Source organism: Papilio xuthus, unplaced genomic scaffold (genome assembly GCF_000836235.2).
Source record: "Papilio xuthus unplaced genomic scaffold, Pxut_1.1 DF827777.1, whole genome shotgun sequence".
Classification (NCBI taxonomy): Eukaryota; Metazoa; Arthropoda; class Insecta; order Lepidoptera; family Papilionidae; genus Papilio; species Papilio xuthus.
Genome location: NW_013530872.1, coordinates 783,503 through 850,104, shown reverse-complemented (window position 1 = coordinate 850,104; position 66,602 = coordinate 783,503). Strand labels below are relative to the sequence as shown.

The following is a 66,602-nucleotide window of genomic DNA, read 5'->3' as shown; positions in this document are numbered from 1 at the left end:
AACTCGACATAATCCGCATAAAGAGGGTTGCGGATGTACCCAATTACTTTATAAGCGTACTTGAGGACTTTACGATTTTGTCCGCTTCTATACCTTTGTCCTTTCAAAACCTTCAAAGCAGTAGAATTGCGAAAACCAAAGACCCTAATACTTCTATTTCTACTTATGTATCTACTTAGAACAACGGTGGGTAAGGGGTTAAGCATTTGACTTGTACTTACAGGTCCTGGGTTCGAATCCATCCATGCATCCATGTACCAATGTCTTTTTCCATCTTCGATTAACATATGTACGTTTATACAACGTTTTTAAGGTGAAGGAAAACATAGTGATGCAACCTGCATGAATCTGCGTAGAAATTCAAAGATATGTGTGAAGTCAGACCACAGTCACCCCTAACTTAGGGTAGGCTCCGAGACGCTCTGTGGAGACCTATTGTGCGCTAATGATGATGATCTACTTTCACATAAGTAACGTGCTCTGACTTTCTCGGAACAAGGAATATAAAGCAATAGAACTCTTCATAGTGAGAGAGATATTAAATTTGGATTTAAATTACTTTCTCTAAAGATTCCATTCAATTTGGATGAATATTTTGTGGTTAACTTCATTATTCTGAATTGCTTTACAGATACCGAAATAATCGTATCAGGGAAAACTGAACAAAGAACGAGACGAAAATAAAATATAGATTTAACTAATGTTGTGATAGTACTTAATTTATTATATCTTAATTACTCCACAAAAGTTATTTTCTACGGACCCTTTGAAATCACAGTAATGGAAATTTTAAACTTAGATAATTAACAAAAGATGGCTATCCAGATAATGGGTTAAAATAAAGTTAAGTAGCAATAATTTATCATTTTCAATTAGTGATTAATTACTTGTGATATTTCTTGATAACCAAATGTTTTTAGGGTTCCGTACCTCATAGGAAGAAAACGGAACCCTTACAGGATCACTTTGTTGTCCGTCCATCTGTCAAGGCCCTTTTTCTCAAGAACGCGTGAAGGTATCAAGCTGGAATTTATATCAAATGTTCAGTTCTGCGGTCGCTAGTTTTAAAAAAACCTATTGAGACTCTAATGGATAAAATAGCGCCATCTATTGAAAGCATATTAAAACAAGGATTTAATTTTTTTTACAGTTTTAAGGTTAGTAGTATTAAAGTAACTAGCTGTTGCCCGCGACTCCTTCCCCGCGGATTAAAAAAAAACATAATATTTTTATTTTTTAGTAGCCTATGTGTTCTTCTAGACTATGTTCTACATGTATGCCAAATTTCATCGAGATCTGTCCAGCCGTTTTGGAGATACCCTCAAACAAACATCCATCCATCTATCTAAACATTTGCATTTTAATATTAGTAAGATTAAACTTACAAACCGACATAAATAAAAACAAACTTACATAAGCGCAGTAGACAATAGCCTCTTATGTAAAAATATCAAAAATCAAGCCTCAATTGACGGCTTTATAAAAAAAATCATTTGCATCAGAACGGCCATTCATTAAATTGATCACGGCTCACTACACTGAGCAGAATTCGATCATTAGCTAAGGGTCGTTAAGCTCCAATTACGACTCCGAGTCTCTTCTAGATGAATGGTATTAATTATTCAATGTAAACAAGAATAAATCTTAACTGCGCTCGTCTTATGTTTCATAGTGAGCGATTGAAAGCTTTAATTAGGCAAACATCAAGTTCCATTCTTCTTGATATTTGACGTTTTTGGGGTTCTGTACCTCGAAAGGAAACGGAACTCTTATAGGATCACTTGTTTAGTTATTTTGTGGGAATTGTGAGATAAGGTTAAATGATATCTTACTAAAATTAACGCGAATGTTTGGATGGAAGCATAGATGGATGGATGTTTGTTTGAAGATATCTCCGGAACGGTTGAACGGATCTTAATGAAATTTGGCACACATGTAGGACATTGTCTAGAAGAACACATAAGCTACTTATATATTTTTTTTAATTTTGCGCGGACGGAGTTGCGGGCGACAACTAGTTGTATGACAACTTTGACATATGTACAATGACAACTTATTTAAGTAATGTTTTAATTATGTTATGTCTTTTAAAAGTTTGATCGTAAATTGTTCTTTATAAATGCAACTTTAAATATATTATATTACACTAACTGAATACACATTTTCTCATTTTTAAATTCACTATAGACTTTGAGAGTATTATTCTACGAGAACTGTAATATAAAATAAAGTAAAAATATATAGTTTACGTTCTTCGCTAGGGGTAAAAGCTTGAACGTTCTTTGCATAAGAAATGTAAGTAGGTTCGCTACACGTAAAGTCGATACTAAGTGTATGTTTTACTCAATAAAGCTAAAAGTAATGTAAATTCTCGTGTCACAATTTTGCGTTTCCATACTCCTCCGAAACGGCTTTACCGATTCTCATAAAAATTTTGTGAGCATATTGATTTGGTCTGAGAATCGGTCAACATCTTCATCAACATTTTTCATCCCCCTCCCCTAAATTTTTATTTTTAAGACAAACACGCGGACGGAGTCGCGGGCGACAGCTAGTTATTTTATAAACATTAGCTTATAGTAGGCAGTAGTGGCGTTAGGTAAGGCTCGATTGGGCGACCGCCCAGGGCGTTGGACAGAATGGGTCGACACAGGCCTGTAAATTAGTCTCATGTAACCCCCAAGGTATAAAAAGGGTCGTAGAATTTGTGCACAGGACGAGTGTTGTCCGACGTGTTATCTCTCTCTTTCTCTTTGAAATAAACAGAGATAATATATTTTTGTACAGGATACCGGAAAGGCATGAAACTATCTCTTTGTGGATTATTGTATCACGAAAATTATTTTTTCATTTACTTCGAAATCGGTATGTTGTTTTTGTTTGGTTTTTTATATTTTGAATTTCATATGTGATTGTAAACATTATGGTAACTTTTACAAAAGGAGAGTAGATTTTCAAAATGTAATTTTTGACAATACTAAGAAATTCATCAAAAGACTTCCAAAGGACTTTTTTCTTCTCACTTTTGTCCTCCGACTTAGATATCTTTACATCTGATATACTTTGGCCATTAATGAAAACTTAATACCCAACTGATATATAAACACGGCTAAACACTCACGTATATTCGTCCGGTGGCGGCACCGACTAGTTTCGAGCCCATCGGGGAACCTTCATCAGGATGAGTGGTACTGGTATTATTTCGCGGACGCGGCCCGTCGCTCACTGACCAGTGAGCGACGGGCCCCCGATGGGCTCGAAACTAGTCGGTGCCGCCATTGGACGAATATACGTGAGTGTTTAGCCGTGTTTATATATCAGTTTAGTATAATGTCTCACGAAAGTTTGAATAATTTAACTTAATACCCGTTAATAATTTTTCACATAATACGATATCTTAATATGATTTCAATGTTCAGAGGAAAATCAATATTCAATGAAATTTAGAGTATTAGAATTGACCCGAGCGCTATTGTTGCAAATTATCTGTCTCTAATTGAAACCATTAGTGATTTATAGTTGATTGGAGTTAATGCATTTGTAGGATAATTAATTTAATTACCTATTGGTTATATGAACCTACACTTTTATATAATACTAGCTGTCACCCGCGACTCCGTCTGCGCGAAATTAAAAAACTTAATAAAGTAGCCTATGTGTTCTTCCAGACCAGTCTTTCCCAAAGTGGGCAATAACGCCCCCTTGTGGGCGCTGCAGGTCTCAAGTTGCGGGTTATAGTAAAAGTTTCGTTTAGAATTTTCCGTTAATATACATATATAGGTCACAATAATTAATTAATTTAATTTGAAGTTAAAGTGGTTTTTAAATATGTGAAAATATGGGGGCACTAAAAAAGTATTTATTCTCAAAGTGGGCAGGAGACAAAATAAGTTAGGAAACCACTGTTCCAGACTATGTTCTACATATGCGCCAAATTTCATTAAGATCCGTTGAGCCGTTCCGGAGATACCTTGTAAGAAATCATCCATTTATCCATCCAAACAATCGCAATTATAATATTAGTAATTTAAAATCTCTTAATCTAACTTACCTCGTCTGTCTGATAATTCAAAAACTACTAAAATGATATTTATATTGATTATATTTTTGTATTTTTATTTGACGAAAAAAATTTCAAAGATTCTTGAAAAAAAAAGGGTCATGTAATTCATTTATAACATTTAAACTTCAACTTAGGTAGGTATAAGAAATTGTTAATATTTCACAATTACTTGTTAAATTCAAGTTCTCGCTAACTTATAATTTGCTATCCATACTAATCGAAGACGTTAAGAGCTCTTGAATAAGATTCCATTAACTAATTACAAATCGCGGTATTATAATCAAAATAATTTGTTTTCAAAGTTACGTATTATTGAGTTTGAAAACAATATTCCGATTTAATAAAACAACAGCCTAAATTTATTTCCTTATTTTCACAAACATAAGCATAAAAAAAACCTTTGCATAGAAAACGACAGGTAGACAGGTTGACATTTAAGCAAGCAGAAAAAGGGTCGACGTGTGTTACTACACATTTATACCTTTATTTGAATTCCTATGGCGTTTTTATTAAGCTTTTGCTAGGTAAGTCTAACAAAGAATATACCATTTTCTACAGTGGCTTTACATCTGTACATCTTACTAATAAAAACATTCGCATAATATTAATAAGATCTTTACGTACATTTAAGTTGTACGCGGTTAGAACATGTCTGTTAATTTATCTTATTATTTTTAACAAGTTGTACTAATTAATCACCCCTAACTTAAGGGTAGGCTTCGAGCCCATCGATGGGGACGTATAGTGAGCTGATGATGTACTAATTAAGAAGGATGGACGGAACATACATATACAGTATGTCCAAAAATTCAATGATAAAGGTATTAGTGTCTAGCCAGATCGATAAGTACTCGGAGAAAAATACGAAAAAAATTCAACTTTTTTGTTTAAAAGTAACATTAAATAACTTAAACAAAAAGAGTTAGATTTTTTTTGGATTTCTCTTCATGTATAGTTATCGACCTGGCTATACACCTGGCTATATTACCGGCTTATCATGGAATTTTTGGACACGCTGTATGTACTTACTTAATATTATTTTGTTATAAGAAAATTATACAGTCTATAATACGAATTTAGTTTTCAACGTTGTTTTATCATAAATAATGTAAAAATATAGCAAAGTATAAGATATTAATAGAAAGTATATATTACGGCTATATCGTACTTCCCCGTAATAGGCCTTTTCAATGTTAATTTTGTTACGAAAAATGAAAAACATAAAACTCCGGTATATTTCTAAATTATAAAACAATATATTTACGTTGAAAATTAAATCAGGCTCTAGACTGTTTCGTTGAATATAAAGAATTTAATTAGGGGAGAAAATAATAAGTCAATTTAACTTAGCATATTTTATGTTAATTAATTCTGACATGGGACGGTTAGGGAAAATCACTTGGGTAAAGCATTCGCCCTAATACTAAGAAGGTACGAGTCTCAAATAATTGAAGCGAAAAGAAAATTATACACCAGCGAAGATAGTTAAACCCAATTTCCACTTAGCAATTGCTACTTTTTAACGCAGACTGACTCGTTCTACATTCCAACGTATTGGTAATTTAAAGCAAGGAAGTCTCTTCAGCACTTTATCTAATAAGAAACTAAGTTATAAGAATTTTGTTCCATAGGTTCCACAAAGTTGCCAGAGACTATCCTAAGTTAGACGTGACTAGGCCTTAGTCAAACACGCTAATCCAGTTTATCGTGTGTCATCTTTGTAGATCTTAGCTGATATTTACATCAAGAACTTTTCTGTGATTGTTTTTTGGATAGTTTATATCAAAAAATATGATCGCAGCCATGTTATCTAGATTCGCTTTTATAAATTAGGTATTGTACACAGCTAAGGGCTAGTTGCTAATCGTACCTTTGCGATGTCCCAGACATTGTACAGCTTCAGGGGTCTTGTTGTTATTTGAAAAGAGCTACGGACAACATATAAGTCAGACATGCTCCTTGTTTATTTTTAAAGAGTTTACTATTAACAGCCATCTACTTATTACAATGCCATAACTAACTTAATTAGTTGTTCGATTCTGAGACCAAATAATGTTACCTTTATTTTGTCAAAGTTAGTGAAAGGAAACCAACAATTAACCGAACAAATTATCATCAAAGTAACTACCAATGTTAATGGCTTAGTGTTATATCAAAAAACTTATCGGCATCCCTCTTATTCACCTTGAAATAAACGAATCAACAATATTTTTTACATACATTTAAACAGACATTTTCTATATTACAAAATCTACGTATAAAATTAAGCGAATTAATTATACTGTTTTTTAAATGAAAATACATTTAATAAAGTCAAGAGCCTAATGGGTAACAAATTCTTTATTAAGCAATACGCACGGAGAAAGGTCGGAAATGTAAGGAAAATGGGAAAAAATATGCAAATGTTTTACGTAGCGTTTACATTTATATCGATGCTATTTGTTTATATTACACAATCTTACTTCTTACTTATCTTATTATCCTACTAATATGATGGATAGATGTTTGTTTGAAGGTATCTCTAGAACGGCTGAACGGATATCGATGAAAATGACATATCTATAGGTCCATAGTCTGGAAGAACATAAAGGCTACTAATTATACGTCTAGTTTTTAATCTAAGAAAATAGATTAAATAATCTGCAGCAATACAATAAGAAATAAACATGATTGTTGCGGTCCAATAATTTCCCCTGACAATACCGGCGTCTTTGAATCAACTCAATCAGCGAAGATAAATAATCCAGCAAAGAATGAGAAAATTGCTAAAATATTGCTAAATATAATATTTGTTTGGGATAATTTTATCAAAATACTAGCTGTCGCGCACGACTCCGTCCGCGCGGAATTTAAAATAAAAACATTATTAGTAACCTATGTGTTCTTCCAGAAAATGTTCTATATGTATGCCAAATTTCACCGAGATCCGTTCAGCCGTTCTGGCGATACCTTCAAACATAAATCCAACCATCCATCTAAACATTCACATTTATAATATTAGTAAGATATTAAGTAAGAAACAAAATCATCAACCAATATTCCACAGACATAAATTCTGGATAGACATTTGACATCATTGATACCTTGAGTTTCCACTGGCGAAACACCTGTATGAAAACATTGGTTTATCTTTTTTCTTATAGATGTATTTTAATTTTCAAAACTTACATTATTTGTAACAATTTTTTCCTCTCTCTGACCTATTAATGTTTTTATCCAATCGTGGATCTATGGATATCCATCCAATGGATAGATAAAGACATTACTTATGCAAATACACGTTGCCCCTTTTGTAATGTATTAAAGAACTTCGCATTTCTATCCACGAGGGAATCACATACTTGTAGTAATAGAATAAAAAAGGGAACGTAAGTTGAAGCAATAAAATTTATCTTTCCTTTTTAAATATTAATGTAATAACTCTCGATGGAAACCATGTGTCGTAAGTTTGATGCATCAAGAAAATTTCTTTTCAACATTGACACTTAAAAAGTTTTTATCCGACTCATGGGGTATATTTTCGCTCGTTTATGTTTTTTTATGTATGTTAATTTTGGCTTCCTGTATCCGATTTTAATGAGCGTACTACCTATTCGTATTCATCCCTTGAATATCAAAGGTTGAATATCAAATGTTCTTCATAGTGTTATTTTGGTTAAGTTGCTTTCATATGACATCACACATTTAGAGAAACTTAAAAAAAATTCTTAAAAAAAGCCACAAAATCTTACAATTTTATCTCCAAAAAGAAAATATAATGTCTATTTTATATTTTTACATTACGTAAATAATTTAACAGATAAAATAAAACGGTCTATCGTTCGAAGTATTTACCCATTAGGTCAGTTTGTAATCCGATGCTACGTCGCCCCAAAGCCAGTTTATTTAAGTTCTGGGGCGGGATTGATTCAATCAAAAACGGTCCTCATTCCCTTTTGTAAAATAAATTTAAACTAAGATTTGCCATTTAAATAGACACCAATGTAAATATTAATAGAGTCAAAAGGGCTCAGTGCACTTAGAGAAAATAAGTGTACTCTGGCAAGATATAAGAAAAGGGTACATGTAGATGGTAAAAACGAAGACTATTGGAGAAGATTCTCAAACACTCCTAGAGCCTTAAAAAATATATTTTACAATTTTGATAGAAGCATTAAGTTTTACTCTTACATAAAAGAATTATATATAAATGCGAAAGTTTAGATGGATGGATGTTTGTTAGAAGGTATCTCCGGATCTACTCAACGGATTTTGATGAAATTTGGCACAGACGTAGAACATTGTCTGGTAGAACACATAGACTAATTTTTTTAATTCCACACGTACGGAGTCGAAGGCGACAACCAGTGTGATATAATTTCTTGTATTCCTGCTTTTAATTAACGAAGTAATATCAAGAAATATACATTCTTTTGCATTTGTAATGTAAGGCTATAAAGAAGAGAAAAACAATGTTATATATTCGAGGCACGAGGCCGAGAAGCCGATCTCGTGAATATTCCAAGAGCCTATAAATTTAAATGCGAAGATTTGCCGCCGTCAGTAAAGTGGGAATACAAGTCAACGCTCTAAAGAGAATGAAATTAATCGCATAGCTCGTCAACAAGATAGAATATAATACGACTTATATTATGAGTAAAATTCATAAGAATTATATCAAATAGAAATTCAAAGATATGTGTGAAGTCAACCAACCCACACTGGGTTAGCGTGGTTTATGGCCTAATTACCCTTAACTTAGGATAGGCTCCGAGCCCCTAGGTGGGGACGTATAGTGAACTGATGATGATGATATAGAGAAAATAAACAAGTAAATATTGTTGACAAAATATTAAACCTTCTTTAAACCAAAGCCAAATCAGGGTTGTCAAAGTTGCAAATAAAATGCTATTTATCAACTTTCTTTCACTTAAGAAATACGGACATTATAAATCAGTACTTATTTTTACGCCTAAAACGTAAAATAGCGAGAAGTAATGGAATAGAGTATTCAAATGAGATGTAATACTCAATTTACATGGACTGTTTTGCACTTTGCAAATTTCTATTTTAAAACATGGTTTCACTACGCCGCTTTTGTATATAGCTGCCTGTGGTACTTTTACTAACGCGGATACGAATAAATTAATAAGAAACAGCCGCGCGCGTTAGGAGGATCTCTGTTTAAAACATATTGTTATCTCTGTGTTGTTAAAGATAATGTAAGGGGTGCCTTTTGTCTCGGAAACCCACGGTAAATGTTTTAAAAGGCATCTACTTTTGTCAATCTTTAGACCTCATACTTGATTTATGTAACATTTTATATGTATTTATGTCAGAGAACATTTGACCCCTAAGAGGATATCAATCTTAACTGTAACCAGATACATAGTGGCTTGTGATTAATCGACATTCTAAAAGGAAATTCTAGTAGACGTTGAAAATAATATAACTACTCTGTCTCTGAGAATCCTTACTAAAGAATCGAAATCAGTTAAAATTAACTTAACCTTTTGTTACAAACGAGAAACTACTTTTATCAATTTTGCAACATATTACGGCCTTGAAATTGCTGATAAATATTACGTATTTCGTATAACAGACTTCGAAATCTCAATGAATGGTTACAATAAATCTTTTCCGCACAATCGGCGGCGTATCCTTCGAACACGACGTTTTTATTACTTTCCGATTAGATTTCCTCGTAAGATTCATTCTTGAAATATTGATTTATACTATTCTTTTCTTCTTTTAGTTCTTACATATCAGATAAGTAAGGTTAAGATTTTAGAATTATATTTGTGGGTTCGATTTCAAAGGGAGATAACTTTCTTACGTTTGCTAGTTAAGTGTTGTACTATCGATATGTATGTATGATTATCCTTTGCATTTTAACCTCTTATAGCTTGCACGAATTAAACGACAGTTTATTAGATCTACTTCATACATAACAATCCATAATTTCTAGTCTGATTTTTTTTTTTTTTAATTAATTTTTTTACATAGCCTTCGAATATTTATTGTTTCGTATTTAAAGCCTTTTTTCAATATTAAAAACATTTTAGCACTGTAATACAAAAAAACGGTTTAGCGAGTTCGAGAAAGTTCAGTGAGCGCGGAGTGAAATTAATTTTAGGAACAAAACGTTCCGAACAGCGTTTGTAAACTTTTTTAATCTCACGGGAACAATTAGATTTTCAGGCTATTGTTTTAGCAACGTACTTTGAATGTGATACGTCCCTATCGCGAAAACCCACTACCGAAACTTGTACAAAAACATGTCATTTCTCTTATTCTTTTTGACTAAAATAGAGATTATTCATCATGTGATGGCAAAGATTATAAACAAATTTTATTTATATTATAAATGCGAATATTTGGATGGATGTTTGTTTGAAGGTATCTCCAGAATGGCTGCACGGATCTTGCTGAAATTTGGCACAGATGTAAAACATAGCCTGAAAGAACAAATAGGGTACTAATTCAGTTTTTTTTCAATCGGACGGAGTCGCGGGCGTCAACTAGTAAAAAATAAGACACAAAATGCATTCATATTTTTATTTTCACAAGATCAAGAACATCAACAAATCTCTTAAAAATTACAATAACGAAGGTCTAAGATAACAGCTGGATCTTTAGAGCTGCGGCTTTTAATATTTACAAAGTTAAGCTCTTTGGCCTGTACAAAAAAATATACACAAAAACAATTAAAAGAAAATAGTAAAATAAAATTGCGAACCAAAATCTACGGTAACGTAATTAAAATTATTAATAAAATTTCAACAAACTATTTAAAAATAGTTAAAAAATAATACAAGATTCAGAAGTATGTGCATCTTGATAGAGAGTGCTAATATTTATAAAATATTTATATTTTCCAATACTGTGATCGGTACAATTTAAATGCTTAAAATTTACAAAACATTTCTCTCTCGATTTAAAAAAAAACTTATAAAACACAATTCAAATATAAAAACAATTTATTTTTAAATTACAAATTAATTTACAATAAACAATATAAAATAATTTACAATAATTTTTTTTATGTCAAGAATTAAAAATTTTAGAAATTAATTTCCGTTTTGCAAATCTTCAAAACGTAAATTTTCAACAAACTAACTAAATGCACTTCACTAAAATGTTTTAGACTAAACTACATCCATAAATTATCCTAAAGGAGATGTCACACGGTCGATGCGGCGTCGCAGACTTCCTTAGTAGTTTTAAAGCGTTAATACTCAGACTGTACTCAGAGTAATGTTGTGACGTCATACGTTGCCGTGACACTTGTCCTGACTTATATAGTTGTCTTTTTTTTCCAAGCGAATGAGAAAGAGACGACAATATGGTTATTTACAAGTGCTTTACGTTGCGTCACTGCGTCGTGTGGTTGTCGTAGCGTTGCGGCGCCGCACCGCCTGTGTGGCATGTCCCTAACAGACGCGTACGAAGTATATAACATTGACACGACGCCTGATCACAGACCGAAGGAATATCTTCAAAAATATATTGATCATGACATATAAATGTTTAAAACTTCACCAATATTCGACGATCTGTGAAGAAGGCCCGAAGCATATCTACATAGAGTAGGCACAGAAGGGTTCAGTACATTTGGCTTAGTGTGGGAAATCTTAGAAATATCACATCAACTAGTCACCTTCGGGATTTCCAAATAAATAATGGAATGTTGTCTATCTGCAACCACAATATTTACCTTACATTTTTATTAACATCTTTTGTAAAATAATAAATCGAAAAAACCCCTATAGGAAAGAAAAAGGGTAAGCAAACCAATTAAGGGCCAGTTACAATTAGTAACTTAATATCACGACTGCCCTGAGACAAGTCGGCGACAGGACGGCGTGGAGGCAGCTGGTCGGCCGTTGAAGCGTATCAGGACAAGCACGACCTTCAGTAATGAAGAATACGAAGAAGAAGAAGAAGACAATTATATAATAAATTATTGTAATGGACAAATATTGTAGTTACATAAAAAAATATAAATATACAAAGTGCACCCGAAGGCGTGAACAAAGCGATATTAATTACATACTACTTTATTACTAATTTACCCTAAAAATAGCGGTTGAGCTGAGATCTTGTGTACTAATATAATAATTTATTTATTTCTACGCAACTAACAAAACCTACTCAAAAAACTACGAAAAGAAAGAAACCTAAAAAGGTTATTTGAGAAATAATTCAGCTAATTTGACACCTGAAGACATCAATTTTGTAATTGTCGCTAATAGAAAAAAAAACAAAGACATTCTCTATGGTCACACAGTCATCTAAATTCACAGATAAAACAATAAATAATTACTAAAAGTTTTTCAATGTCTTCCACGTTAAAAACAAATAACTATTTTTTCTATAATTTTCGTTATATTTTTTTTGTTTACAATTTTCATTATTTTTTCATGATTGTATACAAATAAAAGTATAATTTAACTGTAGAATTTAAATACAGTGACACTTGAATAACATATTAACTCTGTTTTAACAAAGAAGAATTAAAAAGGATAGCAATATGTATTAATACCATGGTAATGTTTTACAGTTACATGGACCATAACTGTCTAATGTTCTCATCAAATTTCATGAATATTCCTATCTAAAAATTTTATACCATCCAAGTTAACATTAAGTTATATAAGTGAACAAGTACAATCGATTACTTAATTTAGTCTTTAATCGACTTTCGCGACACAGAGATTTAGAAAAAGTCGATATCTTAAATCGTTCGACGTTACGTATCGGCAAAATTTCTTGAAAATTACATACAGTAATTGATATAAAGGACAGAATTAAATTTGAACAACCACAAGAATTTAAGAAATGGTTAATGCAGGTTCATAATAAAAAAAAGGGAAAGTTTTTAAATTTCTAGTCAGAATTATTTTGATTTACGTCACATAAAATTCTATAAAAAGCATATTGTTGTGTGCGAAATTTTTTGATGTGTAACTTATTTTATCTTAACTATGTAAAACCCCAAGTATTGGTAACTATGCAAAAACCTCCAAACATTTCAGTCGTATGTTCAATATAACTATAATTCAACAATACACCAAATGTGTACACAAACATTTAACTCCTCGGAAAAATTTCACATCTAAAAGATTTCACTATCGGGTTGCCAACAAGGGCTGCCAATAATAACAAATAACCTGAAATATGTTTTTTTTTTTGCACAATTTTCTATATTTACGCAAATCTTTAAGGTGTCTCATATCTAAAAATATTCTCAATACAATTTCCTCAAGCTGTCTTACATCTGTAAAATAAAATATTGTGCGTTCTTTAATTTACATGCGTAAAACGAAAATTATCTGCTAACAATTTTCCTGATAGTAAGTAATTTGTGTAAAACATTACTCTTTTAACATTTTACTCAAAAAAAAAACATATATAAAAAATGGTACATTAAGTACAAGTTGGCAACCCTAAAGGAACGTATTAGACGATACTGCCGCATTTTCCATTAGTCAAAGACAAGTTGGGTCCGAGCTGACGGGTGAGGGTTCCATGGCCGTAGGAGACGGCGTCCAAGCCGTTATTCATGTACTGGTTATTCTGTAGCCCTATTAGCAGTTCTACCAACGCATTGGAGGCGCTTTGAGCATTGAGGAGTTCGTATATGACGCAGTTGCACTCTGGCTCCGGGGTCTTGGAGGAGGTGGAGCTGGATGTGGAGGTGGAGGTGGAGGCGGAGGTGGAGGTGTGTTGGGGTGGGGAGGCGTGCAGAGGGCAGGCCAGCTGCAGGTTGGTGGGGTACTGCACGGGGATGCCGGACAGATGGTTGGCGGCGGCGCGCGCGTAGAACACGCACCCGTGACCGTCCGCGTCCGGATAGTTGGGATTGCCGTTGTGCTGGAAATAATTGTTTCACATAAATTAAATTGCACAATATATCATTTTGATAAAAGGCTTTTACATATATTTCTGAGAATAATACGAAAAACAAAGGCTCTCAATCAATTTCAATACCCCAGTTAACCACTAGTAGACTTATCACGCTGAATCTCTAATATAGGTCTATAGTGGCCACTCTGATCACACTGACGTGACTCTGAGTGGAATGTGGCGGCAAGTAAATTTGTATTTGATATTATAAGGTGGCATACGAACTAGCGGCCACCTGAAATCGCCGAACTGGCGGAGCGACCGCTACCACTGATGCCTTGCCTATGTTCGAATAATCTATGTATTCGTATCGGAATTCTGAATGTATAAAGTAATGTAATATTTACCCATATGAGTAGCTGAGCGGCGGCGAGCTGTCCGGCGGCGGCGGCGGCGCGCAGTGCGAGGGAGCGGTCGTGCGGGGGCGGGGCGCGGGGCGGGGGCGTGGCCAGCGCGCGCACCAGCGCCCCCACGTTACCGCGCGCCGCCGCCGCACGCAGCGCCTCCCCGGACACGCTGCTCTCACCGCTACCCAGGAACGCACGACGCTCGTACTTCAAACGTATCCATCTGTCGAACGTTATATTTTTTTTAATCCTTTGGAATGCTCAAAAAATTCTTAACCAATGTCATCAAACAATAAACAAATAAATTTCCAGTTAGTATGTATTGGTTGTACCTCTCCTTGTCCTCGCGCGGCGCGTTGTGCTGGGGGCGGGCGTGTCCGCGCAGCTCCGCCTCCCACACCGCATTGGCCAGCGTGTTGCCCACACACACCATCACGCTCACGTAGCTCAAACTGATAGATTAACACAATATATATATCAACATTTTCTCATGTAACATAAAAAACTTAAGTAATTTCAAGAGTTGAAGAAAACTTGCAAGTTATTAAATAATTTTGTAAGTCATATTCATGTGAAATTCATTTATTTGTTATAAAAATTATACGAGAAATTAAACTTACGGCCATTCGTCCAGATCCAGTGAGCGCACGCGAGATATATGCGAGCCGAGGTTCCTGTGCACGCCCGAGCACTCTATACAGATCAGAATACCCAGGTTCAAACTGGCCCAGTCTGGATCTGAAATTAAAATAACCACCTTATTTTACTATTATTATAAATGCGATTTTTTGGACGGATGGATGGATGTTTTTTAGAAGGTATCACCAGATTAGATTAACAAATTAAGTTTTTTTTTAATTCCACACGGACGGACAATTCGAGAGCAACAGCTAGTAATATATACAGGTAAAGTTAAGATATATTTTTTTTATTTAAAAGGATTAGATTAAGAAGATGTACAGACCCTGTGCTCCGCAGTCACAACAGCGGTCGTTGCCGGGCACGCGGCGCACGTACTGCGTGGCGCGCACCAAGCCCGTAGAATTAGCGCCCGTCGGCAGCGGCTGCCGGGACGTCTGCGAAACGATACATCTTATTCATACAAAATTCTAGATGTATGGATGGATAGAGTTTTGTTAGAAGATATCTCCATAACAGCATATTCTAGGAGAACAAATAGGTAATTACTTCATTTTTTATCAATGCTGCACCTCAATACTATATTTACTGTTAGTTACAATCACCATAAACCATTTGAAAAAAAAACATTGCGATCCGTCCGTCAAAACAGTAGTAACGATTTGTTTCGGCAGTGGAAACCCACTTTAACATTATATTTTGGTAGGTACAGACCCGTCCTTGCAGCGAGGCTAATATCTGTGCCTCTACGGCGGCCACCCAGGCGTCCCTCTCAGCTGCAGCCGCCGCCCCCGCGCCCGCCGCGCCGCCCCCCGCGCACACCTCCCAGCGCCACCGCTTGCCGTCCAGACTCACTATTGTGAACTCGCACGATGTCGCACTCTCGCCTTCTGGAAATTGTAACAACCACTTTTACTAACATAAAGAAGAATTTGATAAATATTATTATCATTATAAATGCAAAAGTTTGGACGTGTGAACGGATGGATGGATGGATGTTTGTTATGTGTCTCCAGAATGGCTTTATGGATTTTGATGACATTTGGCATGAATGTAGAACATAGTCTGCAAGAACACATTGGCTATTATTATTTTTTTATTCCGCGCAAACGCAGGCGATAACTAGAAAATATTAATATTATGCAATGTTACATACAATTGCTTAATATTATAATAATTTACTTTTTATTATCTACACCATGGCTTAACGGAGTCCAATAAAATTCTGTAAGATGTAGAACATAGTCTGGATAAACAAATAGGAAACTTATTTCTTTTTAAAGTGCAAATGGTAATTTAAACTGTAATACTACCAATAGAACTGTTAACAGTGGTACAAAAATTTCATCTAATCATAAATAGTTACTGACCATCATCACCATCTTTCTTAACGCCACTACTCTTCATACGTCGATGTCGTTTCTTGACATGAGGCGTATCTTTGTCCGCACCATTGATGGAGCCCACTTCTACTTCTGAGGCCAGCGACTGTCTGCTGGAAGCTGGTTCCTTCAGGGTGTCAAATGCTGACAACAACGCTTTATCTGTCGCTCTGGATGGCTTCTCTTTGTAACCTATGAAATAAAAATTATATAGAGCACAATACAAGAGTTTGTTTTCAATTATTATATCATTAACTAGCAATCGTCCGCGTCTTTCTCAGCACAGAAAAAGTGTATAAAATGACGCTACGCATAAGCTACCTTTCCAATATGGTCACATCACAATCGGGCCAGCCTTACCGAGAAGAAATAACAAATGCAATTTGTGGACGGACAGACAAAAATATTAAAAATTGGTTTTGTGTAAGTAAAGCTATATGATTTGTGTCTTAGATGATACATACAAACAGTCCAATTTTTTTTATGTACATGAGTTAGAAAACATACCAAGTGACAATCCCCCAATGCTATCATGTATATCGAAGCTGGTGTATCCATTGTAGCCTGGAACAGTGGTGATGACAGACTTTGAGCCGCGGGGCTTCTGGCCCGGCACCTTCACCGTCACATACTGGAGAGATATCTCCTTGCCATTCACATCCTCCATGTAGTCCTGCAAATATGTAAGCATATATAATTCTGTTTCTTTAAAATGTGTCTGTTAATAGAAAGTTCTATGAAAACAAAGCTTTTTTTTAATTTTTCAATTCTCTAATGAAAAAATTTTAGTAGTCACCACTGTAATTTATAGTATGAATTTAGAGACTTAGTCTAGTTCAATTAAAAAAGTCCCAAAAAAAGGTAGTCTTGTCACAATTTGACTTATTAATGGTTCAATTTAATCGTCACAGAAGTTTAATAGTCTATTCCACATTACTTACATGTAAACTAGGATGATATGTGAGTCTTCCATCATCACATAATGTGACATACTTCTTCTTCCATTCCTTATTTAGTGCTTTACTGCTTTTCTTGTACAGGTAACCTTGCTTCAGAGGAATAGCTCTACCAGATCCTAACTCCCCATTCTTCAGTCTATCATCACCTTTCTTTGAAGGTGTGAATAAGTTTGATCTTCTCCGCGATTTTCTTGACGTGGTTGGAGTAGACGATGGTGTGGGAAGGTCTTTTTGATCTTTCGCGGGTTGCAGGTTGTCCAAACAGTGGGGTGCTGTGAACTTGACGTTATTGTTCTCTGTAGCAATGGAGACCAGGCCTGAGGATGACCCATGGCTGCCAAGGGAGTTGCCCCACCGGGATGAGGTGTCCGAGCCATTCGTGCTGTGGATCTCGACCACGTGGGTTGATGATATACCACTACTGTTGGATGACGCATCGAAGGAGGACGCGCCTCTGTGTAAATGATGGGATGATGCTGACAATGTGTGATGACCCCGTGGTAAAGAATCCTGGAAATAGAAATTATGCGTTTTTAAATTAACAGCTTTATTCACATTACATTATTGTTTTCAAGCAAGACAAATTTTAAGTTAAATTCACTTGAAATGTAACTTTCATTTGAAGTCTCGTTGTAATTATGACTTAAAAATGTAATTCCTGTTTAAAGACAGGAACTAGCTTGTTATCTAGAGTGAGGAAATGCCGTGTTACGTAATTTTCGGCATCACATAGGTATTCGTGTTACTTTGCTAAGTGTACAAGACTTGCCTACATTTGTCTGAAAACCTTTCAACCATGTAGGTAACTCACACTTCACAAGTTCTATTCAGATAACTCTATCTTCAATACTATAGTAACCTGTATTCTATATCAATGACAGATAAGATCTATTTCCGCAGGGAAGTGCGGCAGGGGAGGGACATCGTGATCAACCGAGCCGTATCTATAGTGACCGATTCAACGAGTCATTTCAATGCCGATTGAATGCAATTATAATGCATATATGCGGAATTATTATCAAGTAAACAAAACGTAACATGGTGTAAGGAAAATCGAGAATCGAAATTATATCCAATATACCACTCAAATAGCGAAATGTCAGAGAAAATTGTCTACCCAAGTTCGAGAACATTTTGTATTTTTAAAATAATAGTGACCAGAATTGATGTTACAGATAAATTTTTCTAACTATTTTTTTTTCTAAGTCCTAAGCAGGAATATGGAGAACTGATCGCCAATCTTCACTAGTCGGAGAGGCACCTCAAGAAGAAGAAGAAGAAGCAGCAATAGACTTTTTTATGTAATTAGCTGTCGCCCTCGACTCTGTCCGTGTGGTATTAATAAAACTTAATTAATAGCCGATGTGTTCATCCAGATTATATTCTAAATCTATGCCAAATTTTAGCAAGATCCGTTCAGCCATTCTGGACATACTTTCAACATCCATCCATCCAAACATTCGTATCTATAATGAGTCATTATTGTCACATCTGTATTTTTTTTAAACAAGTTCCCCTTGAACTAAATTCAAATAACATTGATATGTTACAAAAACACATACAATGAAAACACATGTTATCTTCAGTATATAACACCTTGGACTAATTATATATTACACTGTTTTCTTACATTCCACATATAGTTATTGCTATCTCTTTTTAACTTAAATATGTGAAAGGTGCATGAACTCAAAGTAATTTTACATTAAATGCATACAAAATTATAACATCCTGGTTGGTGATAAAAATAACAAGGAGTCACTTTCATTATCACAAACGCAATTTCCTTTAGCACCGTTTTGACACAGACTACGAATAAAGCAAAATTTATTTAAGTAAATAAATCAACTATTTAGCTTAATAGTTGCAAAGTTTGTCAAATATAATCTTGTTGTCATACTAATATTATAAATGTTTGTTTGGATGTATGGATGGACGGATGTTTGTTAGAAGTCATCAGTAGAACGGCTAATGGATTTCAATAAAATTAAATTTGGCATAGATGTAGAACATAATCTGGAAGAACACATAGTTCAGTAATAAGCTTATTTTGTTTCAGTGAGGACAGAGTCCCTGGACGGAGCTGGTGATATTATATAACAAAGAAGTATGAATTTTTTATAATATTATTACTTGTTTTTCTAGTTTTTAATGTGATTAATTTTCAATATAAATATAGCCATAATAGAAACAAGAACCTGTTTACTAGAGAATAAATTAACTTGAACCTCACATACAGGGCAGAAAATTTATTATTATAGTCATTGTTTGATATGTCATTGAGCTTTTAAGGTAGATGGAACTGTGAAATTTAGCAGAAATTATATTAGTAATAAAACATATTGCTGTCTTTATTTTTTTAAACTAAAAGAGGGAGTTGACGATATATATTACATGTGTAAAGACAGAAGAAATTCACAGTAAAGCCAGTATGTCTCCAGAGATCAACAATGTATGATGCCTTTAAGATATTTACTAATTCATAAACATACAGGCTGTAACTTTTGTTGAAAATTGACATAGTTGCTGTTCAAGTATATGACACATAAAATATGTACACCATTTAGTGTATACATCCATTAAAATATTTGACTTAAATGTGCAGGACAGAAGCAGGAACCGGCAATTCAGGTCAATTAAGTTCCTGATTCACTATGATAACAACTATGCAGAGAAACTATTCCGACATTTGTTGGAATTCACAAAAATATTTTCTGTTGAAATATGTTGTACAGCTCTGTGATAAAAAGTATTTTAATACTGTTTGTACAGGAGCACATAATCATACCTATTTAAATAGTAGCAAATATTGTTTTTGGTTACTAAATTCATTTCTTGATCCTTAAATTTTATCATGAAAATAAGGATAAAATGAAAAATTATAATGTAACAAATTATTTTTTTACTGTCCAATCTCGTATACTATAGTTAAATTAGAAGTTTTTCATTAGTTAATTAGAAAAATAATAATAGCTCACCTTGTACAAAAATGAAGAGTGATTATGGCTGGGTGAATTGGCAAGAGGCTGCGGCGTAACCGGCCTGGAGCCCGCCAGGCACTGGGAGGAGGCCGACAGCCTCGTCCCCACAATCTTCTGACACGCTAAAAACAAAAAACACTCTAAACCACGCTCATATAAATGTCCCCATTTCAAAAGCAACACAATTCAATACAATCACTATTTTTAATTCGAAACACGAACTCGAACGGTGAAATTCACGCACATTCAAATTTAGCAGATTTTCGACGGTCGCGCTCCTCAGCTCTCTGGATGTTATAGCATGAACTGCGACGCCTCAGACTCGATATCGGCGATAAGTTGGATTTAAATATGAGCGTCTTATCCATATCTCCATTCAGAAATTCAAGCTGTTATTGCAAAAAATTTAAACGCGATAGTCCACACTCCGGTTTAACGACGCGTCTATGTCAAAAATGTAAACAATAGCGCGAGTGAATAATGAACGAAAACGAACGAGACGACCGCGCCGCCGCGGTTCGGTGTTGCCACTGCGGGTACACGATTCTCCCCGCGCCGGCCGGCCGATATCATCGAGCTATCTATGCACGCACGCGAAACAATCTGTAATTGCCGGAAAGTATATCACGTAATTTAACCAGTTTGTGATGAATTAGGATAAAACTAATCAGAATTGGCTAGTTGTTGTTAATGTATAAGTACGTATGTACTGTAATAATAATTTAATTATTTACACAATAATTAAAATCTTAGATTTTTATAAAAGACATGTTTATGAATCCCAATTTTTAAAGGTGATTTATTAAATATATGTTATGTTACTTACCATCTTGAAACACCCGTTCGACATTTAAGCCGTATGTCGCGCACGTTTCGTAGTAAGAACATCTCCGCAGTTCGTTCGTCAACTTACGAGCTCGGTTATCGTCTACTACTCGTGGACTACTTTCACTTATGGCATCTGGAATGGTAAGTGATGATTTGATAGGATCGTAACATGACATACTATGAAATTAAGAATTTTTGTGTCAATAAAAACTACAAACGATGGCAATGAAACTTGTAGTCAAACTGACCTTGGGTTCCGACCAATATTAATGGAATTTCAGCTGAATTCCTATAGTGTGACATTTTATTGAAGTACGTCGAAACTGTTTTGTAACTGATTTCGTTTTCTAGACTAAATACGAAGATCACTGCGTCCACCCAGGCAGTAAACTGTAACAAATAAAGTATAACTTGATGAAAGTATTCTCAATTCCTTTATATTACAACATGTTTTAGGAAAAAAAGTTAGCGAGAATTTTCGCATAAAAAAAATTCACCCTAGTTTTGTCGCTAATAATTACGAGGGGTTGGTCTTGCAATCGTAGGGGTTTGTTAAAGAAGGGGTTACGTTACATACATCACATATGACCATTAACATTAATATTGTGTCAGAAAATTACCAAAAAAATTTCTAAAACAATTTTATCGCAAAACATCGCAAATTTTCGCAAGAATTTTCTTCTAACGAAAATAAATTAACGCAAGCAGATAGCTGACAAAGTGTATGAATAACTCAGATTCCACTTGAATGGTTGTGCGTAGGAGGGTGTCACCCTTTTATATCGAAGAACAATTGAGTATAGGAGACGCGTCACTCTGAAGAATGTTACACGTGGCGTTCTACGGAAAAACTAAAGTTTTTAAATTTTCAAGCCTCATTAATAATACAAAATTATATGTAAATGGTTATCTTCAAATTAAATAAAGTGCAGTAATTTATAAATGTACACTTTAAGTGAAGAAATGGTTATCATAAACCACAGGAAATTAAGAAAACTATTTCCTAAAGTAATACCTTTAATTAACGTAAATGATATTAAATATTGAGTTTAAATAAAGATGATATAGTAATAAGCACCTAAAATTATTATACCTAAAGCTGTATTACACTTTGAATTTATATTTTACTGGAGGATATAAGAGATATCAAGTATATTTTTAATTTTAAGATGTATTCACTAATGTGAAAAAGTTTTGTTGTTTATAATATACACTTCATATCAGATACTATTATATGATAGTTTAAAAAAATTACAAGACAGCTTTAGTAGCAAGCAGGACAATTATATTTTTTTTAGATTTTTAATATAGAGAGCAATTATAAGATCACATACATACTCTTATCGTACGTAACACAAATCTTTTGTCTATTCTTGATTCAAAAAAACATCTACTTAATTGTTCCAGTTTTTACACATCCACAATTTAACGGTTTATTATCACTACAGAAAACAAAAGGAAATTGAAATTTTATTTTATTTGACAATCATACAATGAAATTTTATATACTTACCGGTCGATATCAACATTTTACATTTATGAAATATAACAGGTCAATTATTTACATAAGTAATAACTGAAAAATATTTTAAAAATGGAAATAAAGAATAAATTATGAAGGGTAGCGTGTAGGGCAGAGCGCTAAAGGCAACTGGGCGGGCGGGCGGCTCGGCCTGATAGCGCGAAACCTTCGTTGTTTCCATTTCACTCGCACAAACTGAACATACGCTTGTGAATGAGACGGGTTTACTGTATGCATTTATTCCCGAACCTTGCAATTCAACATATACATTATGTATACTTTCACTATAAATGCACATGTAATAAACTGGTTGAATATTGGTATAACAGATAACTCCTGGAACTATACAATCGATTAACAAAGAGTTTTAACTGTTTTTGTAACTTTTGCAATTGAGCATCTACGTTATTCGTGTTTCTAAATCCCACATAAAATCCTCATCACAAATTTCACGATTAAGAAGTAAAAATTATCACATTGGGACGTTAATCTATATATTTAGATCAATGTTTAAACCGTGACCTGTTGACATTATATTGAGTTTAGCCCCATATGAAATGCCATAGCCTACGATAGTGACACTAATAACCAAAGATCGATAAAAAGATAAACTCGTATACACTCGCTTTATTAAACTATTCTTTACTGGCATTAAATCAAATAATAGCGTTACGTTATTTTAAGTCAATAAAAATTATCATTCATCTATAATTGTAATATAATTATCTGCAGCGATTTGAAAACCTTGACATAATGATAAAATAAAATTACCCAATCAATAAACTAACAATACGATAATTCCTTCAAATCTATAATCGTCCCTTACATATAAAGTATAATAAATGTTCGATATGGTACTTACTATTCTAATAACCGAATGATGTAACAAAAGTTACGAAATAAGACAGTCTTAATATCCGATGTTTATGTTTTGTTTAGTTAAGTTGTCACATACATTTTTATCTATTGCAAAAAAATAATGCAAGATATATTTCTAGCGAATCCTGATAAGATCGATGAAAATCTAAGAACTGATAGCAATTATTTATCTTCACATACGAAAGATTGTAAGGAAAAACGCAATAATTTATACATATTCTGCTGAGTCAAACGTTCAATTCATCGTTTAATCAATTAAGTTTGTTACACTTAATAATTTAATGTTTTAAAATTATTTAAGTGCTACTCATTTAGACATAGAAATAAAAATTTTATATTCTCCATATTACCTAATAGAGCTACATTATAATAGGAACGTGAAGTATTACTAAACTAGGCGAAGTGACTTCATCATTGTTCAAATCAATGGCAAAAGTTAGGAAACGAATTTTCTAGGGAATAATTGAACTGTGAAGTCTTGCGTGCAACACGTCGTAGTCTTGACATTCATCGCCGTAACAATTATTACGACCGAATATAGACACACGAGACCTAAGTAGCGAACATTTATTGTACGTTTCATCTAACCAAAGGTGTCTCCACTACAGCATTAAGAACACACAAAACAGTTCAGCACTTGCATCTTGCATGAATTTCTCAAGTGTTAAAGACCTAGATGTAAATAGAGTTATTAAATCGAAGGCTTAAAAATATAAGAACATTTAGGAATTATGCACTCACTTTTTATTTATGCATGAACATAAATTACATATCAGTTCATCTCGTAAACCAAACTAGAAAGTGTTCTATATACTACTAGCATTTTATATGCAGATATTGGATTGCAGTATGGGCAAGTGTTCAGAAAATAAAACTTTGTACTTTGGTCTACACATCTTCATTAGTAGCTGCAATTTTTTATTCTCTACTAGTGATTGCTTTGAGTTAATTTTAGTATATTAAATAGTGAAACTGTTGATCGAAGCGTACGATTTGAATAATTGCAGTAATAACTCGAGGCTGGTGTGGCCGTTGTGCAAAGGAAGCGCCCGCTGCGTGCGTGCGGCGTGCGGCGCGACGTCAGCTAGCGCGCTCTCAATTATTCCGTCATTGTTCCGCGCCATTCCTCTCGTTACCTCCTCGGAGTATTGTTCCCAAAATAAACTTTTATTTGTTCGCATATAATTTGCTAACTGTTCCGGTGCATTGTGGTATTGTTTTCTTGTTCGAAGTATTGTTTTGGCTATAGCTTGGAGATTTATTACGGAGAATTTACAAAATATTTACAGATTTACTAAACTTGATAATATTGGAATAAGTATAAATATAAAGTCAAATACCAGAGCTTTTAAAACATTTTTTTATCATCAAAAATCACTAAAAACATTAAAATCGCGTTATCACAGGCTTAGACGAAACTACTTATACCAAGTCACATTCTTTTCAACGTGTACGTCCTCACGATAGCTTGAGCACATCGACGAGAACAATTCGATACTTTTGTTGTCTGGTTATAAGTAATCGAGAACAGGTTTTCAAGCCCCCGCAAGGCTAGGGTGCGAGCCGAACAAAAGAACTCGAGTTATCTATGCTGTTACTTGTTTTGTTCACTACAGTTGTTTTTTTTTAACCAGCATGAACAGGGTTGAGAATACTACTTGAATAGGTAACTTAATACCGAAACGTGATACTTGCGACGTTAAAACAAATGTATTGTTACGACAATGGTACTTGGATACTAAGGTAAAATAACCTATATGAATGTGCGTAGTTATTTAGTTGTTTGACTTATCAATAGTTTTATTAGGATGTTGCTAACAAATCATATGTGTCTATAATAAGTTCATTGCTGACAGCATATAAAAACCGTATACAGAATCTAAATATCTATTCAGATAATATTCTTCTGACTAATAATTAAACAAAAGGAAACCATTGTAAAAAACACATTAGTTAAATAAGACAATCTAACAAATTCCTCCAGCGACGGCAGAAAATAAAACAAAGTGTGTAATTACGGTCTAATTAAAGATCCCAATTCAAATTAAATTGTCTCCAGCCGACTTAGTTGGTGAGAATGTCTAATTAATATTTGCATCGCGAATATTCCATGTTACATCATTTTAAACCTTATACCCATGTGCTTCAGTGTACACTATATTTTAAACAATATTTTTCCAAATGGTAAGGGAACTTTATGAGTTAATTTTCTTGAAAACAGCAGCCGAAGTAACAGTGTAATATTCCTAAAGTTGATAAACATGTAATGAGGAGATTTTTCCAATAATATAATACGAAAACATAAAGTGTCTGATTTACCCCAAATTAGGGAAAATTTTGAGTGAGGACACATAGACCGAATGTAATTTGAGAGCGATAATGAGTTGCAACGAATGAATGAAATTTAAATCAGAAGTCAAAATATATCCATACTCTATACATATTGACTGATAATAACACATATCAAAAACTAAAAGTAAGTAAAAATATATTTCCCGCGAGCAAGCGCTTTTTAAATTGCAACGCCGCAATGTTAAAATGTAAATATAGAATAATATTTGAAACGCAATATGTAATATAATATGTAGATTAATTATGAAATTGAATACTTTTGTAACATTTCAAGAAGGCAATTGTCAACCAAGCATTAAAGCTAGATAAGTTTTTAATAAAATAGACGAAGATTCACTTCGGTAAAATTGACAAAAAAACTTACAAGTATAGTTACGTCAACAAAATGGCGCTTACTAAATAAAAAAACAAGTGCTCAATTACTTTACAAATCCCCTAGACATCGTTTCTTACTTAAGTGGGACAAATCAGGGAAAATCCGAAATGGGAAACCCGATTTTATCGAGTTACAAACTTTTGAAGCAACTCTGTTGGGGTCGATAATGTGTTGATAGAAAGGGCGCTAGTAGAAATGAATGTCACAGAGCACATTTTGTTACCAACGTTTTAGAAATGTATATTGAAGTATTATTCATATTAAAAAAAAAGTAATTTATTAAAACTTTTAAATAATGTTTAGATGGATGGATGGATGTTTATTCGAAGGTATCTCCGTAACGGCTCAACGGATCTTTAAGAAATTGGCACAGATGTAGAACATAGTCTGCAAGAAAAAGGCTACTCATTTGTTTTTTTTAATACCGCGCGGACGGAGTCGCGGGCGACCGCTAGTGCCCGATAATTGTAGTTCGGTATAATCTCGTAAGTGGCTTTTCATACTGTATAGGTTCTTGTAAAAACCTATATATGAATATTACATTTTTTAATTAAACTCGATAAAATTGGATCAAGTGTTCTTCAATAATTCATTAATATTTTTTCAATGCAATATGATTTTCTCTTCGAAAGCCGTGTAAGATCTAATAATAAATATATGTAGGAATACTTATATTAGAAACCGGTTTAACTGAACCATTGGAATTCTTAACGTATTTATATAAACAATAAAAACTTATATACCGAGAAACTTGTTCCAAGACGTTATATTATTATTAAATATCGCTTAAATCATATTAACTATTTAATTTTAGTTATAACCTCAAAAAATAATTGTTTCGTATAACAAGATTCAAATTTCATAACGGTTGGTGGTTAGGTACAACGTAATGTTTACTTCCCGCGGTTACCTAATGTTACATAATTTTATTTTCTATGCCGGTCGAAAATACGAGACACCATAAAGTTTGGGTGGAACTGTATAAAGAATAAAATGTTATCTAAACTTTATGTTGCTACAAACAATGGTGGATATTGTTTGTTCTTTGCAATTTTGCATAAAAATTAATTGTTCATTTGACACTATTTATTAATCTGAATCAATATTTGCAAAACGCCATCGTGTGTTATTACACTGTTAGGTATTATTCAAAGAATAAACACGCTGAAGTGGCAGAAAGGTAATCATTGTTAGCTAAGAGCTTGACCGATATGATATGAAGGTAATATGGAATCAATGTAAAAATATTTGATAGATACATTATTATTTAATACTAGCTGTCGCCCGCGACTCGGTCCGTGTGATATAAAAAAAACATTAGTGTAGTGTTCCAGACTATGTACTATATATATGCCAAATTTTAGCAACATTTAGGTATACAGTCGTTCTGGAGAAACTTTCTAACATACATCCATCCATTCATCCAAATATTCGCAATAAATGTGCCTACGAATATTTTTTTATAAGAATTTGAACAAGACAAAAAAAGTTAAACTCGTTAGCAAGGAGCCGCGAATTTCATTATTTGAATTCGGAACACGATCTTCATTCGATAGATGAACTCCGCGTTCAAACTCCATTATGTGTTCAAATATTTGACCTTCACAACGCGACTTTGTAACTAAATAATACTGTACTAAAAACTTTTTAAGGTACTCAGATATAAAGGTTTATGACCATTCATCACCAAACATAAATAAATATAATAAATCCTCATACGTCATCTCAAAAAAAATCACATTTCAAAAAATAAACAATCCTCTTCATACTACTCTATGTTAGATAGGTATATCTGTCTCGCTCATATAACGAAATGCCACTAAACGGTATGAATTTCTTCTCTAATAGATATAAACAATATAAAATAAATATAAATTACTGTAATCATTTAAAATTATACAAATGATATTTAAAAAAATCAAAGAATTAATACGGAATTCATTTAGTGTTGTTCATTTGACTATTACACATGAAGCGATACATGGGCGTGACCTTTGCGTATACGAAAAAAAATAACGGCTGTCGTTTGAAAATAGAACTCAACTGAACTACATCATCTCTTATTCCTATGAATATTTAATTATTTGTTTAATGTTTGGATAATACATGTTTTTATCTTAATTGTAATTATCCTTATTGCACGATTTAATAATTTATCAGGTATTCCATTGAAATTATTATCAATTAATTAATTTAGCTAGAAAATGCGATTGGAATACCGGAAGTTGATAATTTTTTTATGGTTTTCATTTTTATGGATATTATTCAAAATTGATAATTATCTTTATTGTTGCATATACGTAATTTATATCTTTGTTTTGCTTTTAATTTTGAATGTCGTTCTAAAGAAAAAAAATTTTTTAAGAGAAATAGAATTTTTTAAAAACAATTTTTTTTTTTAATTTAATCACGATTAAATGAAAACTAAATAATATCATTTAACAATGTAAAAAGAAGAAATGATAGGTTTTTTCATTAAAAAATACAAAACAAATAAGAAATTTTAATAAAATCGTTTATCTTAATATTCAATATTACGGGACCGCGTCTGCTTTGAAATTATTCATAAATTCGTGCGCAAACCTCGAAGCTGGCAACACTTGTGCTGTTTGCGAATATTGCTACAATCCACAGATTAAAAAGTTTGCTATAAGATATTTTGTGTATTTATACATGAGAGAATTTATTACCGGAATTTGGATTGTTACTTTAAATTGTAAAATAAATACCATTCAAATTAAAATACTTATAATAAGTTTTCAAATTAAACTTCTAAGAAAATATACGTTTATACTTCCTGAAAAGTTCATGTAAACTAACCGAAAGAGTTTTACAAACTTGTCAAGTAAAGCATCAACATGTTCATAAAGGATTTATGAATTTATTAACAGAGCCAAAAGCTCCGACGCTAAAAGCTTATGTAAAAGCTTTTAAAATTTAATTTACATTTTATGTTGTACACACGCTACTAACATAATTATGTATTTACGTCTTTGATACATATGCAAAATAATAGTATATAAGCATTTAACATAATAAATATATCTGTATGTTTTTGTTTGTGGCCCAAAAATATGAATAAAATATTATATTATATAGATTCTCTATTCAATAAATACATACATACAAATAAATTGGCAACGCATATGCAATTGCGTATGTCTATGGGCAACGGTCACTTCGCTATTTCAGCGATTTCAGGTGGCCGCTCGCTCGTTTGCCACCTTATGATATATATAAAAAAAAACAAGTGTGTCTCAGTGAGCGACGGGCCGCGTCCGCGAAATAATACCAGTACCAGTCATCCTGACGAAGGGCCCCCGATGGGTTCGAAACTAGTCGGTGCCGCCACCGGACGAATATACGTGAGTGTTTAGCCGTGTTTATATATCAGTTTAGTATAATGTCTCACGAAAGTTTGAATAATTTAAGTGTGTCTTATTATAAACTAACTGTAATGACTCCGTCCGCGGGGAATTGGATGAAAAATAATTAGTAGACTATGTTTTCTTCCAGACTATGTTCTAAATCTATGCCTTCCATTGAGATCTGTTGATTTTTCTGCAGATACTTTCTTACAAATATACATCTATCCAAACAATTCGCATTTATTCGTAAATTTTTTGTAGAACTTTATATTTTCAACCAGATCTATTAGTAATAATGCAGTTCAAATAAAAATGAAAAATAGTATATTCCGAAAGTCAGCACAAAATTGATAATACATGGAGATTAGAAAAAGCAGTTACCAGGGCAGCATGGCCTGATAGAATCTTATCAGAAGTTATCAGTATCGATCCGCACGACCCGGTCAGCGTTGATACAGATCCCAGCTGAATCTAACAAACAATATATTTAGCCTATAAAAGGTATTATATAATACATAATTTTTAGTAACAACATCCATTCTTTTCAGCAATAATAATTTTAGTTAATTTAGAAAATAATGAAAATCTTACTAATCTTACTAATATTATAAATGCGAATATCCACATAGACCGATGGATGTTTGTTTGAAGGTATATCCAGAACGCATGAACGGATCTCGGTGAAATTTGGCACAGATGTAGAACATAGTCTGGAAGGACACATATGCTATTAATAAGGTTTACTTTTAATTCCGCGCGAACGGAGTCGCCGGCGGTAGTTAGTAAACCTAACATTGATTAACACCCTTAATCTAATCTAGTCATATGTTAGTTTTTTCCTAACATTTATGTAATAATCTATATATGGACAGAGGCTTTAGCTATCCTTAAAATATAGTATAGCTTTATGTGTGTTAAGACCCTTATTGTCTCATTCCACGACGCTACCATTGCAGTTCAAACAAAGCTTTGCGTTTTAAATGAAAAAAAGGAAGACTTTCCGTTTTCAATCGTCTCCTTTTAAAGGATATTACTCGCTTGTTCCACAGCAACGGCTCAAGCCTTTGTTATGCAAAGCGACAGACATACAGTGAAAACAATGAAATATACATAGTATAAAGTTTTGTAGCATAAAAAATGGTCACTAATCTTAATACTTATCAGACCAGGAGGACATAAATTCTAATAGCTCACTAGCGGCCTCTATCAATTTCAATGGACTGGTTATACGACGTAGTATTTTGTGCCAATTTGATTGTCGCCATTTTGGCGCTGATGGTAGCGGTGGTGTGAATTCGAACTAATTATGTAGATGGAATAAACTGTCACGTAACAACAAAAGGCGTGTCTAAATTGGTACGAATTAAATGCTTTAATTCCCAAGCAATCGCCGATCCATTTATAAAGATCAGTGTTTATTACCCTTATTGAATACATAAATATTCGCTTTCTAGCGACATGAAAATTATAAAAATATATTAAAGTACTTTATAATTCTATAGGTATTTAAGAGTTGATATACTTTGGAATTTTTCGTAAAAGAAAACACAGTGGAAACATGTAAATAAAAACGTAACATGACATTGTTTCACTTGGCGCCATACAGTCGGCACGCGTTAAATACATACGAAGGGTTGTTGCAAACAAATTATTTTAAATTTTAAAGTAATAGCATTAAGGTTCATATTTAAATGTTATTAGAATCATAGATCAATATCACTAAATAATAGAGGCGACAGTTGTTGAATACGTTAAGGTACTTAATTGGTATAAATTATTTTTTTGCTAAAAGGTATAGATAACGTATTTTTTTTTTTAATTTTAATTTATAAATGATAAACGCTAAACCTTTTTAAAAGGTTAAATTTAGAAAGACCTTTACGAAAGTTCAGTGGCCAGTGTCTCGACTGAAGAGGTTAAACTATGTAGATTTAAAAAGTTTTCGAATTTTATTTTATTTAAGCTCATTAAAGCGATTCAATTTTTAAATCAATAATTTGTTTTATATTTTCAAGCGTTCATTTATATAATTTAACAATAATAATAATGACAAAAATATCGTCCAATCAGAACATTGCGTTAAGTAAGTTTCGATATGTAAAAGCACAGAGAGTGCTTTAAGCTGTTTATCGTGAGTGTTAGAGTTCTTAAAGAACAGATTTCCAAACGTTTTCCCATCGTTTGGCTAATTTCTTGTTTCGCAATATTTCGTGATCGATTCTAAGCATTACTTAAAGGCAATGAAACTCTGCTATAACAAAATATTTGTCTAAACTTGCCCTACACACGATTGATGGATTGTATTCATAATTTACACGGTGCATTAAAATAATTACTTGTACAAAGATACAATCACGCTACATAGCTATAGCGTTCCCTTTCTAATGTTAGGTTTTTGTCAGTAATCGTCCGTGACGAGTGACGACTGACCGGTTAAAGAGTAACGATCTAATGGAAGCATCTTGTTAAGTTTTATACCTATACGAAGCTATCTGTACAAAACAATTAAAGGTCTACTAACTCATCATCATCAGCTCACTATACGTCCCCACCGAGGGGCTCGGAGCCTACCCTAAGTTAAGGGTGATTAGGCCATAGTCAACCACGCTACCAAGTGCGGGTTGGTTGACTTCACATATATCATTGAATTTCTTCTCAGATATGTGCAGCTTGCATCACGATGTTTTCCTTCACCGTGAGTACGTCGGATAAATGTACATATATAAATCGGAAATCGAAAAACACATTGGTACATGGCGGGATTCGAACCCAGGACCTGCAGATTGCTAGTCAAGTGCTTGACCCCTGAGTCTAAACGTCTACTAACAACAAGAAGTAAATTCAAAAATACGATGTTATTAATAGGAACACTGTGTTTTTTGAATTATTAGACATATTTAACGTTTTGTATATTACAATTGGTAGACGTCACTTGAATACTTAGTGTCCGCTTACTCATCCATCATTCTTTTAGTATAAAAGTAAAGCCTTAAAAACATTTCTAAAGTCAATGTTAAAGAGAAAAAGAAAGAGTATTTTGTGCTAAAAAAAAAAATAATATTGTAAAAGTATTTACGTTTTATATTCTTTGACGTATTGGTATGGATTCTTTGTGTATTAAATATTCTCAGTGATGCCGCAGCGAGGGTCGGCAGAGCTCATCAATATTTCACGCTATAATAAGTAGTCAAATCAGCTTCATTTCTTTACAAAGTCGTACTAACGATCAAACGTTATTAAAGTCAATATTTAAATATGAACTATGTATCCCTTTCTTACTAATTCCTACTTTTTATATTTGTAATTATTATTTTCAAATGATATTGCCCGATAATCGGGCTTATTTGTTTTATAAAATAAACTAGATTCTTTTTTAATAATTTTTTCCCAGACTTCAGAAGCATTACAGTGATATTACATTTAACAGTGGTAGAGCCCGCTTTAACATCTTCGCACGAATCGGCCCGGCTCGCCCGGTGAAATACCACAACCACACAGAAGACAGGCGTGAAGTGGAAGCAATTCCGCGATTCGCCTGATGAGTGTGCGCCACGAAGTCCTAATTTAGCCCTCTTTCCCTTCCCACCCTTTTCCTTGTAAGGAAATGATGGGAAGTGGAAGTGGACTTTCCGGATGAGAGGATGCACGGGAAAATATTTTCTTTCCGTGCATCCCCTCCTCCGTCGATTAAAGGTAGGCAACGCATATGTAATTGCGTATGTCTATGGGCAACGGTCACTTCGCTATTTCAGCGATTTCAGGTAGCCGCTCGCTCGTTTGCCATCTTATGATATAAAAATATATATAATACATATATAAATTATTATATAAATTATATTAAAATATATTAAAATATATATAAATTATTTGGATAAATTAAAAAGAGTTTAGCTAAGGTTTTCTTAGAAAGCCAAAGTTCAAAGACTCGGGCGTCACATGGTAGACGATACTACGAAGTGGTTACTTACATACTCTTTGGACGATATGAGCTTCAAATGTCATGTGACTGGCAACATAATAAATGAGTAAAAAATTTATAGAACTGCCCAAAAGATATTGGATAAGTTTGTTAAAGATAATAAATATATTCAAGTCTTTACTTTTACTAAAACTTCAAAATATAAATTGGATTTTAGTCTATTGATATTTTGATTGAAAATTAATTTATGCACATTAATTCTATTATTTTCGCATCAATCTATATTTGTAAGTTACAAAACAGAAAGTTACAATGAAAATTGAATTAAATAAAATGTGTATTAGGATATGAAAACATTTTCTCCAAAATGTAATATCCTAACGTGATATCCAGACCACCTTTATCCACGGGATTATTAAAAATTCAAAGGGCGAGATACCTTTTTTGCAGTAATGTGGGTCGTCGTGTCGCAAAGGGCTGAAAGCCTCAAAACGTGCCCTTAATAAACCTCCCTTAAGACGTGCAAAGATGCCATCCTTGGTCCTTTTTACAACCTATATGTGTCGGAATACAAAAAATATAAAGTTTTACGACTTAGCGATAAGGGTAAAAAGTAATATCGACAAAATTATAGTATTATTACGACTAAGCAACGTGTTTTTTTATAAAAAAAATATTCGTACATAGAAAATTTTAAAATAATAATTGTGGTTGTGTTTTTTAAACTACATTAAATTAATTATATAAATCGTTAGAACAATATCTGCCGCAAACAATAAGTGGTAACTTGGCCCGCCCATAAATCTACACTAAGCGACTGTTTCTGTAACTAATAAACGTTTTTGGGTGTCGCAGTAAGAACACTTCTGTTAGTAATACAAATATAGTCCAACAATAGTTTAAAAATATAATTCACGTAGTGTAAAAAACAATTATAAAAAATAAAGAAAGGTAAAAATAATCGCAATAAGCGACTGTTACATTTTTAATTTAGACATCAAAGGAGGGCACAAAATACGACGGAAATTCTTGTGAGCATTTTCCCGGGAACATGACTTAACCCTCCCGCCGCCGTCACTACCCAAACCGTCTCTACCGCCCGCCGCGGGTGACAATCACACGGTCAATTGGTTGGAAACGCGGTTACGTTTATTGCTTTTTGAAAAGATGAAATTTTAAAATAGAGTACATAAGCTTAGATTCCTAAAATCGAGAATGAAGTAAAAAGGAGTTTTAGTAAAGAACGCTTTAAAAAAAAAAGGTTTTTAAGTCTATTGCCGTATCTTTGACAAAATATAGATAACAATTTGATTTAACAGGAATTTTGGCATCAGAAACCCACGGTAAATAAGTTTCACGCTAAATATTTGAAACTCTACTATATTTTCTTAATTATATCTCAATATTACAATAAACTAATTTTAAACTAAACTCATGTAGAGTAAGAGAAATTCCCTCAATCTAACATAAATAAACTTTAAACAAGTTTGAATTTGACACAAAGTAAATATGTTTATGCAAACAGCCAACAGATGTCGATAGCTATCGTGCTTTAATTAAACATGTAATCGAACCCCGACCTCCCCATTGTAAACAACATCGACGCATTGTACACTAACTTGTGTTGCGAGAAAGTTTAGCATGGGTTTCCATTGAGAATCATTCGTAAAATAATTGCAATAAAATGGCGTAACGCTCAAGCTCTCTTTTTATACAAAATATCGATAGAAATTGTTGTAAACATGCTAGGAAATAATCCCCTAATTCCCCCAAACTTAACCTAGTCTACTGCGGAATTGGTATAAAATTAAAATAAATAACAAGAATCTTTAATAGGAACTAAATAATAGTTATAGAAATATTGGTTTTCTCAAATCTACAGTTATTTTTAACGATACATTAAAATTAACAGAGAAATTAATATTTATTAAGTTAATTTAAAAACAAAGAACAAGAGGCAAATACCAAAATTGTGGGATACGATTATTTACAAAGGAGCCATCAAAATGTCATTCACCGCTCTTTACATGTAGACGAAACACTCCATTTAAGGTTCGAAAATCCGATAAATCGCAAAAATTCTTTTACGTCTATAGTTGAATGGAAAGCACTCCAGAGGGCGACGCCTTAGCAACAGACAACGCCCGTCACGAGAAACTTTATACGTCCTTCGAACTTTACAAAATAACGTTTATTCTCTTTGTTTCAATTTTAATATCATTTTACAAGCTTTTGTATGACTTTTATGTGTGACTACAAATTGAATTACATTTCGGATTATTCGCGTATAAAGTTACTACGACAATAATTATAATTCCTATTTTTACTTTGTTTTTTGTCTCTATTTTTTCAAAGACACTGAAAGGGACGACAATATATGATAAAATGAAATTTGTATAATAACAAGAAAGAAAAGCGTCATTTGATCACTAGTTATTTTTTGCAGAGGAAAGTTTAAATACCTTGATAGTTCTGTTAAATTCCCTTTTGGCAAACTGTTTCGCGACAGATCGCATGTCGAAGCCGCGGCGGGAAACCGCAGAGGGTCTTATAGGAGTTTCCCCTTTTACAACGCAAATCGATAGGCGCATCCTACTGAAACTGTTTCCATTGAAACACGTGACGGCAATATCATATAGATAAGAGAAAAAAGCAAAAATATTTTTTTATCAAATTAAAGCTTGCTAGTTAATAAGCCATATCAGTAGTGAATCCTTAGCCTAGTTGTTTAGGATCTTAAATCCTTAAAACGTCTCTACCGAGTACACAATCAGGAGGCCCTTAGTGTAAATTACTGTTAAGTCTAAGTGTTCGTCTTTCAGCAGTTGTATTAACATTGTTTTTGTATGGAAACGATTTTTGGGTTTGTCCAGAATTTTTAAAACTTTTTTATTTTTTATATTAAGGATATACAAATAACAAACCATCTGAGATATAACTTGAAGCTCGCTAAAGTCAATTTAACGAGTTTCGGAGCACTGGAGTTCGTGAACTGGAATACTTAACAGAGAAACTTTAAAGCTATTTGTTGGGAAAGCTTTAATTTTCTCTGACCAATGTTTTTTAAATTTCGATACGTTTTTTTCACTGGTGGTTTACACTTTAGATACTAAAATATGCATGATATTTTTTGGTGTCCGTTTTAACTAAGAATTTTTAAGTAAATGAATATATAAATCTAAATCTATAAATAATTACGTTAAGGAACCCTGTTTGTAAAATATTTTACCTGCATCTCTGGTGGTCCACCTTCGTCTCTTATAAGCAGAAGATAACTGTGACCGTCGATTATTACTTCTTTTTTGAAACGACCACCTGAGAAAAAAATGTAATTGATTTATCGCGACATCTGTTTTTGGGTTTGATTTAAAATTTATAAATAGAGAAATATTTTACAGCGCCATCTTACGTCCAGTGCTGAAATAATTACACTAAGTATGTTGTGAGTAGTTACAACTTTTTATAAGAGATGGCGCTTTCTTTTCTTTTTAAAATGCTTCCAAAATTTAAAATATTTCTTTTAAATAAACTTACGGACTAACTAAAATTTTGTTTTCAAATTACAAAATCATACCTTCTGGACTTTCCTCTTGCATGTAAGCCCCAGTGAGATATCGATGTACCAGAGCTGATTTTCCGCTGTCTGGAGAACCTAACACACCCACTCGCAGCTCTGTAACACCTCTTGATGCCGTCCATTCTTGACTGTTGACAAACGAATCTGCAAAGAAGAAATATATTGATTTAGAATTATTAACAATCTATGTTCGTTTATAAAAGTAACTAGTAAACATTTTTTAATAATTTATAACAATAAACAACGCACGCCATCTCTTGGCAAAATGTACGTAATGCCACTGATGCATTCTTTAGTTAAAAAAGATAACATAGATGGCAGCAGCTGTTCAAAGTAATTACATTAGTATTCAATGAAATAAAATTAAAATTTAGCACTTTGATCAAGGCAAATATATCAATACTTTATGGAAATGTAAAATGCAGTTTATTTCCATACAGGAAACAAATTATTCCTGCGTATATACAACTTGCAAACAACTTTCACTGGAATATTTCCTCAAAGTATGGTAAAACAGACTTGTCGGTTTGTATTAGAGTTCAAATATAAAACGATATATAAAGTTAATAAAACATTCTTCCTACTGACACCTCTGTAAACAATCTATGCCACAATATTGTGTTTGGGCAAACTGTTGCATTAATTATGACGTCAACACAGATGACGTGAAGCAAACATTGTTACTATGTGCAAAAGAAAAAAAAACTTTAATCGCGTATAATATTTATAATTGAAATTAAATAAAATAGCAGTTTGACTCGTAGAGGATTGAAGAGTACTCTAGACACGATACTAAATAATAAGATTACTGGTATTTTACTATCTTGTCTTAATAGGCTTTTTTGCTTTAATTGATTTATTCATAACAGATTGCCTTTTACTTAGTTTATAAGAAAAGACCTTGACCAATGATTTGGATAAGTCTCCACATGTAAATAATTTTAAAGCAACTTAAGGCTAACTTATATTTAACTTAAGACAGGGGTCTTGACAGACGGACGGATAACAAATTCATCCTATAAGGGTTCCGTTTTATTCCTATGAGGTACGGAACCTTAAAAACTTTGCACAACTATTTCAATCCGACTTTGATATTTCGTCATGATCAAGAATGTGACAGTTAATAAAAAAATCGATTATAAAGGACAATGTACTAGCGGAATCGATTCTAGTATGAAATGAGGCAGAACGCGGAATGTCAACAGCAAAGATTTTATCGAGAATCGCAAAGTACGTTGCGTAACGCGAGGCACGCTGTACGTCAGTTTGTTACAGTAGTTATTGAGGCTATAAAATATACGAGAAAAACTATGTAAAATACCTTTTCGATACTATTACTTTTAAGAATTTACGGGAAAAAATAAATACAAGAGGCCTAATTTTAGTTCTCTTTCCACCCTTTTCTTATCAGAATGAAGGGAAGGAGATGGGGATTTTACAGACGAAAGATGCATAGAAAAGGGAAATATTATCTTTCTGTGCGTCCTACGTCCCGCGCATTTTCGCAATTTACACGTAACACTAATCTTATATATAAAATTCTCGTGTCACAATTTTCGTTCCCATACTCCTCCGAAACCGCTTGACCGATTCTCATGAAATTTTGTGAGCATATTGAGTAGGTGTGAGAATCGGCCAACATCTATTTTTAATCCCGCGCGGACGGAGTCGCGGGCGACAGCTAATAATATGTAAATTACAATATAGCTAGTTCAGTCACTTAAAAGTACTTTATGTCAACTCTTTTTGATATCTACAAGAACATAATATGTTAACGTGTTCTCGTAAAATTATATTATTACAAGGTGATTTGCAGTCTCAAGAAGACTGGTTTCGTGGCCACAAATAATCCTAGTTACGCTTCACAGTACATAGCGGGACGAATCGCAGACTGTCGCACGCCGTCTCGCAATGCCAGCAACATGCACAGGCGACAGTTACTCAATACTGCACGACAATTTACTTGACCATTTTTACGATTTCATAACTATGGTTATCATAGTTTTTAATATAAGCTAAGTAAACGCTATGTTTTACGTCGAAAACTAGACGATTAGTCAGTTAAACAAAAGTGGGTCTTGATAGACAGATAGACAGACAAACAAAAGGATGGACAACGAAGTGTTCCTATAAAGATACCGTTTTTTCCTTTCGACGTACGGAACTCTAAAAACTGATTTGTAATTTATTTAAATGTATTCAATTAGGAGAATATTTTAGCAATATCCAGCTAGTTTTTAACTAATTATTAGTAAGCAAATCTTTTACCACTCAACAGAGTAAACTAAAGATAAGCACTGGTCATAAAACATAACTCAAATACCGAATGTTTTACTAATATAATGTTTACTAAGAATTGTTTATTCTTTACCATTCAAGTATAAAAAGTTACAGCCATTACGAAGTAAGAACGTGACGTAGAGATTGAACCGCGCACGTTTTCTTAAGTAGTGATCGCATGTTGTTTCGTTAAATGACCCTAAGGAAACCATTAACTATATGACGTTATGACTTTAATATGTGACTTATGTATGACATAATTGTAATAAAAATACTCATGAAATAAATTGTTTTTTTTCTTTCCTTTAAACTTTCTTGAGACATAATCTTATGTATATAATACTCATGTGACAATGTACTTCTCCGAAACGGCTTGACCGATTTTTATGAAATTTTATACTCATATGCAGTAGCTCTGAGATTTGGCTACTATTTATTTTTAAATCCTTCGCAAACGGAGTCGCGGGCGTTAACTAATTTATTACAGAATTCTAAATTTAAAGACAAAGAATTTAATTCGCTTCCCACTTATGATCGAATGTCTCACAGGCTTACAGCTAATTGTCACCATAGGAGTTTTATTACGTTGTATTTCCGAAACGTAATTTGACGGTCACTGTAATTTTAGTTTTATTTATTGTCCATTGGACCGCATCCATTCAATACAGGAACAATGCTGTGACCTCGTGTGGTAAGCGATACAGCCTCGGGGCAACCTTTGCAAAGCATTATTCTAAAGCCTTCACTATAAATACTGCTTAGAAAAAGCAATGCTAAACCGAGACGGCCAAGACTATGATTAGTTTATGAAAAAGTGGCTGTCGCCCGCGATACTATCAGCGCGGAATTAAAAAATACATAATTAGTAGGTTATGTGTTCTTCCAGGCTATGTTCTACATCTATGCCAAATTTCAATGAGATCCATGCAGTCGTTCTGGAGATATCTTCTAAGAAACAACCATAAATCATCAAACGATCGCATTAAAATTTGTAAATCTTATAAATTATCTTCTTACGCTAAAAAAAGGGATTTGGTATCTATAAAGTCTTAGTACAAAAAGTTGTTTTTAAACTACGTCGTTTTACAAGTATCAAGATTGAAATTCAGACAGACAGTCGCACAAGACTATCAATGCAATTGTTTGTAAGTAACATTCCTCTATAACCCTTAATTATCAACCCTTTAAGTGAAGTGTCTGCCAAACAGGCCCCGCGTAATACTAACAGCATGTTTAAATAGTCATTTCACACTTTTACGAGCGCCGTAAATACATTTTCGAAGGGTCTCAAGGACTGGGCGGACGATTAGCGCTAAGGTCAATGGGACCCCAAGATGTGTGTTTGATTTATAGCTAGTTTGTTGACCATAAAGTTAATTTACTGCGGGAATCGTGTCTCTGGGACCCCTAAATACGGTTAATACTTTGGTTGTAATTGCAAACAGGTAACTCAGTTATATTTCTTGATTGTATGGTTTTGAATCTGTACATGCACGCGCGGTGTTTTTTAACCATGAGTTTCTGAAGCTAAAATACTCATTTAAAAGATATTGTTATCACTGTTTTTTTCAAAGATAATGACAGGGAAGACAATATGTTAAGTACAGACATTTTGGTATCGAAAACAAACGAATTTATTGCCAATTTTGATGAAATAAGATTTGACTTACAACGCAAATAGTTCGAAAACTTGCAACAAATGATTATATAAATTGAAGAACAATTATTTGCAAAAGTGTCAACTATTCAACTTTTAAAGTCTGAACGAAGATTAAGAAAATACAATAGATTTTTTTGTCATATCAAATAGTGTCGGCTATAACTAAAAGCGAACGTTCATTCGAAGTAAAACTAATATCGGGCAAGGAACATCAGTCTGTCCGGACAAATGATTCTATTGAATGCAATAAATTGTCAGCCGAAGCGTGCGACATCAATGGACATATGTAGGTCAGACATCTGTCGGGACGATACGCAATGAACCTCCTTTAAATGAAGGGATGGACAGGAACTGATACATCGAACTGAATTTATTGCTTATTATAAAGATTTAAGAGGTACTCGAAACACGGCGTGACGTCTTGTATTATATATGTGGTAGGAAAAAAAATTACGGCAAGGAATTGTGTTTTTTCTGGCACAGAATCACCTGGTCTAAAATTTGTTCAAATATTGACAAGAAAAGAAAAACAAAATGGTTTTGCTCCTGAAACATAATTCAAAATAGTTCAGGAGCCAATGGTCTAACTAAAATATATTAAATGAGTTTCACGATAAAGGTTTTATTATTATTAATTTTTTTATAATGAATTGCTGATTATCTTAGAAGTGACCAGTATTATTGTGCATGACGTAAATTGAAACCCTTCATAAAAATATATGGTTATCCTTCTCACTGTCCTTAAGAAAGAGAGAGAACAATATATTATTGTCGTTGCGTCGGCAATGAAAACTAACGTCCATGTTCATTTTAAATACTCGTTAATATAATTTCCAGCATATATTAATATTTAGAACGTAACCACTAAAGGGCATTCTTGTAAGGATTCTATTACACTAAGCGTTACGTAAGTGTACTTTTTCTAACCTTTACGCCGCCGGACGTATGACGGATGTTACTCCGGGCGCGAAATGGACGCATTTCCTCCTCCCATACCAATGCCAGATGTGGGAAGTTTCCGTTGTGTGGGACCATATATGGCTTTTACGACAAACTGTCACTGAAGCAATTTCTTTGCGTGTAGATTGACATTTTTTTCTAGGAATATAACGTTCTATTTTAAGTAGTTGAGTTTTTAAAGGATCTTAAGAAAGGAATTTATAATGTAATTAAGTTATATTTTAAGTTAGTCTAGCCATTTAAATCTCGGTGTTAAAAACAAGATTAACTCTAAGAGATCTGTAATGTTATTCAGCTTTTTTCCAGCAATAAAATAGGTTAAATATATTCTCAACAAACTGATCTTGAATAACCTAAGTAATACGAGTAAGTTTAAATATACAATTTAAGGGAATTATCTCGCAGTAGGCAGTAGTGTAGTAGAGTAGAGTAGAGCTCTACTACAGGAAAACTCTAAATGAACCGTCTCTAGCAATTTTACCATCAGTTCAAAACACAGGCACACAGACACATGAAAGACATAGACATAATTAGATAGACATCTACACTAGTCGTAGTAATTATTTAACTAGAGTAAGTCAAATTGCTGTCACAAGTCACAGACTGACTTATGCCATTTACACAGTCACGAACGAAACAAAAGCGAAGCGAAGATTAATATGATATTGTTAATGGATTTTGTTTCGTGACGTTTCGTAAAGCACAATAAGTTTTGAAGCAAATTCTTTTTGCTGTCGTGTGTCGGTGTGGGACATATATGAAACTTAGCTTTCGTGTTGTGAGGTACCGGGTTTACGTCCGCAGGCAACTCGGAGTAAACGGTGCATCGCAATTTAAACATCTCCGTATAAGTTTAATTAGAGAAGGAATAACATTTGTTCGTATGTACTATTTGCTTGCAGGTACCCTCGTGTTGTTCTGTATAACTTTTGTAGAAAATGGAAATAAAATGGTGATTACTTTCGGATAATTTTTATGATTCAACTAAAAGAAGCCGATCTACATACGGCTTAAAAACAAGGGATAGATTGTTTTCTGTTGAAACGAAAGCGAGAAAAAGAAGAGTCTTTAAAGCTTGGAGCGAAACACTTATCAGACGAAACATAGAAATACATTATTCAATTTAAGATAAACGTATCATAACTTCCTACAAATTCATAGTAAAATACTTAATCTTACTAACATTATAAATGCGAATGTTTGGATAGATTGATGGAAGGATGTTTATTTGATGGTATCTTCAGAACGGTTGAATAGATCTCAGTGAAATCTTGCATAGATGTAGAACATAGTCTGTGTTCTACATAGGCTACTAATTATAATAATTTTTTTTTAATTCTGCAGAGATGCAGTGGCGGACGAGAGCTATGAAATGTAAATCTTTTTATGTCTTACTACCATTTTAAAGTACTGCCCAAAGGCATTGCATATTGTGTCAGACATATAACGTGAAATTCAAAATGTGCAATATAAATTCGCGTATTCCAGTTGACAGAAAAAAGGGGTTGCATAAAAACTAGTCGTGTTTTGCGTAATGCATCGCCAAGCGTGAAATAAGACAGACGTTTGGGGCGCGATCTTGTTTAAGAGATTCGTACAGTGAAAGAATTAAATTCTCTTCCCACTTATATGTCGTACAACAAACTGTCACCATAAGAGCTATTATTCATGACGTAATGTATGACGATTTCGACCTAATTGCATTGATAAATGACATATCAGGGTAGGAAATAAACTTCCCAGACTGTATGCGTACAACTATATTACAATAGATTTTAATACACCAATGAAGTTGGGATTGCAATGACGAGTACTCGAGAAATTAATTTCGTTGTAAGAGGCTCTTGCGAGTTTTGAATTCAAACTTGTTACCTTACTGGAGAGGTTTGGTATCAACATCTTTACGTAATAGAACTTCTAACTATTCGTACTTATTTATTCCAGTTTTTAATTTGAATAAGTGTTAAAACTTGAAATCGTCAAAAGTAGGTTCAAAAAATAATCTCAAATTAATATACAAAAGCAAAATTATATGTATATAATATAATATACATAAAGTATATCCTCTTTCCCTTCCCACCCTTTTCTTATAAAGAAAGGATGGGAAGTGGAAGTGGACTTTCCGGATGAGAGGATGCATGGAAAGGGAAAATATTTTCTTTCTGTGCATCCTCTCTTCCGTCGATTAACGGTAGGCAACTCATATGCAATTGCGTATGTCTATGGGCAACGGTCACTTCGCTACTTTAGCGATTTCAGGTGGCCGCTCGCTCGTTTGCTACCTTATGATATAAAAAAAAGTCTTTATCAAATACTGTCTTTAGAAAACAACAAAAAAGTTTTCAAACTCTTTCGTTTTTTCTTGTCCCTATTCGGAAATCAGTACATCAAACTTTCTATACAATTAAATTCACCAGTTAAAGCAAATTGTAGAACAGAATTTCCCCCACTTCGAGTTAAATCGCTTCAAGCAAAAAAGGGGACGAGCCAAGAAAGTTTTATTTGTCGTGATTGCTTTTAGTTGAGCAAGAGCTTGAAGATTCAGATAAAAGAAGAATCAAAGTAAAGTGAACAATAATTGAGCTACTTCCTAGTCTAGGAATTTATAAAGTTCTAATATTTAAAGTAGATTTTATCGATTTAAATCATTAGTTTCTTATTACTTTCAGTTTTAACAGTAGCGACTTTACGGTGTGGCAAACGCGCAGGGCGCCTGGTGTAAGAGGGCGTCGCTGGCGCACCTAAGATACCCTATCTTTCCCCCTAACGCCAAAAAAGGATGGCCGCTAAAATCTCGGCTACCGAAAAATGGAAATGCATCTCGCATATGTTTTTGTACGAAATTTTCCTTAGTAGTAAAACACAATAATACTGTCGAAAACATCTTTGTATTCAATCCTATACTCTAAGATTTAGAGCACGTTTTTAATGTCTCGTTAAAATCTCTTTAAAAAAAACTTTGATTAACCTTTTGTCGTTGTAGAACTCGATCAAACAACCATAACATCGATATCCGAGTGTTATAATTTAATTAAATCGAACAATGTCGTCTCAGTCCGTCGGATACATTGTTCTATTAGCATCTGTCGGGAGCGAGCATTTTGTGCTCTGATTTACTCGTACCTGCAAACCATCTGCCATTCCTTCTGAGACTCCTTTGTGCGAACCCTCCTTGAATAGATTACGGAATCTTTACACAATACAAACCAAACCCCTAATCTTGGCCAGTGCTGTTTTGAATATCGATATGTGTTTATCGATATCGATATTGCAATTAAACTTATCGATTTGTTTACTAATTGATAATTTAACAAATGTCACTGTCACCGCTTTTTATTTAATTCCATTAAAATTATTTATAGGTTCAGTTTCTTTCATTTGTTTCTTATACTTTCAATTACTTTTTTAGAAATTAGTGTTTTTAAATGAATTTAAAAGTAAGTAGTGTAGAAAATTTTCCATATTGCAAGTTTGTTCACTATTGTATAGCATACAATGTAACATAATATTATCAATATTGAAATTCGGTCGATAGATAAATCAAAAAGTAATACAGAACAATCATAAATGTTACATTTAAGTTCATATCTTAAGATAAATCTGCAGATAACTTGTGTTTATTTAGAACGTTCATTAAACGGATCTATTGTCTGCTATTGTAGGTATTCATGTCAATATTCTGTTAGATAAGGCGGTGTATTGCACATAATTACTTTCTTGTTACGTTTCAATACTAAGTAATTGTAAACATAATTCGATAATGCAACGTCAACATTTATCAATCTGTAGAATGAAATGAGTTCAAGCAAAGTCATAAAAACTGTTTACAGTAAACAGTGATAAAAAAAATTATTATAATAATATTCAAGTATAAGAAACCATTAAGATAACTACATTTCATTTTAAAACTACATAAAAATTAGTCCATTAAATTATTTTTATTTAGAATTATTTTTCAATTTAATTTTATCGATATGCCAAAAGATTGGTACATCACTATCGATTCTTTTTATGTTACCGTCTCGTTCTTGTATAATTTTAATCATAATTGCATGTTCTGTGATACGCGAAACTTGGTTTGACGGATCATTATTAAGTCGTTAATTGTCGGTTACCATGGAAACGCCCACATGTGCTTTTTTAATGCAGCCGTGGGGATTTCGCACGCTATAACGATGTGTTTTGACTCCTTTTTATTAGTTGTTTTGCTAATTTGAATGATTTATTGTGAGGCGGAGTCGCGAAATGGTTGCGGTAATGCAATTAGTGTCGACAAAAGTTTTCACTTAACCGACATTCTGAGAAAGCTTGCATTTATTAGGCGGTTAAAAATAAATGAGGTTTTTTAAACAAATCAGCTTGTAGGGAGGTTATTTTTAAAGATTTGTGAACTGTACATTATTGTATTATAAATGTACTTGAAACTTCTGAATTCATCTTATTTATATTATTATTGCGAATGATTAAACAGATGGATGGACGTTTGTTCAAAGGTATCTTCAAAACGGATCAACGGATCTCGATGAAATTTGGCATAAATATAGAACATAGTCTGGAAGAACACTAGGCTACTTATCAAGGTTTTTTTTTTAATTCGGCGCGGACGGAGTCGCGGGCGACCGGTAGTTGATTAATATCAATGTATGACACATAAATTGCTTCATATGAATATTTAATCGGAATACGACAGTTAGTCTTTAATACCTTTTTAATTTTTCGACTTATATGTACTTGGTTCTGTCGACTCCTTACGTATCGAAGCGTGAAACAGACGCGTGTCCCGCGCCTGTCGATCGGAATCTACGCCAAACAACGACTTCCGTTTCCTGCGCAGTCAGCGTAAAGCCACGTGCGCCTGCCACAAAATACATTCGTTGTGAACTATTCTTGAATTCAATCAATACATTGATTACTTATAGTGGGTTACCGAGACCAAAATCTCCGTATAAAACATATCGTCATCCCCGTCATTATCTTAACAGAGATAACAGTAGATTTTAGTCTTAGAAACCCACGCCTAAAGTTCTATCTTAATAAAGATTTTTTGACGTAGAAGAGAAGAATACAGGAAGGATTTCCTATTTATTTTGTTGAATTGTATTTCCAGTCACAAATAATTCTTCTAATTCTAGCTACGTCAGGTTTAAGTCGACACCACTAAATTTAAAATGATATCTAAATTTTCAATATTCTTTCGCAGTCTACTCTCTCAACGTGAGCGTTTTATTTGCGAGCAAGCATTGTTCTCGTCATGGAAATAAACGCACATAAAAATTATATTGTTATACACAATTACATCTCAAACATTTACCTGTTGAAGTACGAAACAATGTTCATCAGATAGAAACATTTGCCACAGATTATTGTGTTTACGTAGCAACAAGATATGAAAACAAACAGTAGGATAGGAAAACAATTAGATACTTATTTATGAATGTTTGCGTTACTAACATACTGAGGCTGGGTATTATTGTTATACGTATTAATACAATAGTTATCCGATGAACTAACAAATGCTACTTTTTAACTCAGTTAACACTGAATAAACTTCTTTTTCTATTTTTTTATATTAAAATGTTAAATGGTTAACCCTTTTTTGATTGGATCTGGAAAATAATTCTTATATGAAAGAAATAACACTAGTGATGTAATGGTTAGTTTATCGATATCGATAAATTGACATTTTTTAGAAGTAGATTTTGTACAGTTCAACATTAAATTTCTTCTATAAAAGTATGAATAAATCTTTATTTTATTTTCACAAATACGCTTCATATTTTAGCTACAAACATAATCTCGAAAAATTCGAAACAAAAGAATGATGTGATAAGCAGGTTTATTTATCAGATATTTTCCTGATAAGACATCATATACATGATCACAAGACAGTGATAGAGTAATGTACTATTACGGCTATTTTAAAAACTATCTGGTCATTTACCTTTTGAGCACACTATTGCACATTTTACAAAATTGCAAGCGAACTTCACTATATGTTTTAACACGTTCAATGCCACCGTATTGTATATGAGGAAATAGTACAAAAATGACTTTTCGAATTTCGAATTGTAAAACCATTATTTCAAAGTAATATAATTTAAAAGTAGGCTGGGAACTTTTTCAATAGCTGATCGTTCAAGCGAAAGTAAACCTGATTCAATATTAAAATAGTAAGTGACCATAGCTTAATTAAAAACCAGTCATTACGGATGAGGAAAATAAATAGGTGATTGATCGTTGACTAATCAACTTTATCGTTCAATGATTATGTCAAGTTCAAGATATATAAATAATATTTCGTTATCAAAATGATAAAGAGACTAATTCTCTGATACAATATTTATTGTTAAGTTTTAGATTTATTTACTTTTTTACATATTATACACGTCAAAATGTTAATCAAATAAAGCGTTCACGAAATGACTTAGGGAGGGGACGCGCAGAAGATTAGAGCTTAGTAAATTGTCGATACATTTTTAATGTCAAACAGATGTGGTAATACCTAAATTCTTTGCGTACTTAATGTTTGATTTATCGGTATTATTTTGGAAAAAGAACAAGTGAATGCGCTGTGTTTCTTATCTAACATGAATAAAATTCGGACAATCTCTGTTAAATGTTATGAGTCTACGAATATTTGCTATAAAACCAATTTCAAGTGAAAGTGCATCACGAGATAAAGTTACGAATATATCGATATATTTTACAACCATAAAATACGGATATCGATAATAAACGGTTCATTGCACGCCCATTACTATGTAATTGCAGTCTCGGAGCGGTGTTACCACTCTCGGGGTCGATATCACGTACGATCCAGGGTTGCCATATTCGGTACGGTCAGTTCTGGTTCCTCTTATTAATAGAATTGTTCCTAATAAGGGATTGCCCAAGTTGGTAAAGATGAGCGCAAGTGAACTTCGAAGCTTTCATCTTTGTACAAAGCAAAGAAAGTACATGTAATTTTATTTAACGATGATAAATTATTAAGTAATTCTTTTATGTTGTTGCTTGTTTATTTGCCAGGAATTTTTATTTTAGTAATATAATTTTGTTAAAGAAGCGACAAAGACATAAGATTCTGCAAACTTTAATTATAGTAAAGTAATTTTGGTATAGACAACATTCATCCGTCCATCCATCCATCTAAACATTCGCATTTATAATATTAGTAAGATTTAAAAGAGATTTTTATTCTTTAATTTGTTCGTAAATCCTGACACCCCTGTCAGACTTCCTTCGCCAATATTTTGCAGCATCCGTCCCACGTTTTATTTATGTTTAAATTGTCGGCCGATGTTCGCGTACATAACGTTATATAACACTCAGTTTTGTTCGTAATATTTAACAACGATTATTTATGATAGGCCATGATTAAATTATTTTATAACATGACTTTGTATTTTACTGCCGATATAGTAGCGGAACAGACAGTCTGATAGAAGTCACCTATTAAATTGAGCCAACTATGGAAACTTAACCTAATACGCTTTTTAGACACTTCCAGATTTAAACTCTCTATGTTTTTGTCTTTGAGATTATAATTTTCTTTGTTTTTTTATATTTTTCACTTCTTGTTTCTTCTTTTTTCAACTTAACAGTTTTATTTAATTTATCAAAGCTATAAAAAGTTCCCCACCTCGTGTTGATTTTCTTCCGTCCCATTTATTAAGGTTTTAATGAGGGCATATTGTCGACGGTCAAGGCAATAGACTGCAAATAGGTCAGACGTCCCCAGCAACCTCTTCAACCGCTCCCATTAGCTTCAAACCTCAATCTGTCCTGTATAACTTAGTTACGTAAATAGGCGGAAAATAATAATATTTCGAGAAATAAAATATCTACATTCGTATATTGTTATAAGTTTATTATTATTCTTTTTTTCGCATAGATCCCAGTAAACAATTTTATAAAATTTGTGGCTGAAAAATGTAATAATAAATAAAATCGTTAAATTGTATCAGCATTTCACCCTTTGCATATGTCAAATAGTTTTACTATTTACGCGCTAAATTAAGTTTTGTCACCAAAAAAAAAACTATGAAATAAAAACTTTTTCGTATAGCAGCTCTTTTATAATTCGTTGAAATTGCGCGTTCCATTTTCAAACGAGATTTTCATTTTGCAGCCAGCGATAGAATTTATTCGAAAATGGAACGCCGCTCCTCATTTCCTATTCTACGTAATAAGCAATTATAAGAATACTTTTGAATGCAATGCTTTTTTATTTTGCGTTAATTTCAACGCATTGTTTGCTTGAAATTGGAATTTGCATCGGGTTTTTAATTCTTTTCCACCTTACACGTTATTTTTTTTTTCAAAAAATATTATCTACCACGTAGGTTGGCTTCTTAAAAACCTTGAAAATGTTTTACGGCTTGAATTACGACATTAATAATTACATTTCGATTTGAAATTTCTTTCAAAGCATCAAGACTGTATTTACTGGGTTTGATTTAAAATGTTGTTTGAATTTATAAGCGTCGTTTATAAAATAAAAACAGACAATCTGTTGCTTTTATTCGCATATAATAATTTAATGAAATACTGTACCTGATTTAAAAGTCGAGTCAATGTCGCATGGTGCATGACTCCGTGACTCATTTAGTTTTTATTAGCGGATAGTCTGCACGACACAATCTTGCATAGATAAGCTAAGAGCGGGTATCCATTGCCGTAACAATTGTATTAAAATATATTGTTGACTCTATTTTGACTATGAAAATGAGAAGGATGACGATATGGTTCTATACTAGTGTTTCGACGGTGGAAGTCTACATTAATGTTATAAATGTTTTTCTTATATTTTAATACACACACACACACACACACAAACTTGGAATTGTTTTTCATAGTTGTTATCGTAATATTGTGTTGAGTGACATATTCGGTCACGTGGTTTATTTACATTTTACAAGTTGTAGGCCATAGTCAGCGCTGGGTTTGGTTCACACATATCTTTCAATTTCTTCGCAGATATGTACAGGTTGCGTGTTTTCCTTCACTGTAAGAATGTGGGTATATGAAGGGATTGGAACCTAGGACCTCCTGATTACAAATAAAGTTCCTAACCAATGTGCCACCGATGCTCTTTTTGCTTAATTTCAATTTGCGGAAACAAAAACACAATTTAAAATTCAATTATGCTGTGAACACGTCCGCGGTAGACGCACTAGGAAGATATACTGAGTGCTGCATTTACATACGCCCACACGAACTTATTAATTAAATGCTGTACAGTCGCGGAAATTCGCGGTATTCCACTTAAAGAAATATTGTCTTATGGTTATTGTCAATGCGTTCGTAACGTTCAACCGATGGTAGCTTTTATGGTGGAACACCGCCAGTGTCCGCGATTGTACGTGTAAACTGAATCGAATAAGTACCAGTATACCTTCGGTTTCTAAACGAAAAACATTCCGAGACATAAAACCAGATGTAAATATCCACTCGCGTGACAGTACAATAACAAATGTACATTTACATAAGCAAAACAGGCAGCACAACAATTCAATGTACCTCGTAATTGCTGCTCTAGCCGGTCTATTAGGTCAACTATTCTGTTGCATAGAGTTACATCACACGCCCTTACTCAAAGACGTAATGTCGAATCATGCGATTGTTTTGAATTGATCTTTACAAATCTTTTTACAGTAAACTATGCGATAACCACAAGAATGTAGATTAGGTTAGAATAATGAAAAATAATTAAGCTAATGGAATGAATAAGAAAATTCATGAAAGGATCTTTACGTTACTATTTACTCTACTACACGATTACTCTTTGCTTTCTGAGATATATGTCATCTCTCTCTTTATCTTTGAGAAAACAGAGATAACAATATGTTTTACACATATTTTAGCCTCAGAAGCCAAGGTCAAGGTCTACAACGAGCTGAGAAAGAAGTGACTTTAACTTATTACATCGTGAACGTACAAAGAATGAATTAATTAGTAAGCAAGGCTTTGTGATAATTAAGTTTTCCTTTGTAACGTGAAGATAGCTCCAAGAAGTCTGTAGTTTGTAAGCCCGAGGTATGTTTGTGACGTAGTTGTACTTTGCCTACAAAGTGACAAGCTAGAAGTGATTCTGAAAAGGTTCTTTACAACCCTTCTGAGAATTTCACTCAGGGAAAAGAAAATTGTTTTACCAAGATAAATTTATTTTCTCGTCAAGAGACAAAAGCACCTTATTTTCGTCTTTTAAATTAAAATATTTTTGTAAAAAGTACATTAGACTTACAATAATCTACGCTGCTTATAATCTTACTAATATTACAAATGCGAAAGTTTAGATGGATGGATGTTTGAAGGTATCTCCGGAACTGCTCAACGGATATAGACGAAATTTGGCGCATATGCAGAACATAGTCTGGAAGACCACATAGGCTACTTTAAGTTATTTTTTTATTCCGCACGGACGGAGTCGCGAGCGACAGCTATTAAGCTTATATTTACCAGATTTATCGAAATAATTAATACATATCTTATCTATATCTTATAATTAAGACTTAAATAAAACAACAAACCTCTATAGTTGGTGTCCTAATAAAATACCTTTCCGTACAACATAAACAAACCATCCGAAACAACTTTAGTCCTGTTTATTTCCAACAAGCTCACTTTACTACGGACCTACGGTTATAAATAACATGTCGCTCCCAATTGACCCCCGAAAACTGATCCCGGGAGTGTGATCCCGAAGGAGAGTGAAGCCGACCGCAATACATCCTGCGAAACCTTTTCAATAACATAAGCTTATCCCCGTGACCTCCGATAAATTGCTAGAACTTCAAACGATTTGTTGCTGTACCAATTCATAAGAAATAGCGGGTGAGACTTGACACGTGTAATATGAATGTTTTATGCCGTATATACGTAAATACTAGTGTCCACAATTTGGGAATTCACGAGACATAATGCAAGAATACATATGTTTTTTGTTGTAACATTTTAAAAGTATACTTAATATTTAATTCGTTCAAATAAGCGTTTATTACTTATTCATTTCGAAGCGTTTATTGCATAATATAATTCTGCCTTTGTCTACTAAACAAATTCCAACAGGATTCCAATGAGTTTTCACTGTTATAACCTGTCCATAAACATCATCTTGATCTCTGACGCAATTTAAAAAAGAAAACAGAAATAATATGTTGTCTTTGGAAGATCACGATAAGTAAATCGCTGTCACTCAACACTTGCGCTGCTAATACAAACATTAAATGATTTTATTATGACCGGAGAGCCGCACGAAACTTTTGCAATTTTCGTCAGAGCTCACGTAATAGGTGCGTTCATAGCTTGGGAATATCTTGGTCGTGCTCTTTATAGATATTTTTTATGTTCAATGGTTGTTAAAGGCTACGGAAATCTATTACTGTAAGTACCGCTATAGTTGTAAAGATTTCATCTGAAAGTTACTTTTATTATTTTACGGTAACAAGATATCTTTTATCATAGCTAAGAGTAGAGCTACCATTGCGCTGGATTATTACTTTGAAACGAGAGAGGTGTGTCAGGACCTCGCCAAATTGGAGTGCATAGCATAGAGTGCATAGCACAGTTCATACTATGACAGACTCCAACGCTCAACCTGTTTGTTTAATTGTTAATGTGTATACATTTTTAATAAATAAAATAAAATAAAAAATAAAATAGTTTTTTTTTGCTGTAATATGTAAATAGAATATGTTCAATAATCTTAGGATTTTTATAATAATTTCTGGTACGTAAGGTAAATATGGTTTGGAACTGAATTTAGTTTTTGAAGACTTTACAACGAATAAGCGTTTACCTTTAAGATACATGTTAATTCCCACAATCAACAAAAAAAATTGATATTTTCTCACGATTTTTTTAACAAAAATCCAAATATAGTATCAAGATGGCGGGATCCACATTAAATATGTATCACTTGACTCGTTGACTTTTTTTGCAGAAGGTTAAAGCGGTTAATTGTGCCAGTCCGAAATTCGCGATACTTATAAATAGCAGTGAATCAGACGAATATAAAACGAGCCACTTCACATAAAATGAATAAGGTCGATTGTCAACATGTGTTCGATGAAACTATAAGTTATGAAGTCCTGGTACCTCAGTTAATGTAATAGAGATTTTTTTTTTAAATTCGAAAATTATTGATGTACCAGTTATTTCGTAATTTAGAGAAAATTGTCCTTAAACACAAAAGAATGATGTAAAATCCCAAATACAAAAGTTTGGAAATACCTCATAAAGTATTATTATTTTCAAACTTATGTGAATAATCGATTTTCTAAAATCGATATTTGTCAGTAATCAGTGTTTAATTCGTTGGTGTTGTTTCGTTCGTTCCTCGGATATGTAAACGATCATGACGACTGGCCTGCATCCAATTGCAGCTCTTCACTGGGTCACTTCAGTGGCCACGTAAATAGGCCACCGATTACCAACCTATTGAATTACTTGACGCACTATTTTGTTTGCATTGAATAACGTCCAAAATTACTGAACCGATTTGATAAATTCTTTCACTATTCCGAAGCCACACAATCTCCGAGTGACATAGGCTATCTTTATTAGACTAGATTTTTTAATTCTGTACGGACAAAGTTGTAGGTAAATGCTATTTGATGATAAAGTTTCTATTTGACGTGCCTTCGTTCCTCTCGATCTATTTTTTATGGTAGCTAGAAAAGTATAACTTTAGAAAATGGTTATAACCAAAACCTTTAATATTAAAGTGTGTAATTCATACAACAGGCTCCTGTATAATATCAATTTGCTTCTAGTTTAAATGCTTGGAGTAAGTCCAACAAGGTATTGTGCGGGCATGCAGTTGGCGGGTTGGTTAGGTCATGGATCTAGGTTAGGTTAGCTCTCAAATCATTTAGTAAATTGATAAGGAATTCTACTTACGAAAACATACGAAAAATCTTAAAGCTCTATTCGAGCGTTTTTTATTCAGTTAAATATGTAAATTTTAAAATTAGAAGTATCATCCATTATATCTATGGTAAAATTAGAATACAAATTTTATAAGTATGCGGAAATAAAAATAATTTATAAATGTTTATTTTAATAACAATAAATATCAGTATTTCTAAATAATGAACGATACCGGAATGCTTTTTTAACAGCCATTAAAGCGATGGAATAAACAAGCATTCAGCCACCAGACTGAATCGATAACATTGTAAAAATAAACCGCGCACGCTTCACCTCCGTTATTCGAGATCGATTCGAGTGGCCAATAAAAAAATATTTAATACTCGCCGATTTAAAAAAAAAAACAGTTTTTAAAAATAGAACGCCACGAAAACGTCGCGTCATTTGAATAGTTAGAAACACGTGACTTGCTTTAGGAATTCAGAAGAGTCATGAATATTATTTAGCTCTACGAAGCGAATTTAATGTAAATTACAATGCAAAAAATATTGTTTATAATATGAGAATTGGCTAACTCAACTAAAAAGATTAGTACAGTGTACTACAGATAAAAAGGTCTTAAGAAGAGATATAAAAAGATTTCAAACGAAAAGATGTAAAAAGAACGAATACTTTTTTAGTTGATTTTTTCTTTAATTCTTATTTAAGGTGTTCAGAAACCTGCTCAACATATCTTCGAATTTAAATTAATAGTAACCGTCTTTTTAATTAACGTGAAAGGTGTAAGTTAATGGTCAAGTGCTATAATTAAGTGTAATTTAAACGAAATGAACTTGGATAAGGGTGGGATTTAACTATTCAATTTCCTTGTACCATAATAACTTAATTGATTTTTATAAATGAACTTTTAAAACCACCCTAATTAAGGTTATCCGAAACAAATTTAACAAAACACTCGTAGCCTTAAGTGTGCTTGAGAACAAGAGGTATTGTTATACTGGTCATTTAACGAGGGAAATAAAATTATCCAATTTACAATGAAATGTGAGTATTTACAAATATTCAGGAATAATAGTTCTAGCTATGTTGGTTATTCGTAACGTAAAATGTGACATTTGAGTCAGGCACGCGACAAACCAGGTGCATTAGGGGGCAATTAAAAAAAATGTTTATGCGGTTGCGAGGGCGCTTGGCCGCTTTTTACGATACGATTACAACGGAGTCCTGACCATTTATAGTCTGCGGCAGTCAATCATAGTCCATGCTCATACATATTCAATGAAACAGAAAGAGAATCGGAATATAATTAGATTGTAAAAGTTGGTAGCGCTTGAATAAGTTATTGTGATCGACAGAGTATACGTTACATGTAAATGTTAATAAAAAAAACTGGTACTTACTAAAAGGCACTCGAAATTGCTCAAACTTTTCTGTTGTAGATAAATGAATTCCTATCCTTTTCATTCTGTTTGAAAAAATCGAGACAACAATATGTTTGAATACAAGTTATTTGGTAGTTGAAACGCATGTTAACATTCATCATCGTAACTTCAGAGTAAGAGAATGTTAGTAAGTGCATTTTAACTGAAGCAAGCGAGCGCTTTGTCTCGTGAAAGCGACTCTTTATGGGTCACACGTGTTACTTGCATAGTTTATTATTTCACATTTTAAATATTTATCCCCATCCTAGCAAGCATTGTTCCCATAGGAAATTTTCACTAGAAACTCTTGTATACTTTACGTTATAAATATGATATATTATCGCCTCGTTCGCGACTTTATTGTAAAGAAAATGTAGTACAAACTCAAAGAATAAATAAAAGGAAATTTATATTAATTACATTTTAATTCAATCCAAAACATCTTAAAAAAAATGAACGAAATAACACTATCCAATGACAGTAGTGGTTTCACAGATAAGCTTAAATAAGGAAATTATTTTTGACAGATTTAAAATTAAGATATTGTTTAATTAATTAGTAAAGTTTAATTAAATATTAAGTTTATGTTTAAGTTGATTATCAATAAAACACGAATAAAATGACATTTTCTAAAAATGATTCCTAGCTAGATCGATTTATCGCCCCCGAAACCCCCTATATACTAAATTTTATGAAAATCGTTGGAGCCGATTCCGAGATACTATTTATATATATACAAGAATTGCTCATTTAAAGATATAAGATTAAGTATGTATCTCACACTATAACTATGTTGAAAAATAAATACCAATAATATTTGTTTAAACATAACAATAAATCGGAACGCATTAACATAACTATGACCATCTTTATGACACGTACATATATTAGTACTTATTAGTGTATTGAACAAAACAAAACACACTCATTTATCTAAATTTGTCGGTCTATTTGATGTTGATGATATTAGCAAATTAAGTTCAAACATATCTACGACATTCTACGATTCAAAGAATAACAGAAATAATCTTTGAAGTTAGTTGTTGTAACCACAGAGTATAAAAAGTTTTTAAAACATCTTGATCAGTAGTAAAATATGACAATACAGTAACTAAAAGGTAACGAAATATATTCGGTACAGAACTTTCGACTTAAAATACATTTAAAAAGTAGAAGTCAAAGTATTGCTTTTTAAAAATCTCTACTCTAAAACGCAAGTGAAACTAATACCCTCTTAAAACTTAATTTAAGTAAGCGTATCAAATTATTAGTACTTTGCACGTAAAAGTATGGATTTTCGGAAAAAAATGGAAGATTGTTCGGATAATATTACCCAATTTGGGTGGAACTTTAGATAAAACAGACTGGTTTTTCGTCCCTTTACAGCAAAACTGATATTTGATGAAATAGTTGCTCTTTATTACAATAATACCACATTTTTAAATTTCAAATAACTCTCTTTGCGAACAAGATTATAAAAAATACTGGAATGTTTTTTTTATTGGCAGAGTAAAAAGTACAACATTATGGAAAAAATAAAACTCGTTCATACTATCAAGTCGATAATTAATTACGTTTCGGACGAGTTGGAGGCCGACAAAAAACACGAAGGCTGTATAGTAACAATCAAACTTTATGGAGGCACGTAATTTCGAACGAGACTATATGTTAAACACAATTTTAAGTATCAGCGGCAAGTAATCGGATTCGGGGGCGGACTTGAGAAGACATATCGTAAGTAGTTAACCACGAGCTGGCATAAAGTTTGAATCGTGTAATACAAAAACATGGTCTGGTATTGCCTTTATCGTGTTTAAAAGTTGACGTAATTCGTTTACATCTCCTTTATAGGGCAACAAGAATTCAATGTGATGTTTACATTGACAAAAATACTTTGCTTTAAAACATAGCGACTTTGTCCTCGCTAAATTAAAAAAAAGTTAAGTCGCCTGTGTGTTCTTCTAGACAGTATTCTTCTTCTATACCAAACATCGAAATCCGTTTAACCAGTGACTCCATTTCTTCGTAACAAACATCCAACTATCCACTTAAACTTTCGCATTTATAATATTAGTATTCAAGGGTTGTATGAAGTCATAGTAATGCTATTATTGCGTCATAATGTAATGCATCAGAGTAGAGACTGGAACATCGTATGATAACACATTTGCTGTAATTATTCGTAGGGATAGATCGAAAGAGGATGAATATTATTCTATCCTTCTTTTCCCGTTAAAACTTAATCTTTGCAATAAAGGTTACATAAGGTCTGAAGAAAGCTTAGAAGCGTTGAAATTTTTTTTATATGTTTGTACGTGTTTGAATTCAAACCAGTATTAGTTATGTATTTACTTTCAAGTATATTTAAATAGTTTCGTTATTTAAAGGAAACTGTGGCAACTTTTTCCAAATATAAATCGAACTTAGTCTCTGAAAAATAAACGTATTTAAGTCTATATTGTCTTTATTATTTAAAAAAAAATTACGGACGATTAGAATTTACAATATTTCAATTTGAAACAAAGATTTAATCATTTTAATACGCAATAGATTGTATTATTTCAACGAGTTTTCCAAACTTGTAAAAGTATAAAAAACAATACTCTACCACTCACCGGACTTCCGTTTCTCATTAACGAGCACCAGTGATTTGGTCCTCTTGACCCTCAGCGAGCGTCGCCGGATCGACCTCATGAGGGCCTCAGGCATGCGGGAGAAACGGGGAGAGTCCACCCGTTTCTCCGGCATAAAGAAATTCTTCACAGCCAGCATTTTCACAGTCCTTTGCCAATTAGAACATCGTTCCCACACACAAAGTACTACAATTCCTATACCGAGACGTTTTCCAAAGTAATAAAAATGAGTTTACTGATAACACTCGGAAACAAAAGAGTAAATGTCGCACCTGTGGAAACTATTAAACATCAGCACAAGGTCACGCGAATCTATAAAATTCGCGACACTGTGCACATTTTTGTGTCCAATTCCCCACCCGAAGAAAACCAGATCTATTGTTTCCGATACATCACTATTCCGATCACGCGATCGCTATCCTGTCACCTTGCAAGGAACTGATCAATTTCCAGTTGCCGATATGGTCCGATGCAAGTTCGGTTGCTCCGAGCGCACGCAACACGTTCACTCGCGGCCGCGTTAAGCGAAGGACTGGCGTAGATATCGCGTGCGGCACACTGACTCCACCTGGCGCAACGCAGCGATACTAAGCCTGTTATCAGAGTACTGATGCCGTGCATATCACCGTGAGGTCGAAGATTTACCGCTTTATTGACGATGCTAACGAGGTTAGTACAATGATAATTGACCTATTATTAGCTATGTAATTAAAAGGTTGAATTGTTCCACAATGAAGTAAATCACGATCAGCATAGTTCAAACTATTTCGTAATCTTACGTCATATGCTAAAAAGTCAGAAAAGATACACAAAATGGAAAACAAAGTTCTTCAAAATCTTTAAACACGAGATATGACTAAATAACTGCCTAATTTAATAAATCTGTGAAACTATATCGTATGTATTTCACATTTAAATTAACGGCATGACTGAAACATGCTGAAGATTCATTCCATTGGATATGGCGCGGCATGTCACTGTATGTTAATAAATGAATTTATGTGCTCAGTGGCTGTCTGCGCGTAGCTTAATCACCTAACAAATTGCTGTAATTGCTTCGTTCTACTGAATTGAATCTGTTCAATTCAACAATGGTAATTAGATGCGTGAAATATTAATAATATTACAGTACTCTCGCTACATGCTTCAAGTTTAATTCAATGAAGTTCACAAAGCAATTTACAATGCTTTTAAAATATAATAAGCATACAACTTCATATTACTTCTATTGGTAACTATGTCCGCGACTTCGTCCGCATGAAATACTGTCTGAGCTGCTCGCGGTACTGGACAGTACTTGGACATTCCAACATTACTTTATTTTTCTAAAATAAACGTAGCCTAAGGTACTCCTTACATCAGCTACTTGTTAATAAAAGTCCCGTCAAAATCGGTCCAGCCATTACAGAGGTTAGCCGGAACAAACAGACAGAAAACTTTCCTTACAAAACTTTCCGCCGTGTGATATTTAACACTTTCTCCGTAATGTTTTAGCATTTAGCAATAATAAGTAGGTAAGGTACTGTTACATAACACGGAGTTTACGACTACCTGAAACCTAAACTATATAGTCTAGAACAAGATATTAAAAAGTTAGGCAAGACGGACAAACAAGGCTTTAAATGAAATAGCTGTCGGCTGCGACTCCGTCTGCAAGGAATTAAAAAAAAAACTAATTTAGTTTTTTAGTAGCATGTGTAATCTTCCAAACTATGTCCTTCCAGTAGTTCTGGAGGTCATCATCATCAGCTCACTATACATCCCCACCGAGGGGCTCGGACCCTACCCTGAGTTAAGGGTGATTAGGCCATAGTCAACCACGCCGGCCAAGTGCGGGTTGGTTGACTTCACACGTATCTTTGAATTACTTTTCAGATATGTGCAGGTTGCGTCACGATGTTTTCCTTTACCGTAAGGACGTCGGATAAATGTACATATGTAAATCGGATATCGAAAAACACATTGGTACATGGCGGAATTCGAACCCAGGACCCGAAGATTACAAGTCAAGTGCTTGACCCCTGAGCCACCGACGCCATTGGAGTTCTGGAGATACCTCATAATAAACATCCATACATGTAAACCTTCGCATTTATAATATAAGTAAGATTAAAGGATTTACAGGGTACTCGAGTGTTGGAATTTAAAGTGTGAAATAACATTTTTATTTCGCTGAATTATACAGACATAAAGCGTCAAGCGCTGTAGCGCTACATTGTACCACAATAACAAGAATCGTGCAAATTCTTATCGTAGATCGCAACGGCAAGCACGATACTGCGACTCGCGTTACACGGACCAATCAACTGAGACCTGTCTCCCAGTCATCCTACAATCACAAAAAGGACTTCTGTAATACAATCAGTACCATCTTCAGGGGTCAAGATATACTAAACGATATATTGCTTAGCATTTCCGTGTATTTATACGTCAATTTAAATCTTTGCTCAGATATTATACTACGTACACAATACAAATTTTAAACAACAGAACGATAGGGACAGGCCATTTATAAATGAGTAATAAAAAATATAGACTTTAGGTACAAATTATGGTGCACAAATACATTGGTATTGATTAAGGCATTTTCGTACTCTTCTAGTTATTTACAATTATATAACACGTACATACTTCAAAATAATAAAATCTTGTCCGATAAAATTTATCCCACACTACAATTATGGTGGATTCTCTTCGGCTATTTTGGATCTGTCGTCGCCCACGTCCATTCCCAGTGGTGGGTGCAAGACCGGTTGTCCACGCACTGTCCACAAACCTCAAAACATCAACGATATTTTATCCTACTCTTGTTATTCTTGTAATACACGATTTAGATTAATAACCGTTAGTTTTGAAACTAAAATTCTCGTTTAAAACATATTGTTATATCTGTTTTGTCATAGGTAATGACGGAGATAAACATACGATTTTTTTACAATTTACTCTATTTTACTAAGAGACCACACAACGAACAACTTCATTGTCTTATACGTAATGATAATAATATTTTCTTAATGAACTATTTGCTTTCTATGCAGGATGCTCCTCCGTCGATGAAATGTAGGCAACGCACATGTAACTGCGTGTATCTATGGGCAACGGTCACTTCGCTATTTCAGCGATTTCAGGTGGTCGCTCGCTCGTTTGCCACCTTATGATATAAAAAATGATATCTTTACTTAATAACTTATAGATACAATCCGAGCGGAAACACAACAGCAACTTTCTCCTACGCAACAATAATAAATCAAAAACAAATCACCAGGCGCCGTACCTGTTGCCTACGTCGATGTCCACCAACGCGCTAACAAATTTATTGCCCTACGATGATACGATATACAAATGTGTAAGGGATCATGACTAATTATTTTAATATAGGACCTAGAATAGTGCCTTGCGGAAAACCACAAGAATCCATACATTAAAGCGTATACAAAATAAATTGGATTTAACTATAGGATATTTTGTCTCTTTTGTCGTAACGGGACCTTAATGCCGAAATACATAATAGCAAGAAATATTGCATCTTCAAACAAAGACTTACAACTAGATATGATGAGAATTGGCTTCCTATTCCTTAAAAAGTACATCGATGAAATCAAACTGTGAATTTCCACTGTCAATAAACTTAAAGAAACAAAAGCAATATGTTTTAATTAAAGTGTTTCGACAATGAATACCTCTTGATATAACCATTACCGCTATAAGTACGTCGTATAGTGAACGATGAACTTGAATGAAGACTAAGAGTAGTTAAACATTCATTAAACTCGAATAAAAGTGTGGTCAGAATTCCCAACAAAGCGATAGAAGATTTTATGGCTGCGCTAGATTATGAATGATCGTTGTAAAACATTTTACGACAACCTTAAGAGTTTATAAAACTGTTCTTTGAAAACGTTGCTTCTAAATATTTTCACAAGTATATTAACTATTCATTGTTACGTTATAAATAATTTATCATCATTGTTTATATTTCCTGTCTGATACCGACTTAGGCTAATCCAAAATATAACTTTACTAGCTAGCGCCCGCGATTCCGAACGCGTAGAATTAAATAAATATAATTAGTAGCCTATGTGTTCTTTCAGACTATGTTCTATATGTATGCCAAATTTCATCCAAATCCGTTCAGCCGTTCTGGAGACACCTTCAAACAAACATCCATCCATCCAAACATTGGCAATTATAATAATAGTAAGATTTTATGCTACTTTTATTTTTGGTTTTATTACTCGTACTTTCGTTTAAGACTTCCTAAAATTACATATCAAATTGTTTCTATTTATACGTTAGGTAAGGTTTTCTCTAATTCTCCCTACGATAATCTTTAATTAGTTAACTACATCCGAAGATCCTATGTCATTAAAAGTATAGATCAGTTGATGATAAAATGTTATGTTAAAGAATAAATAAAATTGCACATGTGTGTACGCATGACATCATCTCTTAGTATAGCAATGCATTAATTTATAAGCAAGTTAATCAATTGCATCATTGCAGTGAGCAAATTATGTATGAGTAAGCATTTAAAAGCTAAATCTAAAAATGTACTTTTATGTATAAGAACCTGGCAAAAGAGGTCCATTGTTATGCTTTTTACCCCTAGATGCATCGCAAATTGACTTGGAAATAGAAACTTTTTTACGAGGATTTAATTAGAGTTCATTAATAATGCGTATTGTATGCAAGTGAAGTCATACAATATGCATTGTTCTCATTCCCCAGAATAGGGCTGTGACCTGTTTGTGACCTATTTCGTAGCTACGGCAGAAATAACTCGCGAGGCCTATTTCGGGAATGAATGCGACATTCCAAATGAAAGTTCTACTTTTAGATGCTATTGTTGTGCCATCTAAAATAGTACTATCTTCGAAAATAGTTCTTATCTTATGGAAGAGTATTTTTAAACTGTTCGTGAGATATAAAGTTTTTTTAAAAACCATAATGATAGCTGACGTCCAGACAATGCTATTCTGTTATCCAAATTTTAAATTAACTTCTTGAAAACCGAACAATTTATCAGTCCATTGTTAAAATTAGTGTAGTTTGCTATTCAGTTAAGACTCCACTCGTATGTTTTCAAATTGTCGAAGAACGCAACAGGACTTCCACAAGGGAATAATTCGGACCCAACTTGTTAATAGATCATAAGCAACGTACCGTATGAGGCAATTCGGTTGCCATTGCAAGTTGCACAATTGAACGGGATCTTCGAAGCCAATAAATATGTCAGCACAATGCCTGACACGACAGAAGGGCCCGATTTTTTTACGAGCCAAAACCGATTGCGATTTACGATCACCGCCTTGCGTTAGACACGAGTGAGCGCTCTCAATCGATTATGTCGATTATTTATTGATGTGATGCGCGGAATCGATCGGGCGTATTGTCGATCTTTAATTTGATTAAAGTTATTACGGTGAGATTTCTCACGAGATATTAGACCTATAAAAATATACACGAATTTATTGTTTTGTTGGGATTTAGAAACGACACAAATTGGTTTCTCGTACAGCTTGTCTTTGTATTTTTGTAATTGGTTTTTGCATTAACTATTGCTTGAAAATCAAAAATTTAAGCATTTGACCTGTTTAAGGGTGCTGTAGTTCGATCGATGAGGGAAGCCTATACGTCCAATAGTGGACGAATTCGGACTGATAATGATAACTTACTTGATGATTTGATTTGTATTAAAAATAGTACTAAAAAGCTATTTAAATTCTATATAGAAGTTTATCAAAACACTAGATAAACAGAAATCCATTTTTTTCTTTTATCAACTAAACGCTTGAGATGAAAATGACAATTGAGATTTCTACTGTGCAATTACATAAGGGAATTTAACTGCGTATTATATTGTATTCGACATCGTAAAAAAACTTTATATAACTTAATAAAGAGACATTTAGTAGCGTCGCGTTTTATAACGGAAACGTTTCCACTTTCTCTATCGATGTCATTGTCACCTGACTGCAGCAAGTTGCGTTGAATTACCTGCAAACAAAATAATACGTTAATATTAAATGTATTCAGCTATAATACTTTTGTTTACATGAATACTTACACTAATGTTATTAACAGTTTGTTAGTCTCAAGGACAACTTCAATTACTAGAAAATTTAGTAATTTATGATAAAGTTATTGATTTCTAATCTGTTCATGAAAGGTCTTTACTAATTTTAGTAGTAGCAGTTTTAGCAGAAGCTATAGTTTCGGATTAATTTAACGACTAGCATCTTAATTTGCGTGCTGATTGAAAACAGCTGCTGATTTCTTTCAACCGTATGGCTACATTATCAATAAACGTACTTGTGTCCTATTTTGTTAACGTTCAATTAGCTTCATATAAGGCAAGCTAGTCACGTAATTATTCCCTACAAGTATGCATTGCGCCCGCGGATACTTCGACAATAGTAGCCGCTATATGGATCGTTAGCTTATTGTGTTGACTCCGACTTTTGTGAATGGATGACGTCAGAGGCAGACGATTACTGTTCACGAGTCACATGTTTCAAGGTTAATGGATCAGTGATTAGGAGTACAGACTATATAATCTTTAGTATAAGATATCATTTTCATTATTAAACAAATGAATGTTAACTAATCATACTAATATTATAAATGCGAATGTTTAGATGGATGGATGTTTGTGTAAAGGTATCTCCGGAACGGCTTAACGGATCTTGATAAAATTTGGCATAGATGTAGAACATAATCTGAAACAACACATAGGCTACTCATTAAGTTTTTTTTAAACGCCACGCCGACGGAATCGCGGGCCACAGCTATAGCATATTTTAATGTTTGTAGAAACTACCGCAAACAAGACGTAACATTTAAAGCTGTTTGTTACGTCAGTCGACGTGCTTCTCGTAAAATTCTGCCCATCACATTGGTATGGGTAAGACAACGCTGTCAGGTGAATGACCTACCTCCTGTAAATTGTAGAATTCTAGAAAAAGACAGAAATTGCAATACATTTTTCTTGACGAAGCGACTAACATCCTAATGTATAGTAAAAATTCTTCTAAGCAACTACGTAAATTCTTATTTGAAAGGTATTGTACACTACCTGTCGCCCGCGTCTCCGGCCGCGCGGAATTAAAGGAAAACTTAATTAGTAGCTTTAGTGTTCTTCCAGACTATGTTCTACATCTATGCTAAATTTTAGCGAGATCCAAGCAGCCGTTCTAGAGATACATACTTTCTAACAAACATCCATACATCCAATTCAACAATATTCAATCATTGAACAATATTAGTGAATTGTCCGAGCGTTTTATAATTTAGTAGTTTATTGGAGGTCATAAGCAGCATATCGCCATCTCTGTGCGGAACGCGCAAGAATGTGTGACAGAGAAAATCACCTCTCACTCACTCTCATTGTAATTAGCTATTAATTAGTGTCTCTTCCGGATTGGTCGAAAAACTTAATTTTTAATTGGTGTACATATTTTAGCCAGTAAGCACGTAGCACATAAGTTGTATAAATAGTTAAGAAATTAGAAAATAAATCATTACAAATCTGGACTCCGAGTGTTATTCTTCCCGCAACTATCGACAGCAGTGAAGACCTCCCACATTGGTGACCCCGACGTGATAGAAACATGGAAGATCAACAAAGCTGTTCGAATCAAGATACAATCCAACAAGCATCGTCACCAAGCTTAGACCTGGCAGGAGTCTCCATCCAGT

The 66,602-nt window shown here is 33.5% G+C and overlaps 1 protein-coding gene across 1 annotated transcript; it reads right to left on the bottom strand.

Moving 5' to 3' along the window:
• Positions 1 to 12,536: 12,536 nt before the first annotated feature.
• On the bottom strand, positions 12,537 to 59,465 carry CenG1A (Centaurin gamma 1A). Its single transcript, XM_013308978.1, has 15 exons — positions 58,887 to 59,465; positions 37,078 to 37,224; positions 36,733 to 36,818; positions 21,336 to 21,477; positions 21,086 to 21,220; positions 20,257 to 20,381; positions 17,261 to 17,788; positions 16,827 to 16,992; positions 16,308 to 16,511; positions 15,652 to 15,827; positions 15,263 to 15,374; positions 14,919 to 15,036; positions 14,631 to 14,750; positions 14,299 to 14,521; positions 12,537 to 13,918 (listed from the first exon to the last, which is right to left on the bottom strand). Exons 1-15 carry the CDS (start codon positions 59,041 to 59,043, stop codon positions 13,505 to 13,507), a joined length of 2,853 nt encoding a protein of 950 aa, XP_013164432.1. The 5' UTR covers positions 59,044 to 59,465; the 3' UTR covers positions 12,537 to 13,504.
• Between the last annotated feature and the right edge of the window lie 7,137 nt (positions 59,466 to 66,602).

Excerpts from the sequence above, each read along its gene's own strand:
- CenG1A (XM_013308978.1), bottom strand. The coding sequence starts at position 59,043 with ATGCTGGCTGTGAAGAATTTCTTTATGCCGGAGAAACGGGTGGACTCT. Across the intron at positions 16,512-16,826 it reads CATTGGGGGATTGTCACTTG|GTTACAAAGAGAAGCCATCC; the intron begins GTATGTTTTCTA and ends TTTATTTCATAG. Across the intron at positions 15,375-15,651 it reads TAGCCTCGCTGCAAGGACGG|ACGTCCCGGCAGCCGCTGCC; the intron begins GTCTGTACCTAC and ends ATCGTTTCGCAG.